General features: G+C 34.9%; 1 protein-coding gene across 1 annotated transcript; it reads right to left on the bottom strand.

Annotated features, from left to right (window-relative positions):
* Positions 1-44,584: 44,584 nt before the first annotated feature.
* Positions 44,585-47,654, bottom strand: LOC149571054 (uncharacterized). The gene has a single exon (XM_089812626.1). The coding sequence runs from the start codon at positions 47,583-47,585 to the stop codon at positions 45,267-45,269; it is 2,319 nt and encodes a 772-aa protein (XP_089668752.1). The 5' UTR covers positions 47,586-47,654; the 3' UTR covers positions 44,585-45,266.
* Positions 47,655-72,089: the final 24,435 nt, after the last annotated feature.

The following is a 72,089-nucleotide window of genomic DNA, read 5'->3' as shown; positions in this document are numbered from 1 at the left end:
GACCCAGTTCCTTAGACTGTTACCTTCCAAGCCACAACATGCCCAATAAAGGGTAAAGGTGCAAAAGTTACAGTGCCAACATTCCCTGCCCAATCTCCAATTAGGCCAGAAATGGTATATAAGCATGATAGGAATGTTTTGTACTTTAGAGAAGACAAAGGGAAGAATAAAAGGAAAATAAATTCTACTAAGTAGGTTGAGCCCAAAGTTGAAGAACCTTAGCCTCAAGAGGCAGCTTAAGCACCTGAGATCCAAGAGCCTCAAAATGAAGAGCCAAAACAAGAATAAGAACTAGAGCAGGAAGCATAGGAGGTGTCATCACTTGTACAAGAGGAAGAAGCCTCTCCCTTGGCTGCTAAGAAAGCTAGAGTTAGACCTATGGTACGAAGGACTAGAAGGAAGGAGATACAAAGAAAGGTTATACCTATTCCTCTAGTCCTAGAAACCATTCCCAAGACAATTGAATAAGAAAAAGAAGATGAAGAAGACAATCTCCCATTGAATCAAAGGACATGCTGGGAAAGGGCTGCATAGGAAGAGAAAAGGAGAAGCTCCACCGTTATGCTGCCATCTATTCTCAGGAAACCTATTGAGGTTACAACTTCAGAGGATGAGCAATAATAGTGAATGGATGAGCAAGAAGGGTAGGGAACAAATATTTTCAACATATTTGGTTTCGACTTTATGTCAGTAGGAACTAAAATGGTGGGTGATAAAATATGAGATACACCCATGAACCAACCTTTGGGAGAGGATTGGAACCAAATGACACCTCCACCACAAGGATCTCTAGGTACTTCACCACCATCATTTTAGGATTTGTCATTTTTGCATAAAGGCTCAACCACTCCTCTCCCTCCTGTTACTAAAGAAGAACGAGTAGTGTATGAAGAAGAGCTAGAACAAAGGCCAACCAATGAAGTATTAGGGGCAAAGAACAAACCTATGTCACCTTTTATAAAGGAAAGTGATATCAGAATTTAAACTCTTCAACTTTAATGACATAAAAGTGGCATTTGTGTTTAGAATTTGAAGATGATGTAAACTAATGAAATGTGTAAAATTGGATGAAGTTTATGTTTGTAATTTTTTAAAAAAAATTTGAGTGAAAATTTTATTTATTTTTGAATTTTTAAAGTCTATTTTTTAATTTGTTAAAAATACTAAAAATATAGAGTTTTTTTTCCTGTCAAACAAATATATGCAAATGAGCATATTTTGATCTGATTATGGAATATGTTAGAGTTGACATGTATACCTAGTGCACCAAAAAAGAAAATTTGAAATTTGGCTAATATTTTTCAAGTTATAATTGGTCAAAGTCAAAGTTACTAGAAATTAACTTTTTTTTTTTTTTTTTCCTCCTGTCAATCTTTTTCCATCAAATCTACATATTTTTCAAAACAAATTACATATTCTTGAAGAAGACTCTCTCCTCTAGTGCAACATTAAAAAATAATAATTTTTGAACATGATTTACTATTTTTAAATTTTTTTTTGAATAGACATCTTCTTGAATCTTAAAATACCTACTTGTAATATTTTCAAACTATAACATATTATCCATAATCAAAATAAAAATAAAAATTTATGATCATAATCTTGACTCCAAGACCTATAGAAGTATATTTTTAGTTTTTTAAAAAACTTCATTTTAGTAGGTCAAATTGGCCTTCAAAGTGAGATGTTTGCAGAAGTTCTTATTTTTGCTTGTTTGGCTGTCACTTAGGATGCCACATAGACAATTATGGCTGAAACCCTTTTGGCCGAAACAATTTCGGCTAGAAGGGTTTTGGCCGTAACCCCCATTGGCCTATCAAATTGCTAGCAGTTAATTTGGTTGTTTCATATAAAATAAAATATGTTTTTTCCTTCTTTTGATAAATATAGAAAACAAAAAAAAATAAAAGAGCATTTTTAGAAGACAACGACTTTTGAAGTCATTTTCAAAAACTATTTTGCAGATTTAATCACAACTACAAAGGATCGAATATTTTTAAGGTGTTTTTTTTCCATCTACTTATTTTTATGTATTCTATATTGAAGCATTAGCTGGTATTTAGTGAAATCTAAATTAATTTTCTTCTTCTATAGATTAAAGTATTTAATGGGCAGTGCAAGGAAAAGATCAAGGAAATATGATAGAATAAGAGATGACAAAATGAAAGGTCATACAAAACGTAACCGAAACCAAACTATTGAAATTCCTGAAGAGGATGAGATTCATGAAGAGGATGAAAGTAATGAAGATGAAGAAATTGGCAGTTCTAATAATAGAAACAAATTAAAAGGCGTAACAAATTCGATGGATTTGGATGAGGAACTACTTTTTAACCAAATTCCATCTAAATATATGATAAATGATAACACTATTAGAAAGCATTGTCAAAACACATGGGATAAATATTTCAAAGATAAAAGTATATTTGGATAGACACAATTATTCATCAAGTTATTTAGGAGAAAAGATATGAGACTTGTTTTGGAGTTGTTGGGTTTTGATAATAGGAAAAACCATGCACATAAAATTAATAAAACAATAGTTGAAAACTTGCAAAATGCTTATAAAAAAATTGACAACACAACTCGAGGAGGTAATTTGAGTAATGCATGTAGAGCATTGATGACTACTATATCTAGTAGAAAATTGACACATAGAAAATAGGTACGTGCAATTTCTGATATACTACATGTTGATATATGATTGAAAGGAGAATTTGAGTAAAGAGAACTATTGAAGAAGTTTTTTCAATCATTTTTTTTTCACTGATGTCAAACCTACTATATGTTGGTAAGGCAATTGCTTATATATTTCAAGCACTATCACTTAGTTGATTGATGTGGAGGATTTGATCAACAAGATGTAACAAAAGTACTTAGAGGAAAAGTTGAGTTATGATTATGTATTGAAGTGCAACGATCAGTTAAGATAGTGATAACATAATGTATTTATGATCTAGTTGAGGTTACAAAATGATTGGCTACACTTAGAAAGTTTAGAAGAAAAATGTTGGACAAAGTTCATTTGCTAAGCTTGACCAAGTTGATAGAAGGCGTCGAGAAAAGTTAGTGCAAGCCAAGCAAAAAGTCAGTTGGAGCCGAGTGAAAGCAATTTCTAGTGGATGCTGAGCAACACAATATGTGTCGAGCATTAGTAACATAGTATGTGCCAAGCATCAGTAAATTGATAATGCCAAGCTACTGCATTATGAAAAAGATCGAGGATTCACTAAATAAAAGCCAACAAGATTGTTTTCTTAGAAATTTTGAATCAGGAGGAAGATAAGATTGATGAGTTGGAGGCACATAATCTTGTGTAAACTCTTTTGGAGGAAAACTCAAATGGATTCTAGAAGAAGTTTCTAGAGAAGACAAGATATGGGATAGATACATTGTATCTTACCTAATCCATTGAAAACCTTAATTTTTGAGATGGATAATGAGCAGGAAAAGAGTTTTAAATTCCTATATGTAGGGATGTCTGGTCATGAAGCAAAATTGGAGAGAGGTTAGGAAGTTTTGGAAGCAAAAATATAACAAGGAGAAGGAAGAGGGTTTGTTTCATCAAGTGATCCAAGAGTAGAAGTCTACAATGGCAAACTAAGAAAGAAGGCTTAAAGAGAATGAATGCTTGAAGGGTGAACAAGTTGTTAGAGCTGCAAAGATTGGAAGCTAAGAAAAGTTGAGGACCGAATAGTGATTTTTAATCTATAAGTAAGGTTGTAAGTTGTATTAGATCAAAGCTCTATTGTTACTTTCTAACAATTGTATCAGATTAGGGTAAATCATTTGGAGAAAGGTTGACTTAACGGTCATTGGTAAATCCTTTAATAGGGCAGCATTGCAAGTGAAAGGCCTAAAGTCCTCTAACAAGGCTCATTTTTAATTGGGTGATTGAAATTCCTTAATCAGGTCATATTTAACAACGTGTATTGTAACCTTTAATAGGGCATCACTTCAGGAGAGTGAAAAAGGAGTAGCACGTTACTAGTGGTTTTTCCTAAATTGGATTTCTATGTTAAATCATTGTGTCAAGTGTATTGATGGATGTGCTATGTTTTATGCTTTATACTTCTGCATGTTAATGTTATAGTAACATATCAGTTTAGGTTAACACACAATGAATGCATGGATGGTTGAGAAATTTTTAAGGGTTCATTGAATTGTGAAAAGTTTTGTTTAGTACATTTGGACCTTGAATAACTAATTCACCCCCCCTCTAAATTATTCTAAAAAGAAATCGAACACTATATATATCTCAAAGAACTATTCAAAGATACATCAAGAGGAGAAATATGCTAGATGATAACATTGAGAATAACTAGGTGAATATTTGTAGAGTTCCTCGAAAAGACAGAGTTTTTAAAGATGTAAAAAGAAAAGTTATTAAATTTTGGACCACATGTTCTCGTGTTTCTTCTAACAGACATAATACTATACAAATTAAAGATCAAGAGATAGGGGAAATCTCCTGTAACTATGTAGTGACAGTGGCAATGTTCGAATAAATTTGGGTCTTGAGTGTGTCATCAGGAACACTTAGGCCTACATCAACAATCTTTGGACCTCTCGGCATAACCAAAAGGTTTGGACCCACCATTGCCCGTTTATTAACGGGTGCAGGAGTGTCCACGAGTCTAAATCTCTCTGAAAGTCTACCCAGACCCTGTCCAACATGACCTGGATAATCTGTGTAATCAACATCATGCTGTAAATGAAATTCTACAAACAATTGTTTGTAAAAATTTAGAGGGAACTCATCCTTCTATGGCCATCTATGATGAGTAGCCAACTAGCGAGGATATATAAATGGTGCAACGAGTTCATCAGTACACTTTATCGTAGAGTAGCCTCTAACTCTAGCTCTATCTATATAAAATGGAAACATGGTCTTCACCATGGTAGTGGAGACCTTAGTGTCAACCTATCTATACTTCACAGTGCTAGTGACACTGCAAGATAGAGAAGAATAAAGTGTCTCAATATTGATGTAATCAAAAGGGTTGTATGATTCAATGGTATGAATCATATGAAATAACTCCTTCTACATCACTATAATCTTCTCCCTGTTAGGGAGGGTGGTAGAAGAGGAAAGCAAGGAGTCTAGAATCTCTATAAAATGAGATAATTCGGTAAGTGTGTCTCTAAATAACTATTGTCTATCCTTAGTGGAGGATACAAATGTGCGTGCTATGCCAAAGTTAGCACTCTGACCCCTTCTATGGACACTGGCATCCCTTGAGGATGCAAGAGCACGATCCCCTAAACTAGATGCCATAATGTATATATGTATATAATGTATGAGGATATGAGTGTGAAGCTACAAGAGACAAAATCTGATAAATATCTATAGATTTGGACATGCATATATATACATATATAAACATACAAGTGTATAAATTAAAATAATTAAAAGTTAAATTTAATTTGAAATACACATATATAAATACACAACATTAAATGTATGGTGCTATTCAATCATGTACATGTATTTAAAAAATTTTTATCTTAGAGATCATATCTAATGTATTTTAACGTGCTCATCCAAATGTAAAAAATAAATGTTCATACATGTACATGTATATGCGGTAAAAAAAATAAAATTCTTGATTAAATTATAACCAAGTGTATACATGTAACTTAAGTTTTTTTACTAAATTAAATTTTGATTTAGCTACAGGGTTAAACAATTTTTTTAAGTTTCATATAAATGTACAAGTGTTTCTAAGTTTCATATAAATGTACAAGTGTTGTTTAATTTTTTAGAAATTAATGATAGGTTTTAATTTCAAATTTGAATATAAAAAAGTTAATTTTGTTTATTTTTACCTAATATTTGACTACATTTTACCTAATATTTTTCTACATTTTTACCCAATGTTTGACTACATGCTTATATTTTAAATAATTTACTAACAAATCTAAAAAAAAATTTAAATATATTAAAAAATTAACAAATCTAAATAATTCACTAATAAAACACATAAAAAATAATTAATTTGACTACCATTAACATTTAATAATCAAAAAATACTTAAAAAAAATTAAAACTGAAAAAAAAAAAATCGCTATCCTATTACTGTTGAAACACTTTCACCACTCTCCAAGAATCTCGTAACCGCTGCAGTGAAAATGACAACTGAAAAGTGATTTTTGACATTTATATAAAGCGATAAGGTTACGACTCAAACCCTTTTGGCCAAAAGGGTTTCTGTTGTAATAGTACAAGCTACGTAGATAGGCAAACCTGCCACGTATGTACGATCGAAACATCTTCGGCCGTAACCCGTACAACCCTAAGTGTTTCGGCCATAACCCCTCTAGATATCACGAAAGGTGAAACATGTTTGTTCTTTTACCCATTAGAGGAAGGACATATACTTGAAGAATCTCAACAAACTTCAGGATATAGAGGTGAGGACTTTGGATACTATAGGTAGAGGGACACCAAATGTAGATCTCTCTCTAAAGGAGAAGACTATGGAAAGGAGGGATTAGGGAAAATGACCTGCTAGACAAACCTCCTCTTCAACCAAATACATGTCTCCAATGGGCACTGCATTGGCTTGGCTGAAGAGGGAGGTTATGGTTTGACAAAAGAGGTAGCTAAACCTAAATGAAGAGGAGAGTATCAATGCACTAGTAGAAGCTAATAAGGCTAATTATTGCCTCTATTTCATGATAGTTTTAAACACTTTGTTAATACTCTATTTCATTTTCATCAAGACATTTGTGAACTTATGTTTACCTAAACCAATTATTAACCTATGGGTAGATAGTATGTCATCTTTTGCCAATATTATATATATGATGCAGTATTTCATATAATTATCGGAATGTGCATTCTTATATTTGAATTTAATTTGATAATGCTTATTTGCAAATATCTTTGCATTATAGTTAACCTGTTAGCAATGAAGCTGAAGATGATTGGAAGAATTCAAAGATGAATGTTGACGACAACCAATAGCATTCAAGGAAAAAAGAACGTTGAGGTTTAGCCACGGTGGAGAAAAATCATAATGGTACCAAAGGACATAGCTGCGAGTATGGAGAAGCTATGAAGACTTACTGCATCCTCTGCATTTATTGTTATGTCAAGCGGTCATTTAGACTTTATTATTCCCACCTTGAGCCATTATCTTTTCTTCCTGCCTTGAGCTCTTACTTTCCTTCTTTCTCTCCTGCGGATTTATAGCTAGGTTGTTTACTTTTTTGTTTTAGAATAAGCATCTATCTTCTATATATAGGGATTAGACCAAGTGTGTTATTTTAGTTAGAGAAGAAAGTTTATGAAAACAAACTATTAACTTTTGCAGTGCATTGTTTTTATAGTTCTAAGTATTGTTCTGATGTAATGAATTTTTGAAATGTAATGAAATAGTTTTTGGCTTCTATCCTGTGATAGTAGATTAGTAGAAACCAACCAAAAAGGCCCACTTGGGAGGTGGATTAGATTAGCGTAGTATACATTTATTTCCAAGCATTTTTAATATTGCAAGTAGAAGTTGTAAGTTCCTTCCTGTAGCATCATACTTTGTGAATGTTCCTATAGCATCTGTGAGAACAGTTATAGTAGATGAACTGAGTTGGAATATATGTTAGCATTTCATTACATTTCCAGTGTTCATTTCAATAAGAGTTAAACATGTTAGTTTCCTGCAGCAATAGTGTAGGTTCTTTTCCTTGCATTTTACTTTCTTGCAACATAAGCATAATGACTCATTAAGAGACCTAGTGCACATACTGTGTCGACCATTTCAAGTATACGTCCCTGGGTTGAAAAGATTAAATGCATCTCATAGTGGGAAAAATAATCCTTAGAATGAATACACTATTCCTAAGCATGGCCTGGAGCATGATTAAAATACACCTATTGTGAGGCAGATCATTTTTCGCACCATTGTCGAGGATGGTGTCAAGTTAGGATCATTTTCGAGTCATAGTTCTTAGATAAAGTTTTTTTTAGAAATTTCTTGTTTTAAAGCTTCCTTTACCAGTGTGAAGAGTTCAATTGCATGCATCGAAGAGAAAGACGATGAGATGAATATGGCAAATTTCTTCCACAGAAGTCTGTTAATTTGAACGAAGAAATTGAAGAAGAAGAAGTTGAATTGCCTTTTGAAGACACAAGCCCTGTTTTTCCTACATAATCATCTTCAAGACAAAAACCTATAGATACAAGTGGTCTTCAACCTTTTGCTGAAATTTTGGCCAGTGTCCTTGATAATACTACTTTAAATCCACTAGTTGTTAATAATCTAGTGCCCAATGTTCCTTTTTAGTAGCAACCTCATAATCTAATACCTCCATTAATGGCACAACCTACATTTCCATTTCCTCTCCCAAGCCTCATAAATACTGATAATCTCAAGAATATACCTACAACTGCTCTTCAAAGTTCTAAGGCCTTGCAACCGAAGACTTTGATACTTTCTTATTTGAGTTTGACATACTCTATCATAGTTTTGACTACAACACTGATAAGCTCAAATTATTTTCAGCAACATTGAAAGAATCATCTCTATGATGGTTCATGGGCTTAGGAGCCAATGCAACAGGATCTTGGGATGAAATACAAACTCTATTTCTAGATGAATATAAGGAGTATTGCAAAGCATTTGGTCCAAGAGGAGATGATGTCTTCAGGATATCATAGAAAGATTAAGAAACATTGGAAGACTATGTTTCACATTTCTTGTATACACTGCAAAAGAATCCTCAACATGTGTTGTCCGAGGATTCACAAAAGCTAGTCTTTCTGAGAGGTGTGAATGATAACTATCTAGAAGCACTAGACTTGATGGCTGATGGTGATGTATATCAAGCTTCTTGGGATGACCTCAAGAAGATCTGTCAAAACTATTCAAGGTGAACCATGAAGAAAGGCCAAGGACCTCGTTCCATAGTCACTAAAGCAATCAACCAAGTTATTTCAAAGCTTGAGATATCAAACCTATTGTCAAATTTCAAGAAGGACATCATCAATGATGTTGCTACATATCTTGACACAATGACTACAAAGAAGAAGTATGTAGAAGTTGAGTTACAACTAGCTAAATGCTGTCCTCATTGTCAGAAGCAAAAGAAGGATTGCCAATGCAAACTAGTTGCAAGCATGGAGAACCAACATCTTCCAAATGAGTATGTCAAGATAGATGGAGCTGATGAGCAAGTATTTTTTGTTGCTCAATGTTGGCCATGGGTCCAATGTCAAGGTATGCCTTAGGACCCTTTGCAAAATTCAAATTCATATGGTGATCAATGGAAAAATCGTAATCCCCAAGGTCCTCCACAATATCAACACAATTGGAATAATACTGGGCAAAACATTCCGCAACAACCCCAATGGCCTCAAAATTCCCAACCATCCTGGTCTAACCAACATAATAACCAATGAAAAAACCAACAAAACTACTGGAAAAACCAGCAGAACCAATGACAACCACCCCAAGGGAATTGGTAGTCTACGAACCAATGGAGGGGATCTCAATAGTGGCCTAACCAAAATACCAGTACTCCATAATTACCACCTCCAGTTCAACAACCTGCTCTAATGCCACCACCTGAAAATCCTAGACCTCAAAAGTAGACACAGTTACCTGCACAACCTCAACCAAATCCAAATAGCCAACAACCAAAACAACCCATGTATAGTGCTAATGCTCAGCAATATCTTGCTTACGTTTTGAGTGTTGTAGATATACATTTGAGATCTAGTACAACTTTACTAGCACCTAAACTGCCTCTTATAACTAAAATACTAGAGACTCCTATAGCATCAGAACCCTCGATCGCTAAAGAGGTTGACCCAACCAATGTCACCATTTCAACCCAAGCTCAACCAGTGATGGAACTTCCTTTTCCAGAAAAGCTTATATGAAACAAACCTATACAAACAAAGGAACAACCTTTTGATATTGTTAATTAGTTGAAAAATATGCATTTACAAATACCCCTATTCCAAGCCCTTAAAGATGTTCCAATCTATTCAAAAGCCATTAGAGATGCCTACCTCAAGAAGCCTGAAAGGAAGAAAAAGGACCCCACCATAGTCCATGTTGTGGGACAATTGGCTAACATTATGTTAGGAAAATTGATCACACCAAAATATTCTAATCTAGGTAGTCCAGTAGTGGATGTGAGCATAAATGGAAAGTCTGTTAAAAATGCTTTAATAGATCTTAGTGTTGCTATAAATGTCATGACCAAAGACACTATGAACAAGTTGAAAATAGAAGAATTAAGGGCTACTCCAACAATTCTGCAACTTGCAGATAGTTCTACTATCACCCCTAATGGGATGATAGAAAACATAGTTGTAACCTTAGATTCTCTAGAGTATCCTATAGACTTCATGATCTTGTCCCCCAAAGTTAATGTATCTGGTTACCCTATCATCCTAGGTCGACCATGGTTAGCTACAATTGATGCAAATAGAAGCTGTAGATTAGAGAATATGACCATATCCAATGGCCAAGCAACAAAGAAATTCGATTTATATCCTCCAGCACAACTATTACTAGATTTGAGCACATCTGTTTGGCCAGATTTAGGGGGTAACAAAGAAGAGTTGAATTCTATAGTACAACTCATGATGTTACATAGACAATCCTTTCTAAAGCTGTAGGAGGAAGATTTAGTACGTCAAAGTATCCTTACTAATAGTTGTGTGGTAGAAAAAGATGTATCTGAAAGTTTTGTGTTGGAATTAATCACATATGAGGAATGTGATAAGAGTTGTACTCTGCTTAAAGAACCTGACGTTCTTCATCCACTCTTACCATGTAAATTAGAAGCAAGTCCAATCTTTGAAGCTATTATGATAGAGTCTACCACTACTGTTGAACTGTCGAAAGGTCATAATCTTCATGTTAATCCCAAATTAACACCCACACAAATAGAATAGTTAACAAAGCTGCTTCAAAAGCATGAAAGGGCTTTTGCATGGGACTATGGTGATATGAATGGGTTGAGTCCTACATTGTGCACCCATAGGATATACATTAATGAAGGGTGTCTATCGCTCTGTCAACCCAGAGAAGGATAAATCCAAGCCTTAGAGAAATAGTTAAAACTGAATTACAAAATTTTTTTGATGCTGGTTTTATTTATCCTATATCTAATAGTAGATGGGTGTCACCCCTGGTCATAGTTCCCAAAAAGGGATAAAAATGGACAATTTGTGTAGATTACAAAGAATTGAACAAGGCCACCAAAAAGGATCACTTTCCTTTACCATTTATAGACCAAGTTCTAGACACTCTATCTGGAAAGAAATATTTCCCTTTTCTAGATGGGTATACTGGTTATAATCAAATCAATATTTCTCCTGAAGATCAAGAAAAAACCACATTTACATGCCCACGGGGTACTTTTTCATACTCTATTTTACCATTTGGTCTATATAATGCTCCTGCAACGTTCCAACAAGTTGTTATTGGCATCTTTGCTGATATATCACATGATTGTATGGAAATATAAATGGATGATTTCACAACATTTGGAGTCACCTTTAAGGAAGCAATGATGAATCTTGAAAAGGTTTTGGTAAGGTGTCAAGAACATAGTTTGACACTTACTAGTGAAAAATGTTTCATGCTCATGCAAGAAAGTGTGGTACTTAGTCATTTCATATCAGTTGCAGGAATACAAGTGGATCTAGCTAAGATAGAGGTAATTCAAATATTGCCCATACCTAAAAAATTAAAAGATGTAAGATCTTTTCTAGGTCATGCTAGATATTATAGATGTTTTATAAGAGATTTCAGCAAAATAGCTAGTCCCTTGTATAAATTACTCACAAAGGAAGCTGAATTCAGTTGGAAATCTGAATGTAATGAAGCCTTCCTGCAGCTTAAGAAACTTCTCACTACATCCCCAATTTTGCAAGGCCCTGATTGGAATTTACCATTTCATATATATATATATATATATATATATACAGATACTTCTGATTATGCCATAGGTGCAGTTATAGGACAACAATCTCAAAATTTTGAAAATGCAATATATTATATTAATAAGAGCCTTCATGGACTAGAATTAAACTACATAGTGACTGAAAAAGAATTGTTAGCTTTAGTTTATGCCTTGAACAAATTATGGCATTACATAACTTGCTATTCCATATTTGTTCATACTGATCATGCAACAATTAAATATCTCATGAACACACTTGCTATAATAGGTAGGTTAGCAAGATGTTTACTATTGTTGCAAGAATTTGATATAACTATCATTGATAAGCCTGGAAATGCCAATATTGTAGCTGATCATTTATCAAGAATCCATCATGATGATAATGAAACTACTCTAGTAGATGATGCATTTCTAAATGAGCATTTGTTTCATATTGCTGTTCAAACTCCATGGCATGCAGACATTGCTAACTACATTGTAGCTAATAAAATACCAGAGCATTTTTCTTACAAGGAAAAGAAGCTACTTGTAGAGAAAAGTTTCCATTTCTCTTGGATAGATAATCTCTTGTTTTACACTGGACTTGATCAAGTTATGAGGAGATCAAGTTATGAGGAGATGTGTGAGAGAGGATGAGACATATGACATTCTACATGCATGTCATAATGAACTGTGTGGGGGACACTTTGCAGCAAAAAGAACAACCTTGAAAATCTTGACAACTAGATATTTTTGGCTTTCACTTCATAAAGATGCAACCAACTAGATATTATTGGCCTACACTTCATAAAGATGCATCCAACTATACACAGAAGTGTGATAAGTGTCAAAAGATGGGCCAACCAACAAGAATAGATGAAATGCCTCTTAACCCACAGATGGCGTTAACACCATTTGACAAATGGGGCATGGACTTCATTGGTCCAACTGATCCTCCATCCACTGGGAAATCCTATATCCTTGTGTGTACTGATTACCTAACAAAATGGGTTGAAGTCAAAGCCATGAAGCATGCTCATGATGAAAAAGTTGCAAAATTTCTATATGAAGAAATTTTTACTCACTATGGTGTACCCAAAGAGCTATTCATTGACCAAGGTGCACAATTTACCTCTGATTTGATCTCAGAACTAATGAAACAATATAAAATTAGGCACCAAAAATCAAGTCCTTATCACCCTAAAGCTAATGGGCAAGCAAAGGTCACAAATCATGAGCTAGAGAACATCCTAATAAAAATAGTTCATTTACACCGTAGGGATTAGACCAGCAGATTACAATAAGGTGTTTTGGCCTACAAAACAACATGGAAGACTACTACATGATTCACACCATTTGAGCTCCTATATAGGAAAGTAGTAATGCTCCCCATTGAATTTGAACATAAAACTTTAAGAACTACGTTGGAGTTAAGACATTGAACTTCCTGTAGCACAGAGAGAACTTTGTCTTCTACATCTTAACTCTTTGGATGAAATGGGTAAAACTTCTTTGAAACATACTGAAATTATATAGAAACAAAGAAAACAATGGCATGACTCCCACATTATCAGTAAACAATTTCAAGTTGGTGACTAGGCACTACTATATGATTCTGGATTTAAAGATATGCCAGGCAAGCTACAGACAAGATGACTAGGTCCATATGAAATTAATCATGTCTTTGATAATGGAGTTGTTTAATTAACTACCATTGATCCAGTGCCTTATAAATTATTAGTCAATGGTCACAAACTCAAGTTATATAAATGCCCCCAAACAAAAGAGGACAAGTGTGGACACTTGTCCATATTTTGTAGGGGATAGGGAAGGTTACTAAAACCCAATGACATTCCTATTTATTCGTAAATATTTTTTCCATATCTTCATATTTCCTTTATTGATGGAATTCAATTTTCATAAGTACACAAGTGTCGAGGTGTCGTACCCCTTATTTTTGAATGATTTTATTGTTAGGCTGTGATGTGACTTGTATTTAAATTTTAAGTGATCTGAATCCCATTTTCAGATGATTTTCACACACATCCATGATTTAATCTCATTAAAGCCATATTATTGCTCATAAAAAATCATTATGAAATTAATTACCTATCAAAAGAAATGTTAAAATAGGTCTGTAAAATAACAAAAGAGGCTTGAATTCATAAGGGGGAAATAGTGCAAGTAGTACAGATAGTGAAAGTGTTAAGTAGAAATGGGTGGACAATGGTAGCAATGAGAACCAATGGAGGATATTGTTTTCCTTTTAGATGTACAAGCAGTAAGGAGATATAATGTGTGGCTAGTTAGGGTATTTTTTAAGTTTGACTACATTTGACGAAGAAGCAACCACAAAATTGACAAGGACGTTTGATGAAGGAGAAGCTTCTATACGGGGTTTAATGGTGGTTGCTATAGAAGAGTGAATAGTAAAAGTAACTGGGTTACTGACAATAGGAGAATATTATCCTAATGCACATGATGCAAGATTAGCCAGAGCTCAGTTTTTCACACCAACAGATACTCAGATGAATATTACCAAGCAAGGTTGCAAAAAAATGTCTCTTCTACTGCCATATAATGAGCTAGCCATGCATAGTATCGAGTACCTCACATGCAAAGGAATATTTTCATATTTATATGCACATCATTTTAAATTAGTTAGTTGTATAAGGCATAATCATCCAGTAAATGTTCCCAATTTATTGTACAATATGTTCTGTATTAGAGGTGAAGAAACCCAGAAGGCAAAGGAAAAATCCGTCATCCATCATGCCCTAATTAAATTACTCATAGAAAGATCACTTAAGGATGTTTTTCCCATGTCATGGGCAGAATTTGTCCAAGCTAAAACCTTACAACTCCAGGCTGCCCTTCATGAACAACCTCGTTAGAAGAATGTAGTTCCCATTAATGAACCTACTGAGCAAAGCACTCAAGAGGTAGAAGTCGAAAATGTGCAAGGCAATGTACAATAAAATGTGCAAGAAGCTGTGCCTTTACCTATTCAAGAAACTTAGAAACCTACTTCTAGCCGAGCAAAGAGAAAACAAAAATTGCAAGAAGAAATCTCTGCTCTAGTAAAAGAATAGCCAAACCCTATAGTCATGAGGCAAAATAGAACTAAGAAGGGTCCTATAGCAGTTACTCCTATAGCAGAGACACCAAATGGAAGAGGTAGGCAAAAGGCTGTGATTCCAGAAGAAACCCCTGTAAGAAGAAGTCCTAGAATGATAGGACAAATTTCTAAAGAATCCCCATCATCTAAGCTATCTAATAAAGAATCCCTTGTAAAAATTGTTTTTGATAACTCTCCTCCTCACCCTAAATTGTAAAAATTCCTGAAAACCCTAATGAGGAAGTAGGGTTGAAGTCAATAAAAATAAAAATGATACCTCAACAGGACAACTAGGTACTTCAAGTAGTAAAGATGGAATAGTTCCTGAGCAAGTTTATCCAAATAGTACCCTAGTTCCCTATAAATCAATATGGCCTATTGATTTTGTAGAACATTTATGGAGGGAACAGAGAAAGAGGAAAAGAAACCATGAAGAAGATAGTGGTTTCGTTACCCTACAAAAACTCCTTTTCTAGTGGTTTGGACAACATATGTTTGATGAGGCCTTATGAGAAGAGGAGAGGAAAAAGATGAAGAAAGTCATAGCATCCCAAGGTGAAGAAATCATAGATTTGAAGGAGAAATTAGCAAAAAAAAAAAAAAGGATGGATCATGCCCTCAAATTGGCTGATCAAGCACTTGCTTGTAGACTGCCGCTGCATATTTATGCTCTCTATTTAAAAGAACAATTTCTTTTATTCCAACTTATGCTAACCCTTAAGAATATAATGCAAAATTCGAATCAGCATAGGAATTTTATGGTTTATACTAGACTCTGCCATCATGGCAATAGAATTTGCTTTATGAATTATATGTGCATAATTTTATTATCCCATCAGAAACCCAATGGAATCCTTTACTCTATATAGGGGATATACATCTGAAGGCTTTGATGTCTTGGATGTCTAATGAAGCAAATTATGATAGGCAATTGAATAATTATAGAGATGAGGAAAGAACAAAGCCCCTACCATTAAGAGCTAAGAGTAGTAAACCAGAAGAAGTTCTTAGGGACTGGTTCAGATTAACTTATGGGGATAAGAACAAGGGAGTAAGGGATATAATCTTCACTGCCAGAACTAAGGCTTATGCTGATTATGAGAACTTACCCTACTTTGCCTTCCAGAGAGCTATGACTAGGGCTAGAAGTAGATGGGCTAGATTACTTGAGTCACTTAAAATGTCAGAGCCACATAGTCCCATCGATTTGGAGGCTACCCTTCATCAAGCTCCAAAGTATCTAGAGTTAAGGAAATAGGCTAGACTAGAACTATGGTGCCCACTCACTATGCAACCTCCAATGCTCATGTGGCCTTTATATGACATTAATGCTGATAGACTTGACAAGCTGCAAGAAGACAATAGAAGGGAAGTTTGGGAAAGAACATGAGGATTCTATTATATCTTCAAGTGTAGTAGGAAAGGAAGGATAGAAGTTGGGGAATTCAGGTCACTGACGAGGAAATGCAATGCTTGAGGACAAGCATCAATTTACCAAGGGATAGATGATGAGGCTAATTATTGCCTCTATTTCATGATAGTTTTAAACACTTTGTTTCATTTTCATCAGGACATTTGTGAACTTATGTTTACCTAAACCAATGATTAACCTATGGGTAGATAGTATGTCATCTTTTGCCAGTATTATATATATGATGCAGTATTTCATATAATTATTATAATGTGTGTTCTTATATTTGAATTTAATTTGATAATGCTTATTTGCAAATATCTCTACATTATAACTAACCTGTTAGCAATGAAGCTGAAGATGATTGGAAGAATCTAAAGATGAACGTTGAAGACAAACAACAACATTCAAGGAGAAAAGAACATTGAGGTTTAGCCACGGTGAAGAAAAATTGTAACGATACCAAAGGACACAACTATGAGTATGGAGGAGCTATGAAGACTTCCTGCATTCTCTACATTTATTATTATGTCAAGTAGTTGTTTAGATTTTATTATTCTCACCTTGAGCCGTTATCTTTTCTTCCCACCTTGAGCTATTAATTTCCTTCCTTCTCTACTATGGATTTATAGCTAGGTTGTTTACTTTTTTGTTTCGAAATAAGCGTCAATCTTCTATATATAGGAATTAGACCAAGTGTGTTAGTTTAGTTAGAGAAGAAAGTTTATGAAAACAAACTGTTAACTTTTGCAGTGAGTTGTTTTTATAGTTCTTAATATTGTTCCCATGTAATGAATTTCTAAAATGTAATGAAATAGTTTTTGGCTTCTATCTTGTGTTAGTAGATTAGTAGAAGCCAACCAAGGGGTCCACTTGGGAGGTGGATTAGATTAGCGTAGTATAGATTTATTTCCAAGCATTTTTAGTATTGCAAGAAGAAGTTGTAAGTTCCTTCCTGTAGCATCATACTTTGTGAATGTTCCTGTAGCATCTGTGAGAACAATTATAGTAGATGAATTGAGTTGGAATATATGTTAGCATTTCATTGCATTTCCAATATTCATTTCAATAAAGAGTTAAACATGTTAGTTTCTTGCAGCAATAGTGTAGGTTCTTTTCCTTGCATTTTACTTTCCTGCAACATAAGCATAATGACTCATTAAGAGACCTAGCGCACATACTGTGCTGACCATTTCAAGTATATGTCCTTGGGTTGACAAGATTAAATGCACCTCATATTGGGAAAAATAATCCTTAGAATGAATACACTATTCCTAAGCATGGCTTAGAGCATGATTATAATACAACGATTGTGAGGCAGACCAGAAGCCCTCAAGAGACCTAAGCCACCCATGGGTGATGCATAATAGTTGACCTTCTTAATGAAGAATTTATATTAAGACTTACTTTCTTATATAGCCATTCCTCCTCTAATGCTGAGACCGCAAATTTGACTCCTAATGATTATCAAATTAAAGAAGTCCTATTAGGAAAGCCCAAAATAAATATGACTAAAGTAATGATCGTTACGAGTGTTAGGGAGGTGTTCAGGCATTTTGATATAAATGCAAATGAATTGATAAAGCTGCAAAAAGAGAATGAGCTACTAAGAGGCTACTTGCATAGAATTGTAGGTCCACTAGATCAAGATCACCTAGAGGTTACTCTCGCTATGACACTAGAAAGGAGAGATAAGGGGAGTGTCCAAGTCGATTTTTTTTTGGAGCATGTCAGAAATGGCATAACAGTTTTGAGTAGAAAAGTGTAGAGATAATACATGATAATTTGAACTTGTTGCATAATGTTCACTCTAGTGTGGAGAAACTGGTGTCTATAGTAGACTAGAATTTTGGGCTTATGGATGAGGTACATACCTAGGGAAAAGACCTTCAAGCACTCCAAATAATAAAAGGTCAAAGGTATCATAAACTCATGAAAGTGTATATAATAGATGAGATTGATAAACTTGAGAATTGGATTGAAAAGATAGCTGCCAGAAATAAGGTCATTGAAGAACTTCATGAAGATATTTAGAAGTTAAAAGGCCAATCTCAAGAGAAAATTTTGGATGCAGATAGGTATTATGATGCTATTTTCCTTGATATTTTTAAAGATGAGTCAAAGAAGAAGCTCAAGTCAATGCAAGTAGTGGTTGAACAATTTCAAAGAACTTTCAAGGATGCTTCATTTGATGAAGATATTAGGCAAGCATTCAAGACTGAAGAGGTATTATTGAAACTTGATAGTAGACTTGATGATTTTGTGAAAACTCAAATGAGTGTCAGTAATTATTGGCAAACAATCAAGCATAAATATGAGGCTTTAGATTTGGTGGATGCTTCCCAAGTGATAGAGATTATAGATAAATTCAAGAGTAAACATCCAAACATCGCTCTAGTATAAAGGCGAAGAAAACCCAAAAGCTAGAAATTTAGTTTTGACACTTGGAAAACCTTTGGATTTTTTAAACCTGCCACTAAGGTGCACTACTCCAAAGGTGTGCCAGAAATTTTAAAGAAGTCAAAAGTGCACTGACAATTAACTCCTAGTTCCAAATTTAGAGTTTTCCATGCACTAGAAACACATTATGATGATAGTTTTACTTACAACTTCCTTCTTCTTAGCTACTACTTTCTTCGTTTTAAGACATGTAAAGGCTCATGCACCCATTAACTGATATAAACAAGGGTGGAGTCCTACTTAGCACCATTTAGAGAGTCAATTTGTAGATAATTAAATTTATTTTATTGGTTTTAAGCATATATTTGCATTAAGAGATCTCTCACTCTCAACACAAATTGAGGAGCTGATTTCTTATAAATTCAAGAATGTAATATCTATACCAAGCCATTATTTTGATGCAATAATATATGGTATTGGTGCTCTCATTCTAAGTGTAGTTATTCTTTCCGCAATGTGTTATTTTTGTGAATTTTTGTTCATGATAATAATGGAGCCAATGGTTTTGTTGAGTTGATTTGATTGTGCGATATTTTAGTTCTGGTGTTTGTCGCGTGTTAACGAATTCTACCGATGTACCAAGTTGGAGAAGAGATCACCCTACTATTCAGAAGTGAAACATCTTTCAGTTTTACTAAATTCCTATCCATGATTGTATCAATGGATTTGAGGAAGCATTGCTCCTATTTTCATTGGTTTTCTACCTAATCTTTTCAACGATTTAACTCACAGATGTGTTGTTACCATGGTTTATGTCCATTAGGAATTTCCCTTTCATGTTATTTTCTTTCATCTATCATTACCTTATATTTTTTATTTGCTTTGCTAAGTTGCATTATTATATTACATTCATTTAAAAACAAAAAATACCAAAAACATATCTCTTTTGTGGTTAATTTTGAAATAAAAAGAAGATTGAGTATCTTATTTGAAATTGGTTTGAACCAACAAAGGCCTCCCTTTGAATAAATATGTTTATCTTCAACTGAGCATATTTTAGTAGGTCGCAAGATCACCCAGAACCTTGGAGTTGATTCTAGATCAATTTTTTAAGAGAGGAGTTCGAAAGGATTCTTGTTGTTAAGCATCATGCAAAATGACAGCTCAACAAGTCCTAGCCCGCCCATTAATGATAAATAATGCTTGCCATGCACCACATGCTTAGTGCCAATAGCTCCAATAGTGTGTGGAAATGAAATAAATAAGTAACAAACAAAGTTTTCTATTTTTTTTGAACTTGAGTTGGTTGACATTTTGACCAAATTGGGAAACCCTAAGTTGGTCAAAATTTTGACCAACTAGGGTATAAAAACACAAAAAAAAGCTATTCAACAAGTCTCTTCATATGTGGGTCAAAAATTGACCTATAATGTACTAGTGATGGAAGTTGACTATGGATCATGTTGTAAAACTTAGTAATCTTGTAGGGTGGTAGGCATCCATCTAACCTATAACTTGTAGAGTGTGGTGATCTTGTAGAGCCCTAATTGGATTTGGTTATAGGGGTGCAAACTTGTGTTTGACTTGTAACTTGTAGAGGGTTGTAAAGATAGTTTGTGGAAGAGAAAATGTAGATCATGTTATCATGGATATGTTGAGACATATTACAGCTAGACTTAAAGTTGTTGAAACAACTCAAAGAAGAAGAAGGCCTATTGAGGATGCTAGTGAAGATGAAGTCGAGGAAGTGGAAGAGAAAGTTCTTGGTCTTGAACAAGGTGAAGAAAGATTCTTGAGAACCTTGGCAAGGGTGAATGCTAAACCATATTTCAATCCTATTGATTATCTTGGTAAGCTTGATGTTGATGAATTGTTAGATTAGATCTTTGAAATTGAGAAATACTTTGAGTATGGGAATACACCTATAAATAAGAAGATGGATATTGTGAGTACAAATTTGAAGATGTGCATGTTTATGGTGGGAGCATTTGAAAATTAATAGACCAAGAAGGGGAAAATACAAGATTAAGACTTGGGTTAAGATGGTTGGTAAGCTGAAAGGTAAATTCTTACTGGATATTATTCTGTTAGCTTGTTGAAGAAGTTGCAAGAGTTGAAGTAGAAGGATATGACCATAAATGATTATATTGAGAAATTTTATAGGTTGGATGTTAGATTGGGGTACATTAATGATGAAGTGGAAAGGATTGATAGATACTTGAATTGATTGATGACTTCTATACAAGATGAAATATGTTTGGTCAAGATGGATAACATTAAGGAATCAAATGAATTTGAATTGAAGGTATAAGAAAAGTTAAATAATAGGCATGAGCAGAGGCAAACAGGTAGACATGGTAGATTATTAAGAGGAAGAGGTAGATCCTATGGTGAGTAACAAATCTTATTCAAATCGAGATAAGACTAGACAAGAGAAGGGTAAATTAGAATGGAAGGAAGAAAGTTCATACAAATGTAGAGGTGGTAGATTCTGTAGAGGAAGAGGTAGATCCTATAGTGAGTAGAAAATATTATTTAGATCGAGATAAGCCTAGTTAAGAGAAGGGTAAATTAGAATGGAAGGAAGAAAGTTCATACAAAGGTAGAGGAATTTATTCAAGATGAAAATGTGGAAGTTATTCAAGGGGTAATAATTATAAGAGAGAAGATAGGACTTTGTTTAAAGGAACTTGTTTCAAATGTCTACAAGAGGGACACCAAGCATTTGAATATCCAAACTCGAACAAGAAAGTTGGTAGCAATAGTAGAAATGCACTTATGTAGGAAGATTCACTCAATTTATTGAATGGAGCAAAAAGAAGGAGAAGATTTGATGGACAAGAGAACCTTGTGGAATGAAGAAGTTGTTGAAGATCATGTGTTGAGGAAAATCTTATTTTCAAAACTAGATGTAAAGTCATAGATAAATGTTGCAAAATGATTATTGAAAGTGGTAGTTCTCATAATTTGACATTAGAGGAGTTGGTTACCAAGTTGTAGTTACCAAGGATAAAGCACCCTAAGCCTTATCGGATTGCTTGGATCAAGGATGAGCATAAGTTGTTGGTAAGTGAACAATGTTGTGTGAAATTTAAGACTAGGGCATACTATGGTGAAGTATTTTGTGATATTATGCCTATGGGTTGTTGTCACATCTTGTTGGCTAGTTCTTGCCAATATGATAGACAAGCTTTGTATGATGGTAGAATGAATTGGTATACTATTGCAGCAATTGTAAAAAGACGGGTTTTGACGTCTTTGATAGACGAGTCTAAGGGTGAGAATTGCACTACTCTTAGAGTTTGTTTAGTTGATGGAAAATAGTTAGTAAAGGACTTGAAGAAGGAAAGTATGTATTTTGCTTTGATTTTTAGGAATGCTGAATTGAGAATTAAGGATGAACAAACAACCACGAGAAATAAAGGAATTGTTGTCAGATTTTCTAGATATCATTTTAGACAATGTATCTGATGGGTTATCTCCAGTTAGAAGTATCACTTATTGCATGGATTTTATGTGAAGTACTTATTTTCCTTACAAAGCACCACACGGGTTGACATCGAAAGAGAATGAAGAATTGAATAGACAAGTTCAAGAATTTTTGTAGAAAGGTTTGATAGGAGAAAGAGTCCTTGTGCAATACCAATTGTGTTTGCACCTAAGAAAAATGGAGAATGACATATGTGTATTGATTCCAAAGCTATAAATAGGATTGCAACAAAGTACTGATTTTCTTTAGCAAATCTGGATGATATTGTGGATTGTTTGAATGAAGCAAGATATTTCATCAAGATTGATTTGAAGAGTGGCTATCATCAAATCAAAATTAGGGAAGGTGATGAATGTAAGATCCACGTTTAAGAGAAATGAAGGTTTGTATGAATGGTTGGCTATGCCTTTTGGTTTTACTTAATGCACCTAGTACTTTTATGAGATTGATGAATTAAGTTTTGAAGAAATTCTTGGGTAAGTTTGTTATTGTCTATTTGGATCATAGTTTGATATTTAGTAGAATAACAAAGATCATTTGTTACACCTAAGACAAATGTTACAGAGATTGGAATAGGAAAATTTGTTGATTAACCTTAAGAAGTATTCATTTGTGAAAGAGGAGATAATACATTTGGGTTTTGTGATTTTAGCTCATGGTTTGAAGATAGATCCTGAGAAAGTTAAGGCAATCTTAGAATGGCCTACACCTGAGAATGTTGGTGAAGTTAAAGTTGGAGTCAGAAGTTCATTAGGAATTTCAGTTTGGTTTGTAATGTTATGACATAAACCATGAGAGGTAATAAGAAGAACTTCAAATGGACACATGAAGCTAACATAAGTTTTGAGACACTAAAACAAAAGCTAGCTGAATTACCTGAATTGGATTTACCTTATTTCTCTAAGGTATTTCAAGTTGATTGTGATGCAAGTGGAAGTGCAATTGGATCAGTATTAAGTTAGGAAGGTAAGCCTATTATGTTTTATCATAAAAAGTTGAATGATGCTATGAAACAACATTCAGTTTATGATCAAGAGTTTTATGCTATTTTTTAAGCTTTGAAAAAATGGAGACATTACTTGATGCCTAAGGAGTTTATGTTGTAGAATAATTGCAAATCATTGTAGTATTTGGGTGGTCACAATAAGTTGAATCAAAGACATATGAAGTGGGTTGAATACTTGCATAATTTGACATTTGTGTTGAAACATAGGAGTGGATCATCAAATAGAGTTGGTGATGCATTTAGTAGAAGGAATTTGTTAACTCAGATAAAAGTTGAGCTACTTGGGTTTCATGATTGAACATCTTGTATGAGATTGGTCTTGATTTTGTAGAACCTTGGAAAGCTTGTAAGACATCGCTATAAAAAAAACCTAGGTAATTAGATAGATTATTTTATTTGAGAGTATATGTTGTTTAAAGGCATTTACTTGTGCATACGTAGAGGTTCAATGAAGGATAATATAATCAACAAGAAGCGTAGTGGAGGACTTGAAAGACACTTTGGCATTGAAAAAATAGTAAGTTTGGGTACAAAGAAGTACTTTTGGCCTGAGATATATAAGGATGCTTAGAAATTTGTTAGAAGTTGCAGAGTATGTCAAGTTGCTAAAGGAGTTGGTCAGAATTTGGCATTGCATACACCATTACTTGTTCCTTGTAGACCTTGGGAAGACATTGGCATCAATTTTTCTCATGGGTTACCTAAGACACATAGAGGTGATGATTCTATTTTTTTTGTTATGGACATCTTTTCTAAGATGGCACATTTCATACCTTGTAGCAAGACATCAAATGTAGTGCATGTAGTTGACATTTTCTTAAAGAAAAGTGTAAGGAGTATTGTTTCATATAGAGATAATAAATTTTTTGGCTATTTCTAGAAGACTCTTTGTAAAATGATGAATACTAATTTGAAGTTTAGTTCTATATTTCATCCACAAATAGATGGACAAACAGAGGTTGTGAACAAAAGTGTGGGTAACTTATTGAGATGCTTAGTTGGAGACAAATCAGTTAAATGAGATTTAGTGGTGGTAACTTGGTACAAGCAAAGTTTTCTTATAACAATTTTGTGAATAGGAGTGCTAGGAAGATACCTTTTGAGATTGTTACTAGCATGCATCCTAGAGGGATTGCAAAATTAAGAGATCTTGGTCAAGAGGAGAAGAGAAGTACTGAAGAAAAGGGTTATGAGGATTTTACGAAGACTTTGCATGATGAAGTGTAGCATGGAGCTTAACAATTAGATCCTCCTCTCCCACCTTTAGCTGAACTGCCATACCCTTAACCAACTTCAATAGTCTACCCAAAAAAACTAGAGTGAAGCCTTCACACAATAGACCATGCAACTTGAAAAAGTGAAAGCCAAATATGTTCGCCAAACACTTGGTTTTCAAAAAAATTAATTCAGAATAAAATTTATTCCCTGGCTGTTGAATCATAATGCTTCTGTAATCCCCTCTTAAAAGTTGGCCTCAAAATCTAGCAAGATTAACCCAAATCTTGCATCAATTATCGAGCTTCCATTTTCCATTACAAGCTATAATTGGCAACTGATGGTGATTCAACTATTAGGCAAGATTATACTAAGAAGTACATGGATGAGACTAAGCAAATTTTAGATAGTAGAATTGGAAATTGTGCCAGAGGAAAGGATTATTTGGAGTATTTGGTTCAATGGAAGAATAGACCAGTTGGAGATGGTTCTTGGATTTCTCAATTTGAGTTAGATAATTTTGGTTTCACTCAGGTTGTACAAGGATTTTGATGTAGACATTAGTTTTTCTAAGCATCGGGTGTTTATTGCAAGAACACCTTGGGTTCTTGGAAATCTTGCATCATCCTGTTTATGTTTCTTTCTTTGTCTTCTTGTTTTCTAGCTTGATTGTTTGTGTGTGCAGTTCTCCGATCGTGCTATTTAGCTTGCATGATTTTGGAATCTTAAAGAGGACCTATCTTGGATCATTGTTCTATGATCATAGATCTTATGATTTCATATTCTTTGAGTTTGAATTCATTTATCCTCAAGTAGTGTGTTCTTCATTGGCACCTTGAGTGATGTGTAGAATTTTGTTTATGCGATGTTTTGTGGCTCTTCGTGATAACTCTTGGATCATGTGTGGAAATATATTTTATTATTATCCAACATCCCTATGTTTTTATTGGTTCGATTGCTGATCTTATCTTCAAGGGTCTATCCTATTTTTTTTAACATGTTTCCTAATTATTGAAAGTTTGATCCTTCTTGACCAATCTGCATATTACAATGGCTATATATGTAATAAGTGTGACATAAGGGGAAGATCTAGAGGCTAATCCTTAGGGTTAGAAAACAATAAAAAACAAGAAAAACAAAACCTTTTAAATTTATTTATTTTTTGCATTTTTTTATGTGTGGAAAGGGGACGACCAACGGTCTCTAGTTGGGTTGGGGGACACGTCCCCATCCCCAAATAGGGATGTGAGGACATCCCTCTCTTGGCGATGAGTTGGTGGAATTGCTAGTGGATGTGTCCCCATCTCGGTGCGGCAGTCAAAAACAACAGGGACACATCTCTATATAACTATGTTGTGAATCCACTATAAGAATCCCTTAATAGTCAAAGATAATAGAATGTCATTTGTAGTAGTGAATAAAGAAATATTGTATTTAGCACTTGTTAAGCTTGAGCGGGTTGGGTAATTAGGAAGTGAGGGAATGCGTCGATTGGTTTTCCCAACCGACCCTTTTATAAGCACTTGGAATATTGATAATGTACTCATGATTTTTTGGTATGAATAAAGAAAAGCATTCTCTTGCCATTCTTGTATTGTGGTAACTAGGTACATGCTATGTTATTACTCGATAGGCATATATCTCATTATCTTGTGAATGTAAGTATTAGTTCCATTCTACAACATTAAGTCATTTCCTACAAGTGTGATGCACTTTAACAAGTAGAATTTGATTGCTTAGCTACAAAGGACACCATTTTGGAGGTAAAGAATGAGATACTCAGATATGTGAGATCCATATTTTGTTTGAAGGTAGATTATAATATTTGGATGAAGTTATAAAATTTGTGGTCTTTACAACTTAGTGTAATGAAACTTATTGGAAAAAATCATGTTCTACTTATACTAGTGAGGTGAGCTACTATGAGTACAAGCTTGGATTGATGCCAAGTGTCCCTATAGAGAAGATTAATAAGATTGTGTCTAGGTTCATTGGATGTGAGAAAGAAAATTATAATGAGGAGTACAATTCGCATGGTGATGAGGTGGCATAGGCACATGTGGTCATAAATTTTCTCATTGGTCAATAAATAAATGCGTAATTTTTACTGGCCAATTTGACGCTAAGTGGGATAGATCTACATAGTCTTTTCCCTAATTGGCTCTTGGAAGAATTTGAATTTTCCCATTAGTCTACTAGTTGGTGGCTTCTTCTATAAGCTATCTCTTATCATTGGTCCATTTGTTGGTACACCTTATCTAGTTGTTATGCTTATTCTATTTTCTCATTGGTCCTTGAAAAATAATGTAATTTTCCTATTGGCCCACATGATGGTACTTAATTCTAATTGGGTGTGGTTAGGGCTTATGTGGATTAATCTTGGCCCTTCATTATAATTGAACTCCTATATAAAGGCTTGTTCACATCATTTCTAAGGAAGCTATGTTGAAGAATTGCCAACAGACTATTGGAATATTCAAATATGGAAAGAGCACTTATGAGAGGGGGGGGTGAATCATAAGTATCATACTTTAGCCAATAAAACTTTTAACTGAAAGTAAGTTGCATGCATGTAAATACATCAAATAAACATGTAACAAAACACATGCATCAATAACACTTAACACTGGAATTTGGTAACCCAGAAACCCTCCAGGAATAAGAAGGTAAAACTGGGGTGGGGATGATACCCACAAAAATTACTGCAGCAATATTGTTCAACCACTTCTGATGGTTTGCCTTGTTAAAGGCTTGCCCTGTTAAAGGCTTTACACTATGTCAATAGTGACCTGGTTAGAGGCTTTCAAACACTTAACATGAAGTGTTACCCTGTTAAAGGATTTTATCACCTAGTTAAAGGATTTATCGAAATAGCTGTTAAGCTAACCTATCACCATAGGATTTTTATTCTAATACAATTGCTAGAAAGTATTAGGTACAATAAACCTGACGGATTACAATCTTTGATTGCTGATTGCAGGCACTTGTTTTGCTTTCTCTGATCTGGATCCTTTTGTGATCTGATAATCCTCACTTCTGAAAATAGAATTCCTTGCGAACCCTTGTATGTCTTCTCACACCTCTCGTCTTGTACATTTTACAATGAAGTTTTGTCTTCCTTATAAAGACATTTGAAGATTTAGGGTTAGGTATGGATCTACGATCCATATTCAATCTTCATTTTCCGTTCAATACTTATCTTTTGCTGATTGGTTGCATGCCTTTAGCATTTTTCTTATTGGCTGCATGCAAATTACATAGGAAAAATAAAAGATTCGATCTCATCATTAAATCCTTCGAGATTTACCTTATGTCGGCTGTAAAAACTGTTTGCATCATAGTTTGTGCAATTACAAACTTTTATGCTGATCTACTGAATTACTCGGCTCCTGAAGTATTTTTGATACTCGGCACATGCTGTTTCCTGGATAGCTCGGCACCTTAACAAAATTGTATTACTCAACACTTTATGTTACTCGACACTTATTAACACCCGACACTTGTTAACACTCGGCACCTTGTATTGCTCAGCACTTATACTTCACTCGGTAACTGATCTTTACTCGGTATCTGATTTTCACTTGGCAGCTGATCTTCACTCGGCATCTGAAAACTACTCGGTATCCAATGTGGAATATGATTAAGTGTGTTGGCACTCAAGTGTCAAAAACATTATGATGTTAACAATCTCCCCCTTTGACATGAGTGACAAAAACATTATGATGTTAACAATCTCCCCCTTTGACATGAGTGACAAAAACACTTAACTGACCTTATAAGTACATTTACTAATCTGATTGGTATGTACATATTGAAAACTTTGATCAAAATTTATGACTTACAATCTTACAATATATACCTCAAAAATTTTGTAACTCCCCTTGAGTTGATTGTGCCTTATCTGTATATTATTTGTATATCAATGCTCCTCCTTTGTATTTGTTCTCCCCTTATTAATCCGTATCTCCCCCTTTACAATCTATATCTCCCCCTTTTTGACACTTATGTCAAAGAGTGTTTAAGGGTTAAGACCATATTTAGCCAAAAATGTGCTATTTACCTCCATAATCATTCTGAGAGCTGCATCCCAATTGTTCAAAGCGATTTCTAATGACTTATGCTGGATAGCAGTCTCGGCAGCAAGTTGAATAAGTCCATTTACTGTAGAAAGATTTGGATCTTTCTTTAGTACATTTTCAGCATAAACTTGCTCTTTATGGAGTATCTCTAAATGTGGGGTAATGGAGGACTGGAGCTATATTACTTTGGCCTTAATATTGGCCTCATCTGCTGTTAAGACAACTATTTCTTTGTGAGTGTGAAGCAATTGAGCAAAATGCTTCTCACTTTGAGCTGGATCACTCAGTAGTTGCATGCTTGAAATGTTTAAATTTCTTTCCAAGCTCAGTATCTTTTGGCTAGTTTCTTGTGTAAAGTATGAAAAATCACACAACTTTTTATACAGTGAAAATATATTCTCAAGTACCTTCTTCACCTTATCAATAAGCTTTGCTAATTCTACTTGTGAAAGTGCGATTTGTCTTGATATTTTCTCATTCACTTTCCCTTGAAATTTTCTTTCTAACCATTCCATAAGTTTTCTATTGGTTTCTAGGTCTTCATTTGTCACCTGGTCAACAATATCTGTTAGTTACTCTATGATATGCTTCGACTCATCCGATGATTGCAAACTGAAGGCATCCATAAAGATGTCCTTGATCTCATAAAGTGTTTGCTTATTTTTATATTCTTTCCTGAGTATTTCCTGTCTTTTCCTTCTATTTAGTGCATCCTGCACCTCATTGATTTGATCAATGGTTATTGATTTTGAGTCATAGCTCGATATGACTATCTCTTCATCTAATTCAAGGTCTCCATAGTGAAGTACCCTTGCAACTCTGGTAGTACTGGATGATGGTACTGAAATCTGTAATGGCTGGTGTGAAGGAGTTCCCGAGGTAGGAAAATTTATTAATGTTTGAATTGCCTCCTGTTCTTTAGGGGTTTTTACTATTTCCTCCTCCTTTTGTCTACCGTGATCAATTAATGTTATCTGTGGAAGTGTACCTTGTATTTGTGCTGTAGGATCAGATGTAATAGTCTGTCCTGATTGTTCTTTTCCTTGTTCTACAGCCGCACTTTGCTTTTGTCTTGCAACATCAATTATACTAGTTGGTATTTCAAATTGACTACTAGTAGTTGTGATAGAAGGTGGTTCTTGTGTATTCACCTTATCTTTAACTGTACTTTCTACTAGTATCTGTAACTCATCTATACTGACCAATACTGGTTTTGTACATAATATTGCTTGTTGTGTTGATTGGTCAAGAATTCTTTTCAGATTTTTGGCAGTTAATGGATTGACATTCTGACCAGAAGTATCAGGAACATCAGTAATTGTTATAGTATCTGCAGGTGGGATGGATGCTTGTGGAGGGCTAGGGGGTGGCAATTGTGTGTCTTGCACACTCTGTTCTGGTTGCTGCTCTAGCTCAGCTGTTGCCATATCCTGTTTTTGTGTTTCTTCCTCCTTTCCATCTTTCTTTTCTTCATCTTTCTTCTCTTCTTCTCTTTTCTTTTCTTCTTCTCTCTTCTCTACTTCTCTTTTCTTTTCTTCTTCTTCTTCTTTTCTTTTTCTCCTCTCCTCTATTGGTATAGCTGCTTCTTCCTTGTATTCTTCCTCAAGAAAATCTTCAATCTTTTTATACAAATTCTTCCACGATTTCATTGTTCTTTGAACAATCTCTTCCATTCTGTTTTGAAGTATAAAGAATGCCCTATATTTGGGTGTAAACCTATTATTATGCCTTTTGACTACTTTGCTAATTTGTTCCCTGGTCAAATCTGGCAATACACTGGCTAGGGTTGATTCCCTCATCTCCTTCTCCATTTTAAAGCAAAAATGCCATCTGTCTTCTATAATTTTTGACAGCTCCTTTGGCAATTGACCATCTAGTTCAAGTGGGGTGTACTTGAACTATGCCATCATTCCATAAACTGTTTCTTCTATCTTATTTTGTTCTTCTTTATTAAATTTACTAAAATCAACTTTATTTAAATTATTCAAGTCACCACTTGCAATCCTTTTACATAGGGTATCAACTGATGAATTGCTTACCTCTTCTGTTTGTTCTTCGTCATCAGTGTCAGGTTGAGCCACATACTTTCTTCTTTTCCTCGGCTCTTCCTGAGATTCCTTGACTTGTTTCTTCTTGGCAACTTCCTCTTTAGCCTTTTGAGTAGAGGCTCTTGTTGATGCTCGTGTTGTTGGCTTTTGAGGTGATGGAGTGGCAGCTTTCTTCGTTCTGGGCTTGGTTGAACGCTGTTCTGTTGCCTTTCTCTTCTTTGGCTCGGCTTCAGTTGGTGCTTCCTTGGCTTCTTCTTCCTTTGCACCTTCCTCCTTGTCTTCTCCAAGACCTCAGGTTAGTTCTATCGGCCCTTGTTCCTGTTCATCTTCATCCTCACTATCATCTTCTTCTTCTTCTGCCTCAACCTCAATTTCTTTGCCAAACTTCTGCTTGATCTTCTTGATTAATTTATCTTTCTTCTTCAATGTAGAAGCAGTTTTTAATTCCATGTTTATTTTTGATCTTACCACATCATAAGTGCCAAAATGTGGTGCATTTTTATCTGCTTCCTCTGCCAATAATGCAGTTATTGCTGCTGATGCTTCATCAATATTGATTTCATATCCAAATGGCCTTAGCCATCTTACCCTTGGAATTACTGCTTGAATGTAAGTAAAATCTATGTCAACTAAGAAACATATGTCATTTGTATGCTTTTCTACTAATGAAGCTGGTATCCTTGACCTTTGCTTCATGGATTTCTTGAAATCCTCAAAATAGCTTGTCATCAAGCTATCAAAATTTTCTCCCATTTGCTCTATATATTCATTAATTTGTGCAATGATGGTTCTGTCCTTCCTCCATGCTACTTTACCAAAAGAAGGAAATTCATTCTATACATAAAAGAATATGCAAACTAAGATTGCTCCAAATTTGCATTGTGTGCCCTTTGTTTTTCTTATGGCAGCTAGGTTTTTATTGATTTGTTGCAATTGCAGTTCTGCAAGATCATAAGTATGATCATTTTTCACCAATTTGTAACCTACATCTACTGCAATGCATGGTACACTGTTAAGTCTACTGGATTGATAGAATTTGTGAGCAATGACTCTAACAGCAAATTCTACTAGAGGATCCTGTATGGTATGAATTGTCATTCCTCTTTTGTTCCATTGTGCACCAGTATTCCTTTCAATGACCTCCTTTGATTCACTTCTTAGGGTTTTGTATTGATCTAGGGTTGGGTACCCTGTTACTCTATGTGTAATTTCCTTTGTCAATTTGATGGGCATATCTTCTAACCACAAGTTTCCACCATGGATTCTGCTCAGTACAAGTCTAATCCATTCAGTCTTGAATACGGTGGAAAAACTTAAAACTCGAGTCAAACCCTTCCTTTCAACGATTTTAAATTCTTCTTTTAGTACTCCATCTACACATAGTTTATCATAAGCTTGTCTAATTTCCATGTCTCCTAGAGCTCCTATCTTGCAATTGTAACATTTCCTCACATCTTGAACCATTACCACTTTTGGGGGAATGTGGGAGAGAGCTTCGGCTGGGTTGTTTTTGTAGGCAACTTCAGGAATAGGGCGGAAATCAGGTTGCTTCACTTCATTTGAAACTAACTGGACTTCAAATGACTCTTTTTCTTGGGTTTTCTTTGAACTTGACGCCATTTTTGCGAACTAGGATTTATACAACAAATGGGTATGAAACTGCGTAGTTCGGCACAAACGAAAATACCTTTAGATCGATGAAAAACATGTTGAATGAGGTTGTAATCTGCCTGAAATATTGGATTCTTGCTATGAAGTCGCTCAGCTCTCTTTCTTCTCCTTTGCTTCTTGATCGCGATGCAAAAAACTGATTGAAATTGCGATAATATACCCTAATTTTATCGCATTGAATGCTCAACTGCCAACTCGGCTTCTAAAGAAATTTTGACCTAACTCAGCTTCCATTATTTCCATTTTACTTGGCTTCTATTGGAGTTATCCAACTCGGCATCAGTTATTAGCTCGATCGCTGTTGGGAGCTCGACATCTATTTTGACTTGGCATCCAAAGGTAGTTCAGCATCAACATTTAGTTTTATCTTGACATCTTGTTTCATGTAGATTTATACTTTGCTTACCCTTTTTTTGTCTTGGGACTGATGTATGATATAGCTTTGTATATCAGTCCTGTGTACTTCTTGTGCTTAATTTGATGAAGTATGATCACTTAACCCATTGGGTGAAGTGATCCCTCCACTTGATGTGTTGCACTCTTCCTTCTTTTTCCAAGTCTTATTCATTTGCCCTCTTATTTTTTCAACATCAATCTTTTGTTTTCCTTTGTTATCTTCAGTCTTGGGTGCCTTTGATCTTGTAGGACAATTTTTGCTGATATGACCAATTTTCAAACAACTGAAACATGTAGTTTGATTCAACCATCTTTTGTAGTTTCCTTTGAAATGTGTTCTTATACAGTTCTGTGGTATATGTCCATATTCTTGACAATAGTGACAACTGTACCTGGTGTTGTAATCCCAATGATAATAGCTTCCGTTCCCTTCTGTTTTTGCTGGTTGATTTAATGTCCACATAGGTTTTTATCTGCATTCAAATGCCCTATGTCCATACTTTTTGCAATTATAACAATGTCCATCAAATCTTTGAGTCCTTGTGACATTGGATCTGCAATTTTGTGTCATATGTCCTTGCATGTTGCACTTGTGATAGAAACTTTTGGCTGTGTTTGATTGATTGAATCTTCTACTCCTGCAAACATTAGCTGTATGTCCCTTCTTATTATAGTAATGACAAGTGGGTTTTGAATTCTTACCTTTATCACTTCTTTGTTCAACACTCTTTGATGATTCTCCAACTTCAGTGCTATTGTATCCTAGTCCTGATGTATCATGGGCAGATTTTGGTGATTTTAGCAACTGTTCAAAATACTTGATTGCTTCACTTGATTTGTTGAGATTCTCTGCTACCTCTTTTTCTCTGTTCAATTCATTCTGCATTTGTTCATTTTGCATCTTCAAGGTAGAGATCTCAATATCCTTTACATTGAGTTCATGATGAAGGTTCATCATTTGGGCAAGTGTATCCATCTGCATGTTTGGGATCCTTGTCAGTTCAGTACATTTTTCTTCAAGTCTGTTTGCAAGATTTCTTTTATCATTTTCCAACATCACTTTGTCTTCAACTGCTCTTTTCTTGTGTTCAGTAATTTCACATATCATTATGGCCTGTGATTCATGTTCCATCTTAAGAGATCTTATCTCATCTGCTTGGATTTTGTTTTTCTCCATCAGTTCTGCTATTGCTGCATCAAACTCTTTAGCGTCTCCATTGAAAAATATGTTTGTGGTATCAATCTCCTTGTAGTGTATACCATTTTCAATTGTGGCTAGATCCTTCCTCTTTTTTAATGAGTTTCTCAACTTGTTTCTGAATTCCTCCAAGCTATGCAAAGCAAGTTGCACATCTATCACCTGATTTTCAATGATCTTTCCAAGTTTGAAAGCTTCCATCTTTAGATCTTTTCTTCTCAAGCTGTTAGGCTTTTCCTTAAAAGAACCTGGATTAAGCTCTGATACCAATTGTTGGAATATTCAAATATGGAAAGAGTACTTATGAGAGGGGGGAGGGGGGGGGGGGGGGGTGAATCATAAGTATCATACTTTAGCCAATAAAACTTTTAACTGAAAGTAAGTTGCATGCATGTAAATACATCAAATAAACATGTAACAAAACACATGCATCAATAACACTTAACACTGGAATTTGGTAACCCAGAAACCCTCCAGGAATAAGAAGGTAAAACTGGGGTGGGGATGATACCCACAAAAATTACTGCAGCAATATTGTTCAACCACTTCTGATGGTTTGCCCTGTTAAAGGCTTTATACTGTGTCAATAGTGACCTGGTTAGAGGCTTTCAAACACTTAACATGAAGTGTTACCCTGTTAAAGGATTTTATCACCTAGTTAAAGGATTTATCGAAATAGCTGTTAAGCTAACCTATCACCATAGGATTTTTATTCTAATACAATTGCTAGAAAGTATTAGGTACAATAAACCTGACTGATTACAATCCTTGATTGCTGATTGCAGGCACTTGTTCTGCTTTCTCTGATCTGGATCCTTTTGTGATATGATAATCTTCACTTCTGAAAATAGAATTCCTTGCGAACCCTTGTATGTCTTCTCACACCTCTCGTCTCTTACATTTTACAATGAAGTTTTGTCTTCCTTATAAAGACATTTGAAGATTTAGGGTTAGGTATGGATCTACGATCCATATTCAATCTTCATTTTCTGTTCAATACTTATCTTTTGCTGATTGGTTGCATGCCTTTAGCATTTTTCTTATTGGCTGCATGCAAATTACATAGGAAAAATAAAAGATTCGATCTCATCATTAAATCCTTTGAGATTTACCTTATGTCGGCTATAAAAACTGTTTGCATCATAGTTTGTGCAATTACAAACTTTTATGCTGATCTACTGAATTACTCGGCTCCTGAAGTATTTCTGATACTCGGCACATGCTGTTTCTTGGATAGCTCGACACCTTAACAAAATTGTATTACTCGACACCTTATGTTACTCGGCACTTGTTACCACTCGACACTTATTAACACTCGACACTTGTTAACACTCGACACCTTGTATTGCTCGACACTTATACTTCACTCGGTAACTGATCTTTACTCGGTATCTGATTTTCACTCGGCAGCTGATCTTCACTCGGCATCTGAAAACTACTCGGTATCCAATGTGGAATATGATTAAGTGTGTTGGCACTCAAGTGTCAAAAACATTATGATGTTAACACAGACTACTAGATTCACTCTATTATTCATTGTGGTGTGTGCATGGTGATTTTTTCTATTTTATTTGGAGTTTTTCATGGTTCTGTCACTTCCTCCCTTGGAATAGATTTCATTTCAAGTGGTTGAGATAAAATAGAATTTTCCTTAACTTAGTTGGATGGAAGAAATTGTGGATGTTTACTTACTTGGCTCAAATATAAAACTAGGCCACTAGCCTCTTACTGATTGTAATTGCGCCTTGTGTGGTTTGCTGGTAATTGAATGTGCTCAACTTCAATTAAAACTCAATTTTTAGTTTGCATTCATTGATGAGATTAGAGAGGAGTATTACTTTGAAAATCATTTGGATATACCTTAGATGCTTGCACTGGGTGGGTGGAGTCATTGACAAGATTGCATCTAGTAGAGTCCAAGGCAATTCATATTTCCTTGCATCCATAGGTAGAATTAGTAGCGTGTGAAGCCAAGCCTCGACAAGTTATTGTATCAAAAAGTATATGTGCTTCTTGTATATGCCTTTGTGTTCTTTTAGATCATCGTTTAGTGCGACTAGCTCTAGATTACCTTTCTTTTTGTTAATTTCATTCATCACAAATTCATTTCCTGTAAATATTTTAATCATTGCACTCGATGGGATGACATTGCTTGGAGTACTTTGTCCATATTTCAAGTGCCCTATCTCTACTTCAACACTTCAATTGTAGAAGTAAAGGAATAAATGCACAATCAACGACGATAAACTTAGACCCAGGCAAATATTTGATAAGGTTTGATTGATTTTCCAAAATAGTCAACAAGCTTCATTCTTATTTGAAGTTAAAGCATCCTGGTCCTTCAATCTTTCCTCCGTAAAGTTCATTTCTTGAAGTTGTTTACGATTTTTCTCTGCAAGATCAAAGATATTTTGCAGTGTGGGCAATTGCAACTTGCCTTTTGAATCAAAATAAAGAATCTATTATTGAAGGCCTTCAATGTAGAATTTGACTTGTTGGCCATATTGTATTTCTTGTTTTACACCTACTGATTGTATATTTCACAATCATTGCATTTCCTCAAATGGTCAGCATGCCTTGTCAGCAACATCAAAGGGGTCATTATTTGGGTGCACAATATTATTAGGGTGGCGATAGAAGGTAAAGCAGAGGATTGTGTGGAAGACAACACACTAGAAAACTATGTGCTACTAGCATTTAGCTAAGACATCATCATTTTGAATTCTCCAATTGTTGCATTCTCTATCAAAATTCATCCCTTTCATTATTTAAAGCTTCCTGCAAACTATTCAAACTTCAAAGGATTCCATTTATGGAATCTCCATGAGATGTGCCATCAAATCATTCTTTTCAGACACAATTTGCCACATTATCATTTTTAGCTCAATGCCACCATAGATTTTTCAGCTGTCTTTTCTTGATAAATCATTTTCTTGTTTCCAATAGGTAGTTATTACAAAGTTGGGTTCGGGTTTGGATTTTGAATTTGAGATCTTCAAAGTTAAGATTGTAACCAAATTTTGGAAAAGGGTTAAAATCTTAAGTAACTTTTGAAAAGTTATGATCAAAACTCTTAACTTTTTGAAAGCTAAGATTCAAACTCTTAACTTTTTGAAAGTTAAGATTGCAACTTTAACAATTTGAAAGTTAACATTCCAACTTTAACTTTGCACAACTTTTGACTCAGGGGCTTAGATTTCAAAAATTCAAAATGTAGGATGAAGCTGGCAAACAATTGAAGGCTTTTAAAAACATGAAATCACCCAAATTTAAATAAATTATTGACCATTTTCATGTCAAAAGTTTAATGTTCTTTTGCTCACTTTTGACTAAAAATGATGATTTTTTTATGAGACTAAATACCAGGACGACACAATTATATTGGTAGATGATGCAGAAGCATCCTGGGTTGCCTTGTTATCCTGCTCATTTTTGTTCATTCTACATGTGGATGCTGAGTTACTGTAGCTCCAGTGTATGCCAAGTGACTCTTCATTCCCCAAGTTACCCAGTGTATGCCAAGTGACTCTTCATTCGCCAAGTTACCCAGTGTATGTCAAGTGACTTCATTCGCCAAGTTACCTAGTGTACGCCAAGTGACTCTTCATTCGCCGAGTTACCCAGTGTACGCCAAGTGACTCTTTATTCGCTGAGTTACCCAATGTACGCCAAGTGATTCTTCATTCGTCGAGTTACCCAGTGCATGCTAAGTGACTCTTCATTCGCCGAGTTACCTAGTGTATGCCGAGTGTCAACATTTGGACGTGATTTCTGCGAGCCGACTTGCGGGATTTATTTTGTTCGCGACATTTATGTTAAGATATTTTCTTGGGATGCGTCCAGACCATTGTTGGGTTGACCTTCCTCTTATGTAATGTTCTAGAATAATCTGTAAGCCATTTTGGCAAGTATATATAGAGTATTTAGGCTTAGAGTTAGGTAAGTTTTTGGGAAGAAGATTAGAGAGCAAAACTGAAAGTGCAAATTTGTAGTTGGATCTTTGAATGTGAATGTATTTGTAATTGGTCGTAACCTAGAATGCCTTACAGCTGGGCATGTATGAAGATATTTTGATGAATCAATACAAGTATTTCACTCTTCTTCCTCCTTTGGTTGTTGTTCTTTGTGTTTGCTTCCGTTAACTCTTGCAGGGTGGCTTGGATAGCTGGTTGAGCCTTTGGCCCTATTTATTCATCCTTTTTCCTGTGTCAACAGAGTTGCATATGGTGACATGAACTATCTGGAATTTTATCTTGAACTAGGTTGCTTGCAAGTATAACTATTTAACCAACATAGCATATATAGCGAGAATTTTTAGCTAATATGATCAATGACCCTTGAAATTGTGTGTGCCATCTCCTCCTTTCTAAAAAACCCAAGATCTTGCAGGTGTAAAGTTTTGTGCAACTAGATCACAATGTTTTGTTAGCTGAAAAATTTAAGGTCCTCGTATAGGAAACTTGTTAGCAAAAAATTGAGGATACAATGACACATGGATATTGGAGGTGTTGGCTCCTGAATTGATAGTTTTTTAATAACCCAATGATAAGAGCACATACACCTAGGGGCAGTTAATTCTCATGTACAACGTACCTATTCAGACACTAGGGCCAACTATAAGGCTATTTACTCTCCTTCTTCTTCAAGCTCTGCAAGACCTAGGCAGGTGAACCTCAGATTCTTTATATTGTACCAGTATCAAAGCATATAACTGAATCTATATAACAGATAAAAACCCTTGAATCTTCTATGCTTATGAAAACAATCATGAATATGAAATCACTACTAACATAACCTATGAATTTGATAAACTAAGTGAGGTAAACTTCTTTTCAACTCTTCAACATAATGGGAAAAGACATTTGATTAATGATGTTGAATATCAACATAACCCAGGTATGCAACAACAAGAACATGTACTCTCCAAGTTGATCAGTCCCTTATCCATTAGGCATAAACTAAGTCAGAAACATACACCGGGACACTTAAAATATACTCGTATACCCAGTTATCAGATCTATCTATTCACCTTGCAAATGGACATCTATCTTCAAAATGAAATTCATAATTATCAAACGCTTCTATGATCCCTACAATTTTGTCAATGCATATCAAGCAAATTACTCAAGTCCTTGACCCAACAAAAAGATATACAACGTTATACAACTTCAAAACCAAGCTGCAACTGGACAATATGCACCTTGTACATAGTTAACAGAAAACTAAAAACCCATAAGAAGGAGACAAATTTCAGAATGAACCTTTCAATAGAGCTCTGCGTTCATTTCCTTGAAATTGTTACATCAAGTGTATGCAGAGACTCAGAATACACAACAAATGACTGTATAATCTAAATGCTTAAAAAGAATTACAATACTGTTCATAACAGAGAAACTACTAAGAATGGTATCATAGTCATGAAAGAAGATTTCAACCTAATTGGAGCCAATGAAGTGGTCACACATCAATGAAAAATGTCCAAAACTAGAACCCTTACAATGAGAAAAGAAAAAGAAAATATAGACTAGAAGAGATGCCCAGATCTGAACTAATTTTGCCAAGTGTCCACATCAGAATCTTCCTTCTGCTACTGTAGAAACTGTCTCTTCCTTCCTCTACCGACAATAAAAAATTGATCAATGTTGTTGCAAAAATATCTTCTTAGAATAATCAGAAGACCTCCTTCTGAAGGAAAATCAGATACACATCATAAAGTACAAGAGCTTCAATCTGATCTTGCTTGTCTTCTACCGCTCTTGCCGTGAAACTCCAACTGCTCTCGCCGACATAACTTTATCACTTCCAACTGCCCATTTAAAACATTCATTCCAATTCTTTATTGTTGCCAGTGGATCTGATTCTATCAAAATCTGATCATAATCCTAATTGTATTCCATTTGAAAACATCAAACCTACATAAATACTAAGGATGCCTTGAAATTATAAAACTATTTGTAGCTTCTTTCATTGAAGACTTGTGTAAAATTTGATTACAGAAATGAAAAGTTTAGCTTGTCCCGGTTCCGGTGGTATATTATAGTGCATATTTTAGATAAAAACAATGTCTCTGGTGTTGATTTGAAAAACTATGCCCTAGACCATGAACAAAGCATTATAATTGAAAATTTGAAAATATATTATAGTCTAAACTATATGATATCTTAAAGTCAATTCAAAATTCTCAACTTATCAAAATGCATGCAATATTCAATTTATTTTATTTTAATCCTTGCCCCCTTGCCACTTGATGCCACTTGTCATTTCCCCATTTGCCAAAGTACACACAAGTGAGCCCCACATTTCCTTATGCATAATTTAAAACATTTGAAGTTTTTAAATCTTCCCCACCTGACGCTACAAACTCACAATGTTGCGATTTCACAATGAAATCATATATCATAACATTAAAATTTCCTTTCCTCGACCACACGACATAATATATCATAGCATCGTGAGTCAATTTTTTGCAGCTCCCGACCACACGAAGTCCCAAACTTACGACAAATCATGACATCTCAAGCCTCAATTTTTAATCCCCCAATCTCAACTGAATTTCGTAGCTTGTTATGTCTCTTGGTTTCTCCTTCCAATCTCTCAACTAGTGTGAGCTCATTACTCCTCAACCTTAGACTCATGAACTCACGATCCAATCGTAACATCTTAGCTCTTCTATCTTAGACCCCTGATCATACGATGACATCGTAACATCAGAACTCTATCTTTCTCCTTCTTGTAAACTTACAATGAGACTCTCGATCATGCCTCGAGTCCCCCTTTCCCTCGAGCCCATTTGGTCAAAATTACTCTACTATTATCACCATCTGGCTGTAGGCAAGCCCCACCCCACAAGCCCTCTGTCTTAAAAGACTAGTGTGTTGTAGGCACCTCCTTATGGTGTGTGGGTGTATAAAACTACTTGTAACTTCCTCCACACAATGAATATGGGACAAAACAAATCTCATACCTTTCATAGTTGCTCATGCATCCCTTCGTGAGGGTTATGATGATTGGAATGAGGAGTGTGAGAAGGGACACTTTCCATCCTATCACACCACGAGAAATTTTTGCAAAGAAAACTCTCCATCCACTCCTGTCGCAGACTGCCTTGCTACTGCCATGGATTGTTGTTCTGCAGTCATCTCCCTTTTGGCATGCCATGGAGCTTTGTTTTTCTCCTCTTCGCTATTGAGCTCTACTCCTTAATGCCGTGGGTGTTTAGCATTTTGTCTTTACCGTGGTTGTTCAGCTCTAGTCATGGACTATTTTGGCGCTCTTGTCATCTTTGCTCTTCCTTGTGGTTCCCAAGCATTTACTATCGCCGTTAATTTGGGCATCCCTATATGATCTAGAATGTTATGAAGTGTTAGAGCCGTCAACCCTTATCCCATGTCCAACGACCAAGTTGGTCAACCCTTTTCTATGCTTTCTTTAATGACCTCATAGGCATTTCACGTGAATCATATTGCTCACGTAGTTATAATTTCTTGGGCTTGTTCCATATGCTCTCACAATCTATATGTGCCAATTCACTATATGTTTGTGCCTTTGTAGTGAGGACCACGCCTTTCACACATACAATGCCATTCATCATGCATCGATATATCTTTTTGTTTACACCAACAGTGGTATAACCGTCAGAGAGCTTCCTGCCCGTGGCATCTGGAGAGGCGAGCTTTCAACTTTGTATATTGACCATATACCTTCAAAGTAAGGCTTCTCAATATTCTTATATTCATGTGTTGCATTTACATGATTTACTTTGGAATATTGCACACCAAATACTTGCTTCCTTATTTTCAACTCCTTGTATGAGTGCTAATATTTTCCAATACCTCTGAGCAAGAGCATGACAACACTGTCATTTCCTAACCTTATATCCTTTCCCACTCTTGCAGAATTGGTCCTGACTTTAAAACTTGAAACCCCCTATTTCTAACCAAACTCGACAACATGCTGAAAATCCCAAAATTTAAAGGACATTTTGATGTGCTCAAAGGTGTTGGAGAACATGGAGTCCTCAAGCAATAAATGGTGGGCATAGATACCACCTACTAACCCCATCTCGTGGCACAAGTTATATTTGGACAGAGCCAAACATAGCTCCTCGATAGATGTGATACCAAGAGGAAAGTATTTAACACATATAGCCAATACATAAGCTGAGATTTGTGTTAAATCATAGACATTGGATGCAAAGATAAACAAAAGTTACCACGCAAACAATGCCTAGGGAGAAAATGGGAGAGAAGACTTCCTCACCAATAATGGTCCAAAAAAAAAACATTTTGACAAGCAAAGCAAGAGATTGATCCTCTTCTCATTACATACATGCTAAGACGAGAAAATATCTTAGGTTTTGCCTTTAATTTGAGCCTTCCACATATATGTCTCTCATGTCAAACTTCATAAACAACAACATGAACGTATGACTTATCTGGCAAGCAATCATGATAATATGGTGAGCGTCTCCATATCTGCTTGAAGTTTTGCTTTATAAATCTCTCTATGGAGACACCACATTATAATCCTTCTTGGATCAAAACTAGTGCCTCGCCTGTATATTTGGAAAGGTGCATCCATCCCTGATACGGCTTTGATTGAAATTTGACCACCGATTGATAAGTTAAAACCGAGTTTACCTTGTTGTTTGCAAATTGTGATTCGTTGACAAGAAGGCCTACAAGCTGACTTTAAAAACTAACCAAAACACTTGACTGAGCCCGAAAATTGACATGTTGATTCTTTGTTCCACATTCTTGTACCTTGTTAGATTTCGTCTCATGACGACTTCAAGGTTAAAAGATATTGATCGTCAAAGCTACCTTTGTGAAATTGCCTACAAATAAACATGTTAGATAACCATAAAATGCGTTCAGTTTTGGCTTTGAAAATAGGTCAAACGGGTACTTGAGGGTACAAAAATTGGGGCATTGGTTCATTGTCACGAGGAGAGTATGGATATGTGATTTGGGCTCATGACGAATAACTGGATGCATTTGAAAAGCGTGCAAAGTGGGGCACTCAAAATTGCAAGACTGGAAACATCAGTAGGACTGTGGTTTTCGCAAATGGAATGGACTTGGGAAGGTGTGCAGATGGATTCATCAAGACTTAAAAACTGACACACTCGAAGTATTTTCAGAATAGAACGTAGTGGTACAATCCATTTGCCCTCATCTATCACAGATTCAGAGTTATGACATCTTGAACAGGGGCGCTGATCAATCTGCACCTTTTTTACACCAGTAAAACTTATAACTTGCACTCGGAATCACATTTGAAAACTAATCAAATGGATTCATCATAGACTCAAAACTGAAAAATATCAAGTGTTTGACCTCTAGGATGCAGTGCAAAAGGAATTTTCTGATTTCGATCAACTGGGTCAAAGTTATAGCTGGTCAAACAAAGCCTCTCGAAATTCTACGAAATATGCATCAACATGACAGCAGTAAATAACCAACTATGGAGGATTCAAAACCTAGTCAAAACATATCGAAATGACTTAAAAACTGAAACATAGGTTCTCTGATATGTGTACTAAACACTCCCAAAGCGGCGAGTCATGAAACATAAACCAGGTGCAAGATATTCAAAAGAAAACTAGGCTTCCTATTGTTGTTTGATACTTGCAAAAATGCAAATCTGAGCATTGCTCAAAATGAAACTTCATAGAATGACTCAAAATGACAATTTATTGTCATAGGACGCATGGACATATTGAATGTAAGGTGTTAGAAGCATAAAACACCTCTTAGGCCTTGAAACAACAGTCGAGTACACATGCACAAAAAGCGCTTATAGGACACAAATGGACTCAAAATTTTGGAATGGTACTCAAAATGAGAATGCAATTTTGAGTCCCATCAGGAAGGTCCTGTATATCAATTAAAGCTTTGATTTCTTTATTTCCAGGTTTTTGTGCTAATTATTTGCCTTGCTTTACAAACACAGTAAACATTATGTTTTCCAAAACTAATCTGTCACAAAATAAAGATACCTTTGCCATGTTATACCTAGGAAGCTGGAACAGTTTACTGAGTAATACAAACCCCGACATTCAAAGAACACTGTTGGAATTTCAGCTTACTTTTTCTTCATAAACTATTAGTAGTTTCATTCAGATTGCAAAACAAGAGAAAGGGTATTTGCTTATATTCCATTGGAAACTATGAAAATGTCTCTTTTGCCTTGCACTGTCATCTCTATGTTCAAGCAACTTCACTTATAATGACCTTGTTGCAAGATGCATATAATCTTAAGTTCATTAAATTTGATAGACAAGTAAAAAATGAGGAATTGTGTCATGGCTTGTCCAGTAACGTTGTCAAACAATTAAGGAGCCTTAATTAATAAAAAACAGATCTTATTGAGGCAATGATGGACGCTAAACTATAGAGAGCATCCCATGCTCTTAATGATAAACATTGTCTAAATGATTCTCGAGTCTAGATAGAGATCAGTTAATGACTAAGGTTGCACACAGACATATTTCATAACATGAAGGATATCAACCAAAATGTCAAAGAGCAGTACATCTCACATAATCTATTCTCCACTGAGCAATGTATTTCGCATAATTTATCATCCACAAGCATTCTCTTTGCAGAAGTTGATGATAATAAACTGCTATTGATTTCAGGGAGCCAAGTTTGTTCATTTTGGGAAATTTGCTTATTCAGTTCATAAAAATACTTCTTGATAATAGTAGTTTTCATCAGCATGAGAATCCCTATCTCCTTTGGGATGCTTACAAGATTTATATTATGAAATTTATGAATATGAAAGGAGTGCAAACTCTTTTATCTTTTTTACAATGTTTATGTAAATAAAAAATGCTACAAAACTTTGTTGTTAGAAGTTAGAACTACAAGAGATTTTCTATACATTTGGTAATGCTGTTCTGCATAGCTACATAAAGTCTTACCCGAGACATCCCAGAGAACAAGTACTGTGCAAAACCTCCATTTTCCATATTTTCTCCGGTATTGAAATAGGATCTGATCCCTGCACCCAAAAAAATTGCAAACCGCTCAATAAGGTATCAAGAAGCGTCAAATCTCATGTAGAAGACCTGTTAAAAGCCTTGCATAATCCCCTGTTTACTAGATCTGAGGTAACAGCTGAAATCTTTAACTTTAGCACCTGAACTCTTATTCTCTAAACTGAATGCAAACTTTCCGACCATATTTTCCCATAATAGATCCACTAAGGCCATATAGAGCAACCTCTACAATGTACACAGGATTCAAAATCTGATAAACATTTTACAAAACCTCTGTCAATTATATCCTTCTTGAAGTGAATATCCAGATTTCCACATTCTTTCCTATTCAATTATTTAACAGTTCTACCATCTCTGTTATAATCTTATTTGCTTCTTGTAGATTATTATTTGCAAAAAGCGAATTGATAAGAACACTGTAAGTACTGAAGTCTGGTACTAAGCCCTTCTCAACCATTTCACCATAGATTCTCAATGCATCGTGCATTTTACCTTCACTGCAAAACCTGCCAATTGAGTCCATAAAATATATTTTCATAGTGGAGGAGTAACCATTCCTTTTAATTTCATTTACAGTTTCTTTTGCAGCTTGTATATCAGATTCCTTTTTCATAATTTCAGAAAGCAGTCTGTTCTGATATAAGGTCGTGTTGCCTTCCATCTCATCCTTGAACAACCTACCGATTTCCAGAGAATTGCTATAAGTTGCATCCCTTAACTCCAGTTCTCTTAACATAGTTCCTGCTTCCAGTATCCTTCCTTGAAGACAAAGGATTTTAATGTATTCATCAAATGAATATTCAACCGGAGGCTCAACCAATGACTTATTAGTTTCAATGAAACCCCAGCTTTTGCAATATTCAGACCATAATCCATGGCGGGTATGGACACCAAGAAGTAAATTCCTGTCAATCATTTCTTCCAGAAGTTTGCTCGCTTCTTCCATTCTCCCCTTGTGACAAAGCCCTTGGATAATATTGCTGTAACTGAAAACATTTGGAACAATACCCTTTCTCCCCATTTCATGAAATAATATTAGAGCTGCCTCCACTTGACATTTTTTACAGTGACCTTTTATCATGGCATGACAAGTCAAAGCATCTGGCAAAACATTATGGTTTTGCATTTCAGAGAAAAATTTGGAAGCCTCTTCAACTTTACCTTGCTTGCAGTATCCATTAATCATTGAATTATAAATAATAGCATCAGGAACAAATCCCTTATCTAACAATTTCTTGAAAATTTTGTCTGCATCTTCCAAATAGCCTTCCTTACAGACACTGCATATAAGAGTAGAGTAACTTACAAGAGTTGGAGTAACACCTTTTCTCTCCATTGCATCAAATAACCTGAAAGCTTCTACCAGGCGGCCAGCAGTACAAAGTCCATCAATAACTAAATTGTAAGCAAGTACATTTTGAACACTACCTTCAACCTGCATTTCTTTGCAAAGTTCTAAAGCTTCAACCACGCAGCCTTCCTTACACAAATCACCAACTACTACCGTATAAGCATCTGTAACTGTTATTATACCCTCTTTTAGTGCTTCCCGCAAAAGCTTGCATGCTTCTTTCATCCTTCCTTCTCTGCACAGCCTATTAAGAAATAGCGAACACCAAAAGGCAGTCTGCAATGAACATTTGGCATCCATTTCATGGTAGAACCTCAAAGCACCCTCCGTGTCATGTTCCTTACAAAATCTAGAGATAAGAGCATGATAAGTTTCCAAGTTTGGTAACATCCCATTTTGCTGCATTTCGCAATGCAATCGTAAGGCTTCTTTAATACTTCCTTTTTTACAGTTTAAAATTATCATAGTACAGTACATATGAGCATTAGCTGTAAAGCCTTTCTCTATGGTTAGTTTAAGAAGATTATTTGCATCTTCCAAACTACTTTTCTTGCATAGACATTTCATAAGGGCGTTGAAACTATATATCCTTGGCAGGAGACCTCTCTGTAGCATTTGAACATGCAGCTTAAGAGCCATATCTATATCACCCATTTTGCAAAGGCCACTGATAAGAACACTGTAGGTGGAAGCATTGGCTTCAATACTTTTATCGTTCATTTTGTCAAACACTTTCAAAGCAGTCCTCATATCTTCTTTACACAAGTAATAGATAAGCATGTTGTAAATATTGGCAGCAGAAATCAAACCGTTTTCAACCATATCGTCCAGAAGTTTGTCTGCATGTTGGTTTCTACCATTCATGTAGAGTCCCGTGATGAGTGACAGGGAACCGGGAATACTTTGGTCAATGCCTCTTTTTACCATCTGTCCTTGCAATGCCAAAGCACCTTCCACATTGCCCTTTTTACAGAAGTGATCTATAAGTAACGAATATGTTTCGGTATTAGGTACATGCCCTTTTTCCATCATCTCGACATGCTGCTTGAGTGCTGCACTAAATTTACCATGCTTATACAGGGTATGCACTGTTCCATTTTCTTGGCATCGGGGGATGCCACAGTACAGATGCGATTGTAGTTTATGGAAAAAACCGTGGCCAAAAATATGGATTCTGGCTTCGGTTTTAGCTTGGATTGGGAGAGCTAAGCTGTAGGTTCGGTAGTAATGGAAAGCTATGGAGGGCCTGTTGAATCTGAATTTGTTTAGCATGTGCGCTGTTTTTGCGTAGTTCATGCTATCCTCTACACTTTCCTACTGCCTTTCCCATCCCCCAAACGCTTTGGAGACTTCTTTTTTATTTGCTTTGTAGAAACCTTTCAAATGATAAATGACAAATGAATGAAGCAAAATGACAAATGGATGCGAAAATGTGATATCAACATCCATACTTGTTAGATAGTATTAAAGAAATAGAGAAATTTGTCATGGAAAAAGTTTGCAATATTATATGGACAAGGTACATGAGGCGGAAAAAATCTTATTACATTAAAGAATTTAACCCCACTTCTAGTTATGAGAAAAAGGCCTATATAAGATCATCTATTAATTAGAGAGCAAAAATGTTGATAGTGCAACTCATAACTAGTTCACACCGGCTGCGATGTGAAACTAGTAGATGACAAATTCCAAAGGAAGAGTGGGCAGACATAATGTGTCTATTTTGTAATATGAGAGCGGTAGAGATGGAGCAACACTTAATCAAAGATTGTTTGGCATACAGCGACATCAGATATGGTTATACAAATATATTATTGAATAGGGACTTAAACTACTTATTCAAGGAGGATCAAGTGAAGAGAACGACTCTGATTATCAAACTTCAGCGAAAGAGAGACAACTTAATCAAAACTCTGCAACTAGATTAGTTTCACTCCTACCTTGGGGGGGTGATCGTGTGGGTCCCATAGGCTACTTTAGCCTTGTGAATGCTATTCAAATCTATCATATCATATCATATCATTTCCTAGATATTTATAGGTTACGACCTACTAGCTTCTCCACATATTTCTTAAGCTTAAAATTAATCTCTTACCTACTTAAAAGTTAAAAATGCACCCATCCCCATATATTTTATCATTTTGTGTTTGATTTAGTAGAATGTGTAAATATGGATATTTTAAACTAAGAAAGGATTGTATGCTTAGTTTTGTTTGAATTTTGTATATAGACTTTTTTTAAAAAAAGAAGAAGAAATTTAAATTCATTTTATTATATTATTCTTTCTTATTACAATATTATATCTAATTATGCCTTTAATTTTCTTATCCCCTTAATTTTGTTTATGTATTTGATGTTGTGATTTATTGTTTATTATTCTATATCTTTTGGTTGTAATTGTTGACTCTCACCCCTTCACCTTTTCATTTTAAAAATCCTTTAGTTAAACTAATAAATGAGATTTTATTATTTAAACTTTATGTATTAACCACTTTTGAGTTCCTAAAATATTACTTTATAAATATTTTCATAGTTGAGAACCACCGTCCTTAGGTAGCCAACCTTCTTCTACATTAGCTCTAAGAAAGTGAATTATTTCAAACCTCAATATTTCTACTCCATCTTGGACATAAGGAAAATTCAATTGCTTAAGTCAAACTATTAAATGAGATCTTATTACATTTAAACTTTATGCATAAACCACTTTTGAGTTCCTAAATATTACTTTCTAAGTATTGTTCATAGTTGAGAACCACCATACTTAGGTAGCCAACATTCTTCTACATTGGCTCTAAGAAAACAAAGTATTTTAAACCTCAATACTTATACTCCATCTTGGGCATAAAGCAAATGCTTCTCCTCCAACTTATGCATAAACCTTAGACTTCTCACCTAACTTGGGCACATGATAGGTCTTCTCCTCTTCCTCCTTATTGTTGGTTTGTGGTGACTGATCAGGGAAGTACTATACATATTTCATAAATCCATTGGGCTACTATTCACCAATGGCTAATATTCACCAATTTATGACTGACATGTTGTAACTAGTTTTTACCCTAAAGTAGCAAAAAATACTTGTATAAAAGGGCTTAGGGTTAGGGATTGTTTCATAAGGTGATGCAAAAATTGGTTCTTGCGGCGGTATTGAGTTGTAAGGGATTACAGATTGTAATAAAGTTGTAATCACTAGATCGTAAAATATTGGACTTGTTATTTGGTGGACGTAGCCCAGGGTTTGTAAATCTTGCTATCTTGTGTTCTTTTCTATGTGATCTATTATTTCTTGATATTGTTTATTTACATGTAATTATTATTTCTATTTGAGGTTTAATCCTAACAAGTGGGATCAGAGCGAAGTTGCTTTTTCTTCAGTTATCCTCTGTAAGAAGGTCTCACGGTTGAGTGGGAGTGATGGTAGACGAGAGTAAGTTGAGGGTTGACAAGTTTAATGGACAAAACTTTCAATTATGGAAAATGCAAATGGAGAACTATCTTTATCAAAAGAATTTATGGAAGCCGTTGGAAGGAAAAACCAAGAATTAGGGATCTATGTCAAATGACGATTGGGATCTTTCAAACAAAAAGGAACTTGGAAGCATTCAATTATGCTTGGCACCATTGATAGCATTTAATTTTACAAAAGAGAAGATGATGGAAGAGTTGATGGAAACCCTAAAGAAATTGAATGAAAAGCTCATTTGCTTCAAATAAGGTATTTCTCATGAAGCATTTATTTAATATGAAAATGACAGAAGGTGGATCTGTTGTAGATTATTTAAATGAGTTTAATACTATTACTAGTTAGTTATCTTGTGTGGGTATTAATTTTGATGAAGAAATTAGAGCTTTCTTGATTTTGTGTTCTTTGCCTGAAAGATGGAATGACACGGTAATGGCTGTGAGTAATTCTATTTTTGAATCTAATACCCTAAAATATGATGATGTGATTTGAGTGAGGAAACTCATAGGAAAACTTCAAGTGGATCTACATCAGGAAGTGCTTTGAATATACAAAGTTGAGGTAGAATGACTGAGAGAGGAAGTAATTCTAGAAATCATGAAAAATCAAGAGGAAAGTCAAAGGGGAGGAGGTCTCAATTGAGAGGACCAAACGACTGCTAGTGCTATGGTAAAACAAGGTATAAAAAGAAAGATTGTTGGACTCGAAAGAAAAATGAAGGGGAAAAGCAAGATGGAGACAAGGAGGAAAATGTGGTAAGTAACAAATCCGAAGAGGATGCTTTGCTTATGTCTTTAGAAAGTGTTTTACAAAGATTTGTTGCATCAACATGAGAAGAAAGAAGATCATTATGTAGTGCTAGATGATACTCCAAAAGATGATGTTCCAACCATACCTCATGATGTGCAACAATCACAATAACAAATACCACACACAACAGTGAATGTTAGATGGTCAACAAGGCTAATGAGACCTCTAAAAAGATTTTCTCCCTCTTTGTATTCTAGTTTACTAATAGATGTTGGTGAACCTGAATGTTATGATGAACCTGTGCAGGTGGATACTAAGATTCAGTAGGAGTCTACAATGAAAGAAGAAATTGACTCTTTGCTGAAAAGTAAGACATGAGATTTATGCAAGTTGCCTGCAGGTAAAAGGGCTTTACAGAATAAGTGGGTTTACAGGTTAAAAGAAGAGGATGGAGGTAAGAAAATATTTAAAGCTAGATAGTTGTAAAAATATCTGCATAGAAAAAAGACATTGATTTTGATGAGATATTTTCTGATGTTGTTAAAATGACTTCTATCCGTATTGTTTTAAGTATTGTGGCTATTGAAGATTAGCATTTGGAGCATCTTGATATTAAAAAAACCTTCCTTCATGGTGATTTGGATGAAGAGATATATATGGCTCAGCTACAGGGATTTGAGGTCAAAGGTAAGGAGAACTTAGTGTGTAGATTGAAGAAAAGTTTATATGGCTTGAAGCAAGCACCTCGGCAATGGTATCTAAAATTTGACAAGTTTATGCATGAACATGGATACAATAGGTGTCATTCAAATCATTGTGTTTATTTTAAGAGGTTGGATGATGACATCTACATTGTTGTGTGTTTATATGTTGATGATATGCTTGTAGTTGGGTCTAACATGGATCACATTAAGGGGTTGAAATGCCAATTAGTACATGCATTTGCTTTGAAGGATTTGGGGGCACCAAAAAAATCCTTGGTATGAAGATTTGTTGAGATAGGACAAATAGGAAATTGATGCTATCTTAGGCTAATTATGTTGAGAAGGCGTTAGAACATTTCTCTATGGAGACTACTAAAGCTGTCAGCACACCTTTACCTAATTATTTGAAGTTGACTAAGGAGATGTGTCCGAAGATACAAGAAGAGGAGGATAAGATATCCAAGGTACCCTATGCTTCAGCTGTAGGAAGCTTGTTGTATGCTATTGTATGTACTAGGCCAGATATTGCACATGCAGTGGGAGTCATTAGCAGATATATGAGTCATCTTGGAATTGAGCATTGAAACATAGTCAAATGGATTCTCAAATATTTGAGAGGAACATCTAGCAAGTGTTTACACTTTGGGGGCTCTACTATTGATTTATAGGGTTATGTTGACTCAGATTTGGTAGGGGATATTGATACCAGGTGGAGTACTATAGGTTATGTATTTACTGTTGGCGGGGAAGCGATGAGCTAGGTTTCTAGGTTACAAAAGGTTAATGCTTTATCCACTATAGAGGCAGAGTATGTTGCTACTACACAGGAAACCAAGGAGATAATATGGATTCAATTATTCTTGGAAGAATTGGGACACCCTTAAAAGTATAATTATTTGTTTTTAGATAGTCAAAGTGCCATTCATCTTGCAAAGAATTTGGTTCTGCATTCAAAGACAAAAAACATACGGTTACGGTACCATTTCATTTGATCTGTTTTGGATGATGGACAATTAAATATGGACAAGATACGTATAGATGACAATCCAACGGATATGTTTAGAAAGGTAGTGACAAGGGAGAAGTTGAATTCCTCTTCAGCTTTGGTTGGTCTTTTAGACTGAACATGAATAAATGAATAACACAATCTAGGGTGGTTTGATCTAATGGGAGCCCCATGTGGTAGCGGTATTGCTACAGGATCAGTCTCCAAGTGGGGGATTGTTGTTTAGTGTGGAGTCTGATCAGTCCCGAAGTGGGAGATTGTTAGTTTGTGGTGACTAATCAGGGAAGTATTGTACATACTTCATAAATCCATTGGGCTATTATTTTCCAATGGCTAATATTCACCAATTGGTTATTTCTTATATTCTCCAATTTATGGCCAACATGTTGTAACTAATTTTTACCCTAAAGTGGCAAAAAATACTTATATAAAAGGGCTTAGGATTAGGGATTATTTCATAAGGTGATATAAAAATTGGTTCTTGTGACAGTATTGAGCTGTAAGTGATTATAGATTGTAATCATGTTGTAATCATTGGATCATAAAATATTGGACTTCCTGTTTGGTGGATGTGGCCCAAGGTTTGGGTGAATCACATTAAATCTTGGTGTCTTGTGTTCTTTTTGACGTGATCTATTATTTTTTGATATTGTTTATATTTGCATGTAATTGTTATTTCTGTCTGAGGTTTAATCCTAACACTTATAATAACTTATACACATTATAATTACATCATAACACTTATGTTTATGCATGAACATGGATACAATAGGTGTCATTCAAATCATTGTGTTTATTTTAAGATGTTGGATGATGACATCTACATTGTTGTGTGTTTATATATTGATGATATGCTTGTAGTTGGGTCTAACATGGATCACATTAAGGGGTTGAAATGCCAATTAGTACATGCATTTGCTTTGAAGGATTTGAGGGCAGCAAAAAAAATTCTTGGTATGAAGATTTGTCGAGATAGGACAAATAGGAAATTGATGCTATCTCAGGCTGATTATGTTGAGAAGGTGTTAGAACATTTCTCTATGGAGACTACTAAAGCTGTCAGCACACCTTTACCTAGTTATTTGAAGTTGACTAAGGAGATGTGTCCCAAGACACAAGAAGAGGAGGATAAGATATCCAAGGTACCCTATGCTTCAGCTGTAGGAAGCTTGATGTATGCTATTGTATGTACTAGGCCAGATATTGCACATGCAGTGGGAGTCATTAGCATGTATATGAGTCATCCTAGAATTGAGCATTGGAATGTAGTCAAATGGATTCTCAAATATTTGAGAGGAATATCTAGCAAGTGTTTACACTTTGGGGGCTCTATTACTGATTTATAGGGTTATGTTGACTCAGATTTGGTAGTGGATAGTGATACTAGGTGGAGTACTATAGGTTATGTATTTACTGTTTGCAGGGAAGCGATGAGCTGGGTTTCTAGGTTACAAAAGGTTAATGCTTTATCCACTATAGAGGCAGAGTATGTTGCTACTACAAAGGCAACCAAGGAGATAATATGGATTCAATTCTTCTTGGAAGAATTGGGACACCCTTAAAAGTATAACTATTTGTTTATAGATAGTCAAAGTTCCATTCATCTTGCGAAGAATTCGGCTTTGCATTCAAAGACAAAACACATACGATTATGGTACCATTTCATTTGATCTATTTTGGATGATGGACAGTTAAAGATGGACAAGATACGTATAGATGACAATCCAACAGATATGTTTAGAAAGGTAGTGACAAGGGCAAAGTTGAATTCCTCTTCAGCTTTGGTTGGTCTTTTAGACTAAATAGGAATAAATGAACAACACAATCTAGGGTGGTTTGATCCAATGGGAGCCCCATGTGGTAGCGGTATTGCTACAGGATCAATCTCTAAGTGGGAGATTGTTATCTAGTGTGGAGTCTGATCAGTCCCCAAGTGGGAGATTGTTAGTTTGTGGTGACTGATTAGGGAAGTATTGTGTTCTTTTCGACATGATCTATTATTTTTTGATATTGTTTATATTTGCATGTAATTGCTATTTCTATCTGAGGTTTAATCCTAACACTTATAATAACTTATACACATTATAATTACATCCTAACACTTATGTTTATGCATGAACATGGATACAATAGGTGTCATTCAAATCATTGTGTTTATTTTAAGAGGTTGGATGATGACATCTACATTGTTGTGTGTTTATATGTTGATGATATGCTTGTAGTTGTGTCTAACATGGATCACATTAAGGGGTTGAAATGCCAATTAGTAAATGCATTTGCTTTGAAGGATATGGGGGTAGCAAGAAAATCCTTGGTATGAAGATTTGTTGAGATAGGACAAACAGGAAATTGATGCTATCTTAGGCTAATTATGATGAGAAGGTGTTAGAACATTTCTTTATGGAGACTGCTAAAGCTGTCAGCACACCTTTACCTAGTTATTTGAAGTTGACTAAGGAGATGTGTCCCAAGACACAAGAAGAGGAGGATAAGATATCCAAGGTACCCTATGCTTCAGTTGTAGGAAGCTTGATGTATGCTATTGTATGTACTAGGCCAGATATTGCACATGCAGTGGGAGTCATTGGCAGGTATATGAGTCATCCTAGAATTGAGCATTGGAATGTAGTCAAATGGATTCTCAAATATTTGAGAGGAACATCTAGCAAGTGTTTACACTTTGGGGGCTCTACTACTGATTTATAGGGTTATGTTGACTTAGATTTGGTAGGGGATATTGATACTAGGTGGAGTACTATAGGTTACCTATTTACTGTTGGTAGGGAAGTGATGAGCTGGGTTTCTAGGTTACAAAAGGTTAATGCTTTATCCACTACAGAGGCAGAGTATGTTGCTACTACAGAGGAAACCAAGGAGATAATATGGATTCAATTCTTCTTGGAAGAATTGGGACACCCTTAAAAGTATAATTATTTGTTTATAGATAGTCAAAGTGCCATTCATATTGCAAATAATTTGACTCTGCATTCAAAGACAAAACACATATGTTTACAGTACCATTTCATTCGATCTATTTTGGATGATGGACAGTTAAAGATGGACAAGATACGTATAGATGACAATCCAACAGATATGTTTAGAAAGGTAGTGACAAGAGAGAAGTTGAATTCCTCTTCATGTTTGGTTGGTCTTTTAGATTGAACAGGAATACATGAACAACACAATCTAGGATGGTTGGATCCAATGGGAGCCCCATGTGGTAGCAGTATTGATATAGGATCAGTCTCCAAGTAGGGGATTGTTGTCTAGTGTGGAGTCTGATTAGTCTCCAAGTGGGAGATTGTTAGTTTGTGGTGATTGATCAGGGAAGTATTATACATACTTCATAAATCCATTGGGCTATTATTTTCCAATGGCTAATATTCGCCAATTGGTTATTGCTTATATTTGCCAATTTATGGCCAAAATGTTGTAACTAGTTTTCACCCTAAAGTGGAAAAAAATACTTATATAAAAGGGCTTAGGATTAGGGATTATTTCATAAGGTGATGTAAAAATTGGTTCTTGTGATAGTATTGAGCTATAAGGGATTACAGATTGTAATCAGGTTGTAATCATTGGATCATAAAATATTGGACTTGCTATTTGGTGGACGTAACCCAAGGTTTGGGTGAATCACATTAAATCTTGGTGTCTTGTGTTCTTTTCGACGTGATCTATTATTTTTTGATATTGTTTATATTTGCATGTAATTGTTATTTCTGTCTGAGGTTTAATCCTAACACTTATAATAACTTATACGCATTATAATTACATGAATTTAGTTTGGTGACTTTAAAGATCTCTTGACTTAGGTTTTTGCATCCCCATTTGTTAATTTGAATGTATCTATCTTAATTTCTTTTTTATTTTCTAGCCCCCTCGATGCAGTTTAACCAATTTGATAAATTTTTTAACATCAAGCCCCATTATCCATCGATTGTCATGACTTGTTCATATTGAGCTATGATTAGACGTTAATTTAGAATAGACCTTTAGAAACAAATCTGCTATGCCCTTAATATTAGTGTATATAGGGTTATGAATAGTCAACTTGTGGCTATCTTAATCCTTAATTAAGTCATTTTATCATTATTATATTATTATTTATGTAGGTAGGTCAGCCTAGGTGTTATGTAGGGTTGTGTCTATTCAACCTAAGCATAATTAGGTATATATAGGAGGTTGTGAGTCTTATTTCAACATCATATTGTGTAGTGTGTTCTCATTGGAGATCTTTGGAGGTTGCCCCCTCGAAGTGGCCTATTAATCTCAGTTATTATCAAGAACTTATATAATATTTCATATTATTTCTTCTATTGTGCAAGTTACTTCATTACGAGTGGTATAAGACCATGATCTTGGCACCATAGAGGCAAGATTTTTTCTCAACATTGGGGCAATTTTGGGAAGAGCACAACTTTCAGATTTTAGCGATTTTTTCAAAGATCTTTAAAGGGTTTTTGAAGACCATATTAAAGAAGCTATAGTCCAAAATTTAGAGGAATTGGAGTAAATTTGAGAAAATTATTGCAGAATTACTATTTCTACACAATTTATTGAGATCTTCATATCTCTCACATCTTGCCAAATTGGAGTATAACTTGTATTGGATTTTTTAGTACATAGTAGAGGAGCCTAAATTTCAAATCTTGGAGAAATTGAAAAAAAAAATGCAAGATATTGCAAAATTAGAAAAATTCTCTCTCAAGACAGAAAATTTGCTAAATATTTTGGGTTTTTTTTTTTGAGTAAGGGTATCTTGGCCCTAATAAGTTATAGTCAAAAAATAAAAAAATAAATCAAATGATTTACATCTCATTCATGTGATTTATTTCAAAAATATTGGTTTCCATCATGACGAGGCCTTCAATAAGAGGCAAAAAGAATGCTACCACACTGGGGAAATCCTCTGATCAAGATTGGGAAGCAATAGAGGATAGTGATTCCAATGAGAAACTTAGTAAGTTCAAGGAAGAATTTAAGAGGGATATGTGTGATCTATAAGAAGATATATTAGATATACAAAGCATGTTAAGCACCTATATGAATGAAACAAGGAAGGAGCTCTCAAACAATCAAGCTAAAACCTTCAAGTCAACTAATAATGTCACAAATTTTATTAAATCCTATAGGATCTAGGAATTTTTTTTTCAAAGGTGGATATGTGCAAATTTGATGGCAAGGATCCTCTAACATGGATAAATCAAATGGAGATTTTTTTTGAAGTACATCAAATCCCATATGGACAAAAGGTTACGACAGATTCCTTATATCTAGAACCAAATCAATTCATTTGGTATTGTTGGCTTTGTACTCACAGGAGGAAAAAGGGTCTCATTGTATCATGGTCAATTTTTATAGAAGAACTCCAAGCACAATATAACAATAGTGTGATAGAAAACTTCTTTAGCCAACTTGCTAAGCATCAACAAACAAGATTTGTTAAGGATTATATTAAAAAATTCCAAAATCTATCCTTAAGAGTGGATACAATTACAAGGGAGAACTTGAATGATTTATTCTTGGGTGATCTCAAGGATCACATTCAACATGAGGTACGTATGTTTTGTCCCAGTCCAACAAATGAGTCTTTTATATTGGCATGTAGGGTAGAGTAGAAGTTCTTGATTCCTAGAAAGCAAGGGGATAATGAGACAAGAGAAAAAAGCTATTCAACACATTCTCTTCCTCAACCTATGAGGTTGACTTCACAAAAAATTGAGGAGAAAAGAGCAAAAGGGTTGCATTTCAATTGTGATAGAAAATATAGTCAAGGACATAAATGTAGTGAAAATAAATTGTTCTATATTGAAGGTCCAAATGAGGAAGAAGAGGATGAGCTCATATCAGAGGATGATAGGGAGTTAGATGAGGAATCACATGATTCTTAACCAATCATTTCTTGTCATGCACTTTCAGGTTGTAGTGCACCACAAACTCTCAAGGTAGTGAGTTTCTTAAAGAAGCAAAAAGTAATAGTGTTGATCAACCTAGGTAGTACTCATAATTTCATCAACAAAAAGTTGGAAACTCTTCTAAATTGTTTTATATATCTAGCCCCAGAGTTTCAGGTTTTGATTGTAGATGGAGGCATAATTAGTTGTTTAGGGAAGTGTCATAGCATCAAATTATCCATGGGAGATTATCAACTTAATACCCCAATATATGCAATATCCATAGGTGTAGTGGATATTGTTTTGGGAGTATAATGGCTTACTACATTGGGAACAATTGAGATGGACTTCCAAGAAGTGATTTCAATCAAAAATAAATTTAGTGGAGCTAAGGGGATTGAAGACAAAATCTTACAAGTGGTAAGCTCTCATCAAATGCAAAAGCTTCTTAAGAAAGGTGCAGATGGATTTGTGGCCTAGCTATGTTCATTAGAAGTCTCTCAATCTAATGCTCTTACTTTTCTAGATTTATAAGCAATAATTGATCGTCACTCAATGATTCTTGGAGATATGCCTAAAGGACTTCCTCCTAAGAGGGATCATGACCATGCCATACAACTAGTTCCATGGAACCAACCACCAAACATCAGGCCTTATAGGTACCCACACATACAAAAAAGTGAGATATAAAAAATTGTTGAGGAAATGCTAGAGGTAGGAATTATCAGGCATAGCTAAAGTGCTTACTCCTCAGCTATTATGATGGTGTGTAAGAAGGATAAAACTTGGTGCATGTGTCTAGATTATAGAGTACTCAACAAGTACACCATTAAAGATAAGTTTCCTATTGATGATCTTCTAGATGAATTAAATGGAGCTATGTATTTTACCAAGTTAGATCTTAGATCGGGTTATCACCAAATTTAGATTAAGGGGGAAGAAATTTGTAAGACAACATTTTGAACTCATGAGGGTCATTATGAATTTTTGGTAATGTCATTCAATCTTACCAATACACCATCTACATTCCAAAGTTTGATGAATTCCATTTTTAAGAAGTTCTTAAGAAAGTTTATGTTAGTTTTTTTTGATGATATATTAATTTATAGCAAGACTTGGGAAGAACATATACAACATGTAGATCAAGCATTACAATTACTCAAAGATCATCAACTCTATGCTAAGTCATCCAAGTGTGCTTTTGGTCTTAAGGAGGTGGAGTATTTGGGAAACATAGTTTTGCATGGAGTAAAGGTGGACCCTAACAAAATTAAGGGTATCATGGAGTGGCCTATTCTAAAAACTATTAAGAAGCTAAGGGGTTTCTTTTGATTGATAGGATACCATAAAATATTTGCGAAGAATTATGGTCATATAGCAGCACCCCTTACCACTTTATTGAAGAAGGATTCTTTTTATTGGAATGAATCTGCTAATGTACCATTTGAACAATTGAAGAAGGCTAAGTGTACAACTCCAATGCTTTCGACTCTAGACTTCACAAAGGAATTCATTGTGGAATGTGATGCTTTTGGAAATGGGATAGGAGTAGTTCTCATGCAAGAAGGTCGACCAATTGCTTTTGAGAGTCATTAATTAAAAGGTAAAATTCAACTCAAACCTATCTATGAGAAGGAAATTCTAGCAATCCTTCATGCAGTTAAAAAATGGAGGCCTTATTTAATGGGTTGACACTTCAAGGTTAAGATAGATCATGATAGCCTAAAATATTTTTGGGAACAAAGATTATCATCAGAAGAGAAACAAAAATGGGTCACTAAGATGTTGGGATATGACTTTGAAATTGTATACAAGAAAGGGAAGGAAAATATTGTGGCCGATGCACTTTCCAGGAAGGATGAAAAAGATGAAGCTTTATTGTGTGCCCTTTCAATATTACAAGAAAATTAGGTGGTAGAAGCAAAATAAGAGTGGCAAAATGATGTTGCAACAAGTAATCTCATCTAGCAAATAAAAAGTGACCCTAATAGTTTAGATAAATTTTGTTTAAAGGGGGATATTCTTTGGTATAAAGAGTGCTTGTATCTCTACAAGAGTTCCACTCTTGAACACAATATTCTCAAAGAACTACATGAGTCCCCAATTGGTGGTCATTCAAGATTTTTGAAGACATATCGTTGAGTCAAAAAAGATCTTTTTTGGGAAGGGCTAAAAGGTGATTATCAAAAATTTGTGGCTGAATGTTTGGTTTGCCAAAGAAATAAGGGGAAAACAATTAAGACATAAGGTCTCTTGCAACCTTTATCTATTCCTAGCCAATGTTGGGAAGAGGTATCTATGGACTTCATCATAGGGCTTCCCAAATCTAAAGGTCATAATGCCATCATGGTAGTAGTTGACCGCCTCACTAAATATGCACATTTCATTGCATTATCACATCCTTTTGCAACAAGTATAGTGGAAATTTTTTTCTTGGATAATTTCCAAAAGCTACATGGTACACCTAAGGTTATTGTTAGTAATTGTGATTCTATCTTTACTAGTCACTTTTGGAAAGATTTGTTCTCATGTTTGGGTACTCATGTGGCTCATAGTTCTTCATACCATCCTCAACAAATGAGAAAATTGAGGTTGTTAATAAATGTTTAGAAGGATATGTATGTTGTTTCACTTCAACAAAACAATCTCAATAGGTAGATTGGCTATCTCTTGCATAATGGTGGTACAATACTTCTTTTCATAGCTCATAAAAAATGTCTCCATTTTTGGCACTTTATGGATATCATCCTCCTTCCATAAGATCATCATTAAAGGTGTCACCAAGAGTTCAGGTAGTAGAGGACCACTTGCTTCATTAACAATAGATACTTTTAGGACTCAAGGAGAATTTAGCTGTGGCACAAAATCAAATGAAACAACAAGTAGACCAACATCATAGTGAAAGAAATTTTGAAGTTGGGGACTGGGTCTTCTTGAGATTGCAGCCTTATAAACAAATCTCAATGAAGAAACAAAAAAGAATTATAAGTTGTCTCCAAGATATTATGGACCATACCAAATCATGCAAAAGATTGGTAGTGCTTCCTACAAGCTTGAGTTTCCACCAACAAAAAAGATACATCCAATCTTTCATGTTTCTTATTTGAAGAAGGTAATTGGGTAGAATATTTCTACTCAAATAGTACTACTAGAACTTGATGAAGAAGGAAGAATAATTTTGGAACTAGAATGCATTCTTCAAATGTGTACAAAGAAGTTTAGGAACAAAACCTTGACTTAGTATCTCATCCAATGGAAGAACTTACTAGTTGAAGAGGCCACATGGGAGGATGTGGAGTTCATTCAAAATAATCCACACTTGGTTAGCATTGAGGACAATGCTTCTTTCAAGAGAGGGGGCATGCTACGCCCTTAATATTGATGTATATAGGGTTATGAATAGTCAACTTGTGGCTATCTTAATCCTTGATTAAGTCATGTTATCATTATTATATTATTATTTCTCCTTGAGGCAAGACTTCTATTTCTTTGTCTAACAATCTCTCAAGCTCCAAAGTGGATGAAATTTGGTCTACAACTCCCAATACATTTATCAACCTGAATTAATTGGGTCCTACCCATGTTAGCTTGTGGTGGCTAATCAAGTAAGAACTACACACTCACCATGTATCATCGGCCAATTTTTTTTTTTATGATTGAAATGTTGTAAATGATTCTAGCCCTAATTTTGCAAGTGGAAAAAAGCTTGTATAAAATGGCTTAGGGTTAGGGATTTTATGAGGTGATGGTGATTTAGTAATTTCTACAATGATATTGAGTTGTAGAGGATTGCATCTATTGTAATCAGGTTGTGATCATTGGATAATAAGAATATTGGGCTCGTTGTTTGGTGGCCATAGCCCAAGGATTGGATAAAGCACATTAAATCTTTAAGTCTTGAATTATTTTTTGTGTGCATTCTTTATTTTTTATATTGGTTATATTTACATGTAATTGTTATTTATGTCTCTTTAATCATAACAAGTAGTATTAGAGCAAGGTTGTTTTATTCATCTTCTACAGGAAAGTCTCACAATTGAATGGGAGTGATGACATATGAGGGTAACCTAAAGATTGAGAATTTGGGAAAAATAATTATGGAAAATGTAGATGGAGGACCACCTTTATAAGAAGGATTTATGGAAATCATTGGAAGGAAAATCCAAGAAGGACCCAACTATGTCAGACGGGGACTGGGATAATTTGGACAAAAAGGCACTTGGAAGTATTTGTTTATGCTTGGCACAATTGGTAACATTTAATACTATGAAAGAAAAAATGACTAAAGAGTTAATGCAAACCCTAACAAAGCTATATATGAAAAGCCTTTTGCTTTAAACAAGGTATTTCTCATAGAGCATTTATTTAATATGAATATGGTAGAAGGTGGAACTATTGTTGATAATCTAAATGAGTTTAATATAGTTACCAATTAGTTATCCTCTGTAAATGTCAATTTTGATGAAGAAATTAGGACTTTCTTGGTTCTATGTTCTTTGATTGAAAGTTGGAATGGTTTGGTAATGGTTGTGAGTAATTATGTTTCTAGGTCTAATACACTAAAATTTGATGTTTTGGTTGGCATCATTCTGAGTGAGGAAATTGGTAGGAAAATCTGACATGGATCTACATCAGGAAGTGTCTTGAATGCACTAAGAAGAGAAGGGAAAAATGAGAGAGGAAGCGATTATGGAAATCATGAGAATCAAGAGGAAAATTGAAGGGAGAGAGGTCTTAATCTAGGGGACCAAGTGATTGTTGCTATTGTGGGAAACAAGAGTATAAGAAGAAAGATTGCTAGTCTTGGAAGAACACTAAAGGTGACAAACAAGAAGTAAACATGAAGGAAAATTCTGTAAGTAATAAACCTGAAGAGGATTATTTTCTTCTTACCTTAGAAAATGTTGATAATTCATCACTTTTTTATTTAGAGGCTTCATTTCATGGTACACCCCATAAAGGTTATTTTCTTGATTATGTCCAAGAGGATTTTGGGCTTTTTATTTGGGAGATAATGAAACTCTTCAAATTATTGAAAAGGGCATAATTAAGATTAAGTTTCATAATGGGAATCATTGGCTACTAAAAGAGGTAAGACATGTCATGATGCATTGCAGAATTGAATGAATCCCTAATGGAGGTGATCTAGTTCCCAACAATAGACCACATAGTGAACACACAACACAAGATACAAGATTTGATACCAAACTCAACTCTTTATTCATAAAAAAATTCATTACACGCAATGTGATAGACTACAAGGCTTTCCCGATTATGGCCAAATACAAAGTAAATAATAGTTTAGAAAGATCCCTTGAGATCCAACCCAAACCCTAGCTAGTCCAGATTTGTAGAACAATAGCAATCTAGTAGAAACCTACATCAAGATCTAAACTCATGCTTGCAAGACACCAAGAAATCTCCTTGTTTCCCCAAGTTGTAGCTACTACCTTTTCTCACAAATTTGAAACCCCGGATTCCTAACTTGAGCCTATGTGCCTCTACAATTGATTGAATGCCTACAACTCCACACAACCTCTCCTTAAATACGTGTATGATGACAAGTCAACCCATTGCAAATAGAATAATCTAAAACCCAAATAAACATAAAATTCCTTAGTAGACTTACAACCATTATTAAATACATAGGATAAATAACCAAGACCCAAATAGGTCCACACACCCCCAAGATCGATCTGCATCATAGTCATATGCTATGCACAATAAATACACCAAGTCAGTTGATTTGATCTGCAAGAACACCATTCAGTGAGCCAAACCACTAAGAGCTAGCAAAAAACCCCCAATCATTGTTGAGAAACAACACATGTCAAGCAACCAACATACATTGACCAATACTTGATCGAAGCCAAACAACCTAGTATAAGCCAATCAAGCAACCCAATATAAGCCAAGAAACATAGTGTATACTAAAGTCCTCAACCAATACTACAATTCAATAACAATTAAACACACCTCATCTTCAATTGAGTCCTCCAACTCCAAGATTAAAAACACTCCAACATGCAAGATTTCCAACTACCCTAAGATGCTCCTGCATTAGACACCTCAAGTGTGAAAAGATGTTCTTAATAGATGAAAGAACATTTTGCAAGATTTAACACATAAATCCTGAAGTGGCTCTTCCAATATATATCCTCCATGTCTTCAACGTACACACCCTTTCCTCTATTCCACCTCTGATAACCACTTCCAAAAATAGTCAACCATTTTCTCTATTTATTCACATTCTTCCTCAATGTACCACTGGTTTTTTCCCTTGTTGATCTCTAACCCCTTCAGAATCCTTTACTTCAATGCAGTTACCAAAACTTAGGTTCCTCCTATCGAGTTCCTTAGTCTACAAAGGAATCAGTGAAAACTTCTTGTCACCTTTCTCAATTGTAAATACATTCTTGACACAATCATGCATAACCCTACAAACATACTTCCTAGGTCTACTAAGTAATATATGACAACTACTCATGTCCACAATATCACACACCACTTGAACCTTATACTACTTAATCTAAAAATCAATAAGACATTGCTCCCTCACTTCGAAAGCATGTTCATCTTGTAACCAACCAATCCTATAAGCACAATGATGTTTCACTCTCTTCAAACCAAGTTTTTGAACCATCTCCTTAGCAACAAGGTTATCAATACTACCACCATCTACAATCACATTACAGATCTTACCAGTAGACTTACAACAAGTCTTGAAAAAATTACTCTTTTGACAAGGTTCCAACACCCTTTTACCAAATAGTACTCATTAAGCCAACAAATTATCTCCCTCCCTCCCAAGTTCATTGGCCGAGTCTTTAGCCCCATTCATAGTAGCTATATCACCAACCTTATTGGAACATTTATAAGTCCTATGTCCTTCTCCATAGTGAAAATAAGTACCTTTAAATGCAACCTTACTTGTCCTCTTCCTTTTCTAAATAGGTTTTGGTTCATCTTTAGCTATCAATTTATCCTTTACTAAGTGATCCTACTTCTCCTTCCTTGAATAAATACCTTGATGTCTTCTTTTCAACTTATCTTTTCCCTCCAAGGCATGTTTATACACATCCTCAATCAAATCAATCTTCAACATACCAACCTTCTTGAATCTCAAACCATTAATATACTGACCCGTCTTTTTGTTAGAAATTTCTCTATGTCTAGACTGAATAGTTAACTTGTAGAACTCCTCTATATAATCTTTCACAAAAATTCCTTTTTTTTTAAGATTTTGCATTCTCTTAAACAACTCAAGTTCATAATCAACATGGATGAACTTATCCTTCAATTTTATCACCATCAATCTACATCTAGTGATCTTTATTTCACCTTCTTCTTCCTCATCTCTTTGCAATTCTTTCCACCAAAGAGAAACATGTCATTTCAACTTAGTTTGTGCCAACCTCACTTCAAGTAGATCTCCAATATCCTCTAACTCAAAGTAGTCTTCCAATTCACCAATGCAATCGATCAGGTCTTCGAGATTCAAAGTACCTTAGAAATTAGAAATATCCATCTTGTGTTTCAACTTCAATTGAGTTCTAGATCTATCCAACTAACTAGCACTATCTTCGATAGGCATCTCCATGTGATTAGTTATGTCTTCGTCACTAGATCTAGCAACTTCAAAGTATTTAGAAGCTTCCTCATAACCATCTTCAGTACCCACTGTATGATATAGGAACATCCTAGGGTAGTCATAAATCCTATATGTTGGAAGGATTTTAGCTTTGGAGTTGAGGACTCAATCAAAAAAGGAGTGATGCTTGGTCATTACTAGGTGTAGTATTGGGTGAGGTACTTAGTTGCTGAAGGAGCTTGGCATATATTGTTGCTCAACATATACTATGTTGCTTAGCATGTGAAGAAATTAGCAATGCTTGTAGGAGCTCAATCATGTTTGGTGGCATTTGCTGATGCTTGATACTTTGGTTTGCCGAATGGACTTCTTATGGATTTGATTGGTCAACTCAATGCATTTAATGCATGTAGCATGTGATCGTGATGTGGAGCAATTATGAGATTTTGTGTAGACCTATTTAGGTCCTGGTTATTTCTCCTAGGTGTATTTAATGGGTGTTATAAGCCTTCTAAGGCATTTCGTATTTAATATATATTGTAGACCAACTTGTGGCTTAAATATGTATATATTATAAGGGTTAATTCAATTTGTAACTTTCTAGGCCAACTTGAGGCTCAGTTGGGTATAAGTAGAGGGTCATGTGGACTCTTTAATCATTATCATCTAGTATGGAGAAGATGGAGTAGTTGAGAGGAGTAAAGTTTGAGTAGAGCTAATAGCTAAGTGTGGGTTGGAGAACAAGAAGGTTACTTGGTGGCTTGTGAGGACAAGTTTAGATTCTTCTTAGGGTTTTCTATTAGATTGTAGATTTGGACTAGCTAGTCATTGGATCTTGTGAGGTCTTCTAGAATTACTGTTGTAATGCTTTATATTTGGTTGTAACTTAGAAGGCCTTAAAAGTATGCATGTTGGATGAAAATCTTATGATTCTATTAAGAGAATTGGCATTATTGTAGATCTTAATCTCTATGTTATTTTTTATACTCCACTATGTGGTTAATTGTTGGGAAATAGATTTCCTCCATTGGGGGTTCATAGTTCTACACTACATTAGGTATTATCAGAGTGAAGGTTGATCTTGTGTATTTGTTGCTTTAGGTTTTCAAAGATCTTGGAAGATGCCTTCGAGAAGATTGAACCCTATGGCAATTGAAGATATCTTTGGTGTTGTGGAAGCATAGATCTCATAGAAGGTTAAAATAGATTTTAGATCTAAGATAGAGTTGACAAAGAATGAGATTATGAGAGATATTTGTGGTACTAAAGATGGTTATGAGGAAGCTCCTAAAGACTTTGAAGTTGCTAGATCTAAGATCTACTAGTGAAGAAAAAGTTGATTGCATGGAGATACCTATGGAAGATAGGGCTGGTTAGTTTGATAGATCTGGAGCTCACTCAAGAAGCTGAAGCACAAGATGGATGTTTCTAATTTCTCTGGTACTTTGAATCTTGAATAACTGATTGATTGGATTAGTGAACTGGAAGACTACTTTGAGTTAGAGGATATTGGAAATCTACTCAAATTGAAGTTTGAATAGACTAAGTTGAAAGGGCATGCTGCTCTTTGGTGGAAATAATTAAAAAGAGACAGAGAAAAATAATGTGAAATGAAGATCACTAGGTGGAGATTGATGGTGACTAAGTTGAAGGCTAAGTTCACTCCTATTTATTATGAACTTGAGTTGTTTAAGAGGTTTCTGAATTTAAAATAGAAGGATTTGCTTGTGAAGGATTATATTAAGGAGTTCTACAAGTTGGCTATTCAATCTAGGCACAGAGAAATTTCTAAGGAGAAGATGGCTAGGTATATTAATAGCTTGAGATTTAATATTCAAGATGAGATTGGTATGTTGGATATTGCTTCAGTTGAAGATACTTAATAGTATGCTTTGAGGATAGAAGAGAAGTTGAAGAGAAAGCATCAAGGAAAGGAAAGGCCTTAGTTATGTTTCCCTTAAAATAATCCTCCTCTTTTCCCTTCTCCATGCCCTCCTCATTACCTTGTTTTTCCAACACCAACATTATCTCCTAATGATACTCAAGAAGCCATAGCATTATGATTCTATCATTACATTTTGTTAACACTTAAGCTACGATATTAACCTTACCCAAAAATGTTATTGCTCAATTTTCATGTCCTTTTTGCTACTATAATGAACATTTACTTTGTGATTGTATGGAATTCATTCTATATGTTCATGATAAATTTTAAGATTTCTTATACACAATATATTTTATTTATTCTTCATAAATTCACTTGGCATTTCTTCTCCCTATTAGGGTCACTTGCTATTAATTTACATGATATGTTCAAGAGTGAAACAATAGATCTTTCACTTTGCCCCTCTTTACTAGGGGGAAAAGTTCATCTTTCCTTGGGATCTATTTTAGCTCTTTGAACATGTATTCTATACTTTAATATCCTTTCTACAAAGTGCATATTTGGTATTTGGAGACATTTTTTTAATGTGATATCCCTCCTTTTTCCTTTCTTGGTATGTATGCTTTAGAATATGTTTACATTGATTTGTGTTGTTATTTTATCTTTGTTCATACATGTTATAAAGGATATATTCTACCATGATTACCTTACTTTGTCATTTTCTCCTCTAAGGATATGTTATCTCTTTGTTGCAAGAATGATATGGTTTCCTTTCTTGTTTTTCATTCATTTATCTATAGATGTGTGTTATTTATGATACATTATTATCTATGGATATGTAATACCTTGTTTCATGCACAATTTATTGTTTTTTTCCCCCTAATAATGACTTCCCATGCCTTGGATTTTAGTCATCTATAGTTTACTTGTGATATATTTTCTAGCATTTTGCATTGTTTAGAATTGTATATCATATGATGTTTCTTTCCTTCTTTTTCTCTATGGTGTTGCATTCTTCTATGGCACTTCTTGTTTGATATAGGGTGTTTTTATTTTGTTCATGGATATATTATGGTTGTTGCTTATAGTTCATCTTGACATCTTACAATATTTTATTATATAATTCATCATAGTATTCTCTTTCTTTCCTTGTTCTTTGGGAGAAAGTTTTTTTGCACATTCTTTATCTCTCTTTGTCTAAGGCTTGACCTTTCTTACTACAAAAACATTTATTTATCACAAGACATTCTTTTCCTATAAGGAATTGTGTCTTGATCATGATTCCCTCTTATACACAAGAGGTGCATGTCTTTGATCATCACCTCTTCTTTATTTGCAAAACTATGTTCATTATAAATATTTTCAATTACTTTATGTTTCAAATCTTTTCATTCTTCATATAAGGATCCATATTCCATCTATACAAAAGGATTTCAATAGGTGAATTCTTGTTCTTCTTCCCTTTCTTTTGTTTCTAAGATGTTATCTTTGTTCTAACACTCATCCAAATGGTAGATGTCTTGCAAACAAAATCTCTTCCTTTCAAGGGTCTCTTTTCATAAGTGACATATCCATTCATAATTTATCTATTTTCTTACCTTACAAGATTTTATACTCTTCACTAATTTTTTGGCATAAATTGTTGTTAATTAATAATACCTCCTTGCTAGTACAAGTAATTATCCTTGATTCTCTTCCTTGTGATATCTATTGCCACATAAGCATCATAAGGAGGGGGCATACATACACCCTCCTTGTACTATAGTTTACTTTTTATGCACTTTTACTTTACATTTATATACCACTCCCTAATGAGTATCAGTGGCACTTCTATCCTAGGGAAATGCATTTGCACTTTACATATATATCTCACTCCCCAATGGTTATTAATGATACTTCTGCATCCCAAGGAAACACACACAATTTTTTTCTGTGGATATTAAACCCTTGTCCATCCACATAAACACAAACACATTTACACTCTGTGGTGATACCAAGGAATTGATTCATGTGTGGACACACATATACATGTGATGGGTGTACAAGATTGAGTGTCAAGCACACAAACCCACTTGACCATTTGATCTTGGTTTTATTTTTTATTATTTTTTATTTTTTTTGATTCACATTGAGGCACACAAACCTTGGTGGCCAAGATAATCTCTCTCTCTCTCTCTCTCTCTCTCTCTCTCTCTCTCTCTCTCTCTCACTATATATATATATATATATATATATATATATATATATATATATATATATATATATATATATATATATATATATATATATATATATATATATATATATATATATATATATATATATATATATATATATATATATATATATATATATATATATATATATTGTTAGTAAACAATTTTTCCCATATGATTTTTATATGAAAAATAGAGAAAAATGTATACTAACAAATGAATTCCTATACAAGGCTAAGGAATTCTCTACTTAAAGTTTCTTCCATAAAATAGGCGCAACTACCTTTATTGCAAGTAAAGAATTTTTGATCTTTAAACTCAATAGAAAGATCTTTTCAGAATACAATCTACTAACAATGTTGAATCAACTTATTCTATCTCATCAATAAAAAACAAACTTTTATGCTAAAGAACCACTTGATTTTAATTATCAAGATTATCCACATAATTGAAACTTGAACAATTGAGTAGGCAGATTTAATAAAACTAATTTCTCATAGCATCCCGAGTTATGAATTGACAACTTTAGAATCAATAACAAACACAACTAAGATCTTTTTGCATAAATATTATCTTTAGAAATACTGATTTAACAAGCAAATAATAGTATCTACTTACAAAGCCTTTAGCCAAAATCAAACTATAGAGTTTTCTTCGTATTTACAAAGTTCTGTAATGCTAGTTCTAAAACTTGAAATCAAACCACAAACAAAAATAGTTTTGTCTATCGACTTGCTGGAGATTAACCCTATGCCATACTAGTTGTTACATATTTATAGGCATGGGGCTAGATAGTTGCCAAAATTACCCCACCACGAGTAAGATAGTCTCTTGGTTAGCATAACTATTAACCAGAAAGCAAGAAAAGAAAAATGACGAAAAAGAACAACTAAGCAACTATGCATAACTACTTGTTTCAATCAGGTAGCACCATCTCCACTGGCCATGTTTCTTGCTACTTTCCATGTTTCATAGGTAGTTGAAAAGGCTAAGATGATGGACTGATGTGGTAGACCAATGTAGGCAAACCATTGTTTCCAAATTTCCTTTTCTTTCTTCAACTCAGCTATTTTCTCTTCATGCATTTCTAAGTGCTTTAGATTAATGATTAGCATGGCTTCAGTATGTGCTACATTAGAGACATCTTGCTTAGTTGGTGCCTTCTTATCCTAAAGTTCTTGGAACTTTTTCTAAACCTCCTTGATTACCTCTTTAGATTAGGCAACAGAGTCATCTTCCTTACCTATGAACTGCTTGACAAACCACTTAAGGTCACCTTGAATTATCTAGTGTATGACCTTAAGCTTATGCAATGTTTCTTTAATCTCAGTCACCCCTTGTATTAGCACTTCATTTCTCCATTCAATGTAGTCCTTGATAACATACAAGGCTTTTTCATCTAAACCTTCCACAGGACATTCAACTTGGACTTTCTGCAATCCAAATTCTTGGATGTCTTCTAACCATATCACTACCTTTGCCCAATTATTTCTCTCCTTCTCACATCCTTCATTGCTCGTTTCCACCTTTTTAGTAATGGCTAATATTTCTTTCAAAGCCTTATCCAACTGACCTATATGTTTCATGGTATCATCCAAGATGCCTTGCACCTATTCTCCTACTATTTTTGCAACTGCTTTACATTTGTGTAGGTTCTCAAGAGATTGTTGGTTAGTTGTAGACGATACATTGATGATTGCCGACATCTCACTGATTGATTTTACTTTAGGATAAAGGATAGCATTAATATATTGCACCATATTCTTGATAGTTTCCTTCATTTCCTATTTGTCTTGTCCATCTTTCCATACGCTATATGCTATCTTTTTATTAGAGGCTTCAAAGAATTCCATGTCCACTTCACGATTCCCTTTTCCTAGATCAACTTTAGTTATCTAGTAGTCTTGAGGAGCCAAGGACTCATGTGAACTTCCATCTGGTGGTGTAGCTATCTCGGCTAACCAACACCTAGAATTGTTATCAAAGGTGATGCTTGCTTCAGTCCTTGCCTTCTTCACTTTAGGTGTTTTTCCTAGACATTTACTAACTAAATCATCGATTGGCATGGAAAGAGGAACCATGCTCCTCTTCTTCTCCAAAAAAGTTTCCAACCATTTGGGTTTGACCTATTCTTGGTCAATAGAAGAGGAAAATTTGGCTAAGGAAATATTACTTTCTTGGCCCTCAGTATTACTGGCAAGTTCTAAGGTTTAGGTACACTATCTTCCATAGGTGGTTCTTCTACAACCTTGAGATCAACTATTATGGTACCCTTGCTTTTGGTGGTTGAT

This window comes from Cupressus sempervirens, chromosome 2 (assembly GCF_028749045.1).
Source record: "Cupressus sempervirens isolate cs-2001-9-10 chromosome 2, ASM2874904v1, whole genome shotgun sequence".
Lineage (NCBI taxonomy): Eukaryota > Viridiplantae > Streptophyta > Pinopsida > Cupressales > Cupressaceae > Cupressus > Cupressus sempervirens.
The sequence above is the reverse complement of the archived record's forward strand: the minus strand, read 5'-3'. Positions and strand labels throughout refer to the sequence as shown.

Excerpts from the sequence above, each read along its gene's own strand:
- LOC149571054 (XM_089812626.1), bottom strand. The coding sequence starts at position 47,585 with ATGAACTACGCAAAAACAGCGCACATGCTAAACAAATTCAGATTCAAC.